Genomic DNA, 72,089 nt, shown 5'->3' with positions numbered 1-72,089 from the left:
TCACATCTAATTGCAGTAACTGTTGCTTTGTACTCTTTAAGGCAGACCTTTCACATCAAATTGACAGTAACTGTTGCTTTGTACTCTTTAAGGCAGACCTTTCACATCAAATTGACAGTAACTGTTGCTTTGTACTCTTTAAGGCAGACCTTTCACATCAAATTGACAGTAACTGTTGCTTTGTACTGTTTAAGCCAGACCTTTCACATCTAATTGACAGTAACTGTTGCTTTGTACTCTTTAAGGCAGACCTTTCACATCAAATTGACAGTAACTGTTGCTTTGTACTCTTTAAGGCAGACCTTTCACATCAAATTGACAGTAACTGTTGCTTTGTACTCTTTGAGGCAGACCTTTCACATCTAATTGACAATAACTGTTGCTTTGTACTCTTTAAGGCAGACCTTTCACATCTAATTGACAGTAACTGTTGCTTTGTACTCTTTAAGGCAGACCTTTCACATCAAATTGACAGTAACTGTTGCTTTGTACTCTTTAAGGCAGACCTTTCACATCTAATTGACAGTAACTGTTGCTTTGTACTCTTTAAGGCAGACCTTTCACATCTAATTGACAGTAACTGTTGCTTTGTACTCTTTAAGGCAGACCTTTCACATCAAATTGACAGTAACTGTTGCTTTGTACTCTTTAAGGCAGACCTTTCACATCAAATTGACAGTAACTGTTGCTTTGTACTCTTTTAGGCAGACCTTTCACATCAAATTGACAGTAACTGTTGCTTTGTACTCTTTGAGGCAGACCTTTCACATCAAATTGACAGTAACTGTTGCTTTGTACTCTTTAAGGCAGACCTTTCACATCAAATTGACAGTAACTATTGCTTTGTACTCTTTAAGGCAGACCTTTCACATCAAATTGACAGTAACTGTTGCTTTGTACTCTTTGAGGTCTTTAAAACTTATTGAAAATGAAAGTGGATGCCCTTTGCATGTGAAGCAAGTACTCTACCAACTTAGCTATCGAGACCCCCTGTTTATGATGTGTAACAAACAAAGGAAGTTCTAAGTAGATTTTGTCTTGATTCTATTTTCATTGTTTCTCTCCAGCATTCCTGAGCCCAATTTGAACGCTTTCCCATACTTGACGGACATGATTTCCAGTTCTTTCGCCATCGCCATCGTTGCCTTTGCCATTTCTGTTTCCATGGCCAAAATATTTGCTAAAAAACATGAATACTTCATTGACTCCAACCAGGTAGGTTTTCATCGAAGGTGTAGAGGTTCAATCTTTTTAAGTAGGTCTGAGGATTCAAGCAAGCAACAAAGCATCTCAACTTTTGGGAAAGGCCTTTCGCACAAAGAGTGCCTCATCCAATCAGAGATGGACAATAATAAATTTCATAGGTCTCCCAATTGTAAAGTAATTTTGTTCTTGTCAGAAAATTGTCCAAGCTGCAGGACTTGCACTGTTTATTGATTGTATGTTGTTTAATTATCTGGAGGTAAAAAGATTAAATTGTAAAAGTCTTATAGCATTATGTTTTGGTGAGTAAGGATTATTATTTTTATTTTCATTTAAAAAAATTATTTCTTTGAATGGCAGGGCTCGATTATGTATGGACTAGATATTTTACCAACACTTCATTAATTTTTTTATTTTAAATTAATTTTGTTAACATCCATTTATGTCTAAAATTGCTATCTTTTTCTAGCTTCAAGATTCATGATTCATAAGATATTGCTGCTAATAAAGTAGTTCATATTCTTACCATTGTATTTTTTATTCCCAGGAACTGTTAGCCTATGGTTTGTGCAATGTTGCATCTTCGTTCTTTTCTTCTTTTGTGTCGGCCGCCTCTCTTTCCAGGAGTTTGATTCAAGAAAATGTTGGTGGGAAGACACAGGTTGGAAATTGTGATTGATGCACTCATTTATTTATTTAATTTTTTTTTTAATGATAGGATATTGAATTAATAAGGATGAACAGATGATTTATACCTGATTTGTTTTCCTTTGAATATGTAAGCTTTCAATTTTATCTTATATTTGTGCACATATTTTTTTTCTATCATTCTTAAAGTTGAAATTTTATAGGAATGCTCTTTGTGCAGCTAAAGCCAGAAAACCAGCTTTTTGAAATCTTCCAGCTGACTTCGTTCAGTCGTGGGGAGTTAATTTTTTAAAAGCAATATCCACTAAACATGCTCAAAGCTCTTTACAAGGGGTCCCTGGCGAACAGCAACATTTAACATGTAGGACGGGACATGACGCCTGTTAAGTGATGTTACAATTTTTTTTCGGACAGAGACAACACTGTAACGGCCGGGTACTCATTTTACACCTGAAAACGGTGAGAATGTGAGTAAAGAGTTTTCTCCAAGGACTCAACTATGCGCTGAACGAGACTAGAACCAGGGCCTTCCTATCCGAAAGCGAGTTCATACCACTAGACCACAAAGGCAACAGTTAACTCACTCAACCCTAACACCGAGTATATCCGTAGTTTACCTGGGTTACTTTTACCCCCATGCCTTTTTATTACATTTTTATGAGACAAATTATAGGCGGAGTATCAAAGCTAATGTTTTTAGTTTTTACATGTTAATGGTAAGTGAATAAAATTATCTATGCATATGCTCATTTTTAATGCATTTTTTCCAATTTTGAAAAGTAGCAAAAATCTCTAGGATTGAGTGAGTTAAAGGGACGCTAGATGGATATGTATCCTTTTCTATGATTTAAGGAGGATACCAATTTGATGAAGAGAAACTTTGCACAAAATATTTTCATATATTATGGTCTTTACTAGAGAAACTTTCAGGTTTTTAAAAATTTTAGCCACGGTATCCCTGATTGTACAAAGGGTTTCTCGATTTAGATTTTTAAAAAAATTTATTGAGGATCAATTTACATACAATGGACAATTTTTTTTTTTTTACTCTTTGTCTTCCAGATCACGGGTCTCGTATCAAGTGCCTTGTTGTTGGTTGTGTTGCTTGTGATAGGTCCTTACTTTAAAACTCTACCCAATGTAAGTTGTCGCAATTGAATGTAACAATTTCATTCATTGTCGGCGATACTAACCAAAGCGATTAGCTTATATATTGTATATTAATTGCGGGAATTGAATTATTGTTGATTTACTGGTTTGTGACTGTTGTTGTTGTTGTTGTTGTTTTGTTGTTGTTGTTGTTGTTGTTGTTGTTGTTGTTGTTGTTGTTGTTGTTGTAGTAGTAGTAGTAATAATAGTAGTAGTAGTAGTAGTTATTGTTATTATTATTAAAGTTGCATTCTTGTTGCCTTGTATTTGTTGTTATTGATTTTATTTGCAATTTGAGATGTTTTCTGGTTTCCCAGAGTTGTAAGGGGTTTTTTTTTTGTTTTTTTTTTTTGTTTTTGGTGGTTTAATTAGTATGTGTTCCTTTAATTAATTGCTATTATGAACACCACTTCACATTCAAAGAATGGCTATTGGAGACGCATATAGATTTTATTTTTCTTTTAAACGAGTCCCTTTTCTAACAATTTAAAAAAAAACTTAAGTGCTTATAAGCCATGTAGTATATTTGACAAACTGATACCTTTGTCTGTTATTTACTCAATTTCCTTCATTCTGTCTTCATTTCATAGACTTTGACACAACACTGGTATGCTCCATGTGCTGTCAAACTCCGAAAAAATACTTGATACCTTTATCTTTTATTTACTCAATTTCCTTCATCCTGTCTTTATTTCCTAGACTTTGACAAGACACTAGTATGCTACATGTGCTGTAAAACTCCTAAAAATACACATAAAATAAAAAATTTTCTTTTATCTAACTGTATTTCCACAGTGTATTCTTGCCTCCATTATTCTTGTGGCCCTCAAAGGAATGTTTAAGCAATTCTTGGAGCTCAAGCGTCTTTGGACCATCTCCATCATTGACTTTGTGAGTGGGGAAACAACATAAGAAATTGTGTCATTTAAGTGAATGGAAAAATGTTGTGCCTTGAAAATTGAGTATTGTATTGACATTTTATATTTTATACAATTTACCTCTTTTTAGCAGCAGTTACAGTTTTAATATCCTGTAAACAAAACTATTCCCGTAAGCTTTCAACAAGTTGAAAAACAAACAAAACAACAGCAACCCCCCCCCCCCTCTTGCCAAAAACAAACAAATGAACAAACACCCCTCCCCCCTAAGTTTCATTGTAGTCTCAGATAATACCCTAAAAAGTGAACTTAGAATTAAAATTATAAGAATAACGGACTTTTGGGTCTTTTGCTATGTAAGAAATGTTTCATATTTATGGCTACAAATTCAATTTCAAGCACCAAGTTCATCCCGACAAAATACTGCTTTGAGACTGTGGGTCACAATTGTGGGTTTGATAAATCAATAGAATAAATTGACCAATGAGGAAGTCTGTCTTAAGTTGCTATCTTTAAAAAAAAACACTTTAAAATGGATTTGATCTAATGCTACATTAATCATTATGTTAAAAACACTTTAAAATGGATTTGATCGAATGCTACATTAATCATTATGTTAAAAACACTTTAAAATGGATTTGATCGAATGCTACATTAATCATTATGTTAAAAACACTTTAAAATGGATTTGATCTAATGCTACATTAATCATTATGTTAAAAACACTTTAAAATGGATTTGATCTAATGCTACATTAATCATTATGTTAAAAACACTTTAAAATGGATTTGATCTAATGCTACATTAATCATTATGTTAAAAACTCTTATAAAATGGATTTGGATCTAATGGCACTTTCTATCATTATGTTAAAAACACTTTAAAATGGATTTGATCTAATGCTACATTAATCACTATGACATCGAAACTCTTCCATTACCATCCACTGCAGGCTGTTTGGTTGTTGACGTTTTGTGCGACTGTCCTTCTTGATGTTGATTGGGGTTTGTTGGTCGGTGTCATCTTTGCTCTGCTTACTGTCATCATCAGGTCACAGAGGTCAGAATTTTGAATATTTTCATTTTTTATCTTTCTCCTTCTTGACTCATTTGACCCCCACCCACCTCCTTTCCTTCCGCTGTTTTCTTCTTATTCCACACTCCTTCTCTTAGGTCTTTTACATATATTTTCTTTTTTCTTCCTCGTTCTTCTTCATGTTTTTAAAAATGTTTTTAGCCTCCTCACCAACACTACGGCCATCACCATCATCATCATCATCATCATCATCACCACCACCACCACCATCATCATCATCATCATCATCATCATCAAAAACAACAATAACAACATCAAAGTGTTATCTTCATCATCATTATCTGTCATCTTCATCATCATTTGGTCATTCGACGTCCTTATCATCGAATGTGCAAGTTAATGAATCACTAGGATCGGTGTTGCGCACTCAAATTCAAATGAGTTCATTCAATTTTAAAACTAACCGACACAACCCATGTTACCACCCTACCATCCTACTAGTATGTCTTTTACCTCTGACATTTCTCATCCCACAGGCCTTATTCTTGCCTCCTTGGACAAGTTCCTGGTACGGACATCTACAAGGACATCAGTGTTTACAAGGCTGTAAGGACCTTATTCTCTTTTTCTTTTAGAATGAATAAAATGAGCTTGCTTAATGACATATTCACACATATTGGTACTGAGATCAAACCAGAGCAGTCGAGTTGTTTTTTTCTGATCCGCCTGTCCACCCAGCAGGAATTGGGTAGCTGGATCTGTTAGATCTAGCAGAAGTACTTTGCAATAGATTAGTGTCCTGTCCAAATGATAGCAAGTAATTGCTATTGTCCATTTCACGTTATAGAAACAGGGATAAACTTCGGCTCATGGGTTTAATGGCTCTGAAGGACTACTTTAATAATAATTTAATGATAATGACATGTTAGAATTCCCTCCATTCATCTTCGAGGGAGGATTTTTTAAACTTTATGGTCTGAATTCTGAGTATTTGTGTTCGAGGGTGGAGAGAGTTGTTGTTGTATGTGACAGCCATTGATGGTATTTAGGCTGAAGAAGTTTGATAATCTTCGCTGGGAGGTTTCTAAATCTGTTGTGTTCACACACGATTCGGAAAGAGCATTCCAGTCTTTGAATGTACAGGGTGCAAATGAATTTTTGAAGATGTTTGAGTTTGTAGATTGGTGTTTTATTTTCCGTAAATCATATCTCTGTTATATACTGTATTATTTTTACTTTTACATATATAGTGATTGTAAACATTTGAGTGTGTTCCTCTTGGTAGGGACCTGTGCTTGTGTCTGGATGAGGCTTTTAGGTGTTCTCAAACTAAGTACACTGATAGTATGCTCTTGGAATCTACGTCTGTTCCCGATTTTCTTAATGTTTTTTTTGAGCTTTAAAAAAAAAATTGAACTTTTATAGAGAGCAATATCCACTAAATGGGCTCAAAGCGCTTTACAAGGGATCCCTGGTCAACAGCAACATTTAACATGTAGGACGGGACATGCCGCCTGTTAGGCAATATTACAATTTTTCGTACAAAGACAACGCTGTTATTGGCCAGGTACTCATTTTACACCTGAGTACGATGAGAGAATGTGAGTAAAGAGTCTTTTCAAAGGACTCAACTATGCACCGAGCAAGGCTCGAACCCAGGACCTTCCGTCCGATCCAAAAGCGAGTGTCATACCACTAGACCACATAGCTGCATCTTTCAATTGTAAATCTATAACTCTTTTGATTACCCTATTTTCTTCCTTTTTACTGGCACTGAAATATACAACAAGCGCCATAAAACCCTTAAAAACAAACAAAACATTGTCATCAATGCTCTTTTAAATTTTTATTTTGTTTTTTAGGCAGTTGAGGCTCCCAACATCAAGATTTTCCGTTTCGACTCTGCCCTGTTTTTTGCCAACTCTGAGTTTTTCCGGTCATCCCTGTACAAGTTGGCCGTTGATCCCAACGATCTGAAGAAAAAACAGAGGAAAATGGACAAGAAGAAGAGGAAGGAGGACAAAGAATTGCTCAACATTACTGTGGTAGGTTTGAATATTTGTTTACTTTGGCAAATGGAAATGGCTGGATTAGCTTATGGAATTGTCATAATTCACTCGTCTTTAATTTACGTGGTCTATGTATGTATGTATGAATGTATGTATGTATGTATGTATGTATGTATGTATGTATGTATGTATGTATGTATGTATGTATGTATGTATTTATGTATGTATGTATGTATCTACCTATCTATCTATCTATCTATCTATCTATCTATCTATCTATCTATCTATCTATCTATCTATCTATCTGTCTGTCTGTCTACTTACACACCTACCTACCTATCCGACTCTGTATCAGTCTATCTGTCACTCTCTCTGCCTGTCTTACCATCTATTTTTTATTTATTTTGAAGGACTCTGCTGGAAGTGCAAACGTGATGGAGCCAGAAGCCTTGGTACCGAACATCGTGGATGACAGAGATGGAAACGTAGACAACATCAGTGCAGCAGAGAACGGCAGTGGCCGAGTTCGGGTGGTTGAAGTCGACGGCTCTGCCCCTACTTCTGTGGTTGCCGATGGTGGCGATAGCAATGGCAGCATTGACAGTGACCCCAATGTAATCAAGGAACTTCCCACATTGACCGATGTCCATTTCATTATCTTGGATTGCTCCACCATGAGTTACATCGACTCTGTTGGGGTCAAGGTCTTACAACAGGTAGACTAGTTGAATCTACTTAAGAAATTAATGAGCAGGTACCGGTGTAAGATAAAGAACTGAACAAGTGTGTCTGAAAGGTGCCAGACAAAGCAAGAAAGAAAAATACAAGAAAAAAAAACATCCCAAAAAATCAGTAGACTTCGACTGGGGAACGAACCTCAGACCTTCTGATTACTTGTAATGACCTAACTTATCCCTATAAACAAGCATGAGCTTTGAGATCTGCTGACTCTTTATTTATTAACGTACGAAAATTATTAACGAATTTAACAGTATAGCTTTCTCTATCAGTACCTCTCTATTATGGAATAACATAAGTTTTAAAACTATATCCAGCCCTTCACTTGAAATTTTTAAATAGAATCTTAAAACAGAACTTTTCCCCCATGCCTTTTAGTCCAGTCCGTTGTGTATTTTAATTTATGCATTGATTCACTATTGATTGTAACTTAAATGTTTTTTGGGAGTTTTTTTTTCATAGCGCCCTGAGCACCTTTGAGTGGAAGTGTGCTTTTTATAAATGCTTCATTATTATTATTTATGATGGGTTTTTTTTCTTGTATTTTTCTTTCTTGCTTTGTCTGGCACCTCTCATATACACTTGGTCAGTTCGTTATATAGTTGAATCCCCTGAGTGAATCGGATTCAGTCGTTATGTCTCCCTTGTTTTCTATGATTTGCATCCTTTTTTGTTGTTGTTGGTTTTCTCTGTTTTACTTAATTGCTCTTTTTTTTTTTGTTTTGTTTTATTCTTTTCTTTTGATATTTACATCAAGCTAATTCTATCTTGTCATATTTCTCTCTCTCTCTCTCTCTCTCTCTCTCTCTCTCTCTCTCTCTCTCTCTCTCTCTCTCTCTCTCTCTCTCTCTCTCTCTCCCTCTCTCTCGCTCAATATTTACCTCCTGTATTACAAAACAATTGTTTTTTCCCACTAAGAGTTTGTATTTAACAGAAATTGCCCCTTCCTGTATTTTCTTTCTCTTTTCTTAATACCATCAGGTTGTGACAGAATTGAGGGCTTTCAACATAACAGTGTATTTGGCACAATGCAAATGTAAGTACAACAATAAGCTTCTACATTATGCAATATCCACTCACTGCTCTTAGCACTTTACAGGTGGTACCAAGTCAACAGCAACATTGAACATATCGACTCGAATCCTGTTATGGAGATATTACATTCCCTGGTGAGGTACTCATTTTACACATGAGTATGATGAGAGAATGTGATTAAAGAGCCATTTCCTTGGTGGGGTTCCCGACCTCCCATAGTGGGCAGGGAGGTACTTACTGTGTCTTCTATTCCCCTATATCTGTTTTCAAATTGCTTTCTGTCTTTGTTTTGGAATGAGATTACTTGGTTTTGTCCTGACCCTGGCGTGAGTCCCAGGCTTGGAGGGAAACAGTCAATTGTATAGTTAGAGTTTTGGGAGGTATTATTTCATGTCTTAAATAAAGTATTCCTTCAGAATTATCAGGGCCATGGAGCTTGGAGTTTATCCCAGTTTCTATAGCATGAAACGGACAATAGCAATTGCATTGCTACCCTTTGGATAGGACATTCTTTAGTCTATCTACCACGAGATCTAACCAACTCAGCTACATCACTGCTTGGTGGACATGGAGGGCAGGAAGGAATCTCGACTTGTTGACCCGGGATTGGTCAGGTCTGGCCTACCTCCAATGTCTCCCCCCTCCCACTTTTCTTTTTTTTTTTTACCTTTTCATTAAAATTAAAAATATTCCAATTACTAAACATTTTATTATCAATTATTTTTGCAGCGGGTGTCCGTGAGATGTTTGAGAGGACAGGTTTCTACCAGCTCGGTGGAAAGGACATTTTGTTTGTCACCATTCACGACGCTGTTGTCAGTGCACAATTACATCAGTGGTCCATTACAGGGGTGAGTAGCAGATGACAGTGATCCGTCCAATCAGGAGCTCAGTCTTGTCCCACCAGCTCTTTTTAACCTTTATATAAACACACCAGGACTTTTAAAAAGATTTTTTGGTCTTTTTTTTGGTGTCTATTTGTTTATAAGTTATCCTGTCATTTGCTGTTGTTTGCAAATTGCACTAACTTAGCTTTTTTTCTGTTAGGTGCTTATCATTTATGTCATTTATGTAAATAAGTAATAGCAATTGGCCTAACGCTACCCCATTAAAGTCTCTTTGATCATAACATTTCATTTGTCACTGTTACAATTACTTACATGGTAGAGTCCCACCTTAATGATTATAATAATAAATCCCCTTTATTATTACCATCAGGGAAATTTGTAGTTCGGGTCTATTCCAAGGGAAGATTGGAATAACCCAGGTGTCAGTCACAGTGCAGTGCAGCAAACTGAGCTAGAGTGAGATGACTTGCTCAATGCCACACAATGCAGCGGGTATTCAAACTCGGTACCTTTCAGGTACAAAGCGAAGACTGTACTGCTGAGCCATGATGAGAAGAAATGCTTTTCCCATTTGATTACTTATCCTGAACTTTGGTTGAGATTTATTAAAAAGTCTTTTAAGGCCAACCTTTGGGGGGTTTTGTTGGTATTTTTTTAAATCCTGAGAGAAAATGATAGCATTGAATCAATTTGACCTTTGATTTTGAATGGTTACCATCGACTGCCATTCACAGCTTCTTTTTTTGCCTGAAAAGCCTGGTTAAGAATTCTGTATGTTCTGAAGGGTCTGTAATTTTATTGTGTCTAAAAATCTTTGGAAAATTATAGCATTTTTCTGTCATTGCGCATTGTCTTCGAGTAACTTTGAGGAATTTTTTCCCTCATTATTTTAAACTGTATTTCAATTACAGACCTGCCAACTTGAAAATCTAAAAATTCATATTTTTAGAAGATAAAACTGTAGTTACTATAGTCAACTTCACAAATTAACAATTTACCGTCACAATGATTAGATAACACTACAAAATCTTTATGATTATGGACTCTGGTATCAAATTTCATTTTCAATAAGTTTTAATGACTCAGAATTGTTCATGAAGTTCTGAAATTGGAGCCAACATTTCGTAATTCTACGAATTTTTCATAGTACTAGACAGGTCTGCAATTGGCATACTTTCATACAAGTTGGTCATGGTTTTAAGTTAAATAATATCAGTGTCAATGATATCAGCTTGCTTTACATTTTCAGGAACATCGTAGGTTATTTAATTATTTAAGGTAAAGGGTCTTAGATTTGAATTTATCAGTTAAATTTTGGAATTTTTCTTTTCTTTTTAGGTTTGGTGTTAATTTGTCATTATCTTTGAAATTTGGTAATCCTGTTTGTTTTTGGTTTTTACTTTTAATGCATATCCAAAAGTTTTCTTTTCGTGGTTTTTTTTTGTTTATTTGTTTGTTTGTTTATTATTGTCAGAAATAGTTTTCGGATAGTTTAAAGGTGTTTCTCTTGTTGGCTTTCTTTGTTATTTTTCATATATTCTGTAGAAAACTTTGTTGAAATCGCTAATTTTTATATTTTTCAAACCGCCGTCTAAAATTTATGTCCTTTGCAAATAGGATTGATTGTCTCTGTGTTAAACGAAGGGGTTATTGTAATGATAACTTTTAAAAGTATTAAGATGATAGGGGGTGAAGTGTGACCCAGAAGGCCCCGGGTTCGAGTCTCCAATTTGCTCACTTGGACAACTTGGGTGATTCCTGTTGACATCAGACATCTTGTTTGATGAATAATCTATATTCCTTCATGGAATACCTAGGCAACAATATCTTATGATGTCATGGCAGAAGGGTATAATTAGATTTATTAAGATAATATCGATCAAAATGTTATGTGAGGGGATGAGACGGCTGAGTGCAGAAGGCATTACACTTCCTCCTGGGCAATCTAGGTTTGGGCCCTATGTCGAAATCTATGTTGTTTTTATTTTTTTGTGTGTTTGTTTGTTTGAAAAACTTAAAAGTCACATTGTATCAATATTGTTTTTTTTTTTTTCTTTATTTTTATTTTTTTTATTTTTTTTATGTTTGTTTTTTTTTTCTTTTGTTCTTGTTTCATGATTAATTTTTTTTTTAAATGACCTTTACTTTCACAATTCAACAGGAAAACAACCCTCTGACCAATGGGAACGTAGACAACAATAATTTGAACACAGGAGAGGATTGTGGCGATGGAAATGAAGAGTTATCCGATAAGACTGGGAAAGAAGTGACAGAAGAGCCTGCTGGTAGTGTTAACGACGGAAACGGTGATAACGGTGCTATCGTCACTGATTCATTGAAAGAGGAATTTAACACAAATATGTAATGTTAGTGACGTCATGATTTGTTTATTTTTATATATACAAATCTCCACATTTTAAAGTAACTATTTTCATATTTAATGATTAATTACCAAAAAAAATGTTGGGATAAAAATAAAACTTAAAGCAAAACACAAGTCATGTTATGTATGTAATCAAAAGAAAATGTGTATTTAAAAGTCATCACATATTTCTATACATAAATGTCAATATGTTATAAAGTGATATTAAAATGAAGTTTTAGACATATATACAGTGGTATGAAGTCATCAGATGTATTTTATGATCATCTTCATCTTTTTTAATATATAATGTCGATAAAATGCTACCAAAAAAAAAAATTTATTTAAAAATTCCCTTTATTCATCCCATAGGGGAAATTTGTCTTTAGGGTCTTTTCCAAGGGAAGACTGGAATAACTCAGGCATCAGCCGCAGTGCAATGCCACAAACTGAGCTAGGTCGAGGTGACTTGCTCAAGGCCACACAGTGCAGCGATTATTCGAACTCTGTACCTTTTGGGTACGGAGCAAAGACCGTACTGCTGAGCCATGCTGCCCCTAAAAGACAACCGTACTTTCCGGACAATAACTGCAACTTTCTTCCCCTGATCTCTACCCTGTGGCTTAAAGTACAATGTGGCTAATCAAACCTGCCTACTATTGAAAAAAATTTATAAAATTACGAAATTTTGGCTTCAATTTCAGAACTTCATGAGCATCTCTAAGTCATTAAAACTTATTGAAAATTTTAATTGATGCCAGACTTCATAATTTTAAGGATTTTGAAATGTTATTTAAATACAAGAAGAAAAAAATCCCAAAAACTTAGTCTTCTTTGACAGGGAATCGAACCTCAGACCTCCTGATTACCAATCTAGACATACCTTGGTGGTGTAACGGTAGCACGTCTGATAATCAGTAGAGGAAAGTGGATTTTTTGGGATTTTTTTTTCTCTTGTATTATCCTTTCTTGCTTTGGCACTGTTTCTTACAGACTTTTTTCAGATCTTTGTGCAAGCTTCATGACATTGTGAAGAATAAATGATGACTAAATCACCCACACAAATGGGAGATGAAACGATGTTATTCTCAACCTTTTTTTAACTCTACAGAAGAATAAGACTTCCTTGGGTTCGCTTGTGATTTTGATAAATTGGATTGAATTGAAGAAGATGTGGCTTGTACACCTGAGCTGCTTATCATAGGATAAATATGATTTTTTAACCTTTTCCTTACCAATCATAGGAAAATCGTCACATTCGTTGCAACCGACAATTTTCTCATTCTGATTTCTCTTGTACATCACAAAATTCAAAGAAATGCTTTGATTACAGCTATAAATACTAAACACTGTGTTGGAGAGCTCATTTTGCCGAACAACATTATGTATATAGAATGCACTTGTTTGTTTTGTTTGAGTAGGAAAAGTCTATTTTTGTGTTGGATGGGTGTGAATTTTCGGGGGAAATTCTAAAAATGGCTGGTAAGGAGAGAGTTGAAAAAAATTTGGGTGATGCGTCATGGAGTATGGAGCATATTATTGTCCGGAAAATGTAAATATGACTAACATCGAGACAACTGTAACTACTTGACTTACACTGTTGTATTTTTAGAAATATTTACATGCAATGACATCATTTTTTCATCATGCAAAATCATCAAATTTAGATTCATGTTTGCATTTGTCCTCAGTCATCTTTGATGCAGTCAATCAGAAATATAATATATATATATATATATATATATATATATATATATATATATATATATATATATATATATATATATATATATATATATATATATATATATATATATGAATATAGGATCTAAGGAAATAAATTTCCTTTTCAATAAAATTTATTGAGTCAAAGAAACCTATGCAGCTCTGTATCTGGAGTCAATACGAATTTTTCGTAGTTCTAGTCAGGTCTGTTCTTATTCCACAGCTGACAAAATGAATAATGAAAGGAAAAATTTGTTGATGCAAATTTGGAAAAGAGTGCACAGCACAGCTGGTTGGAAGAAATGTTGAGCTTTGATTTCTGATTAATCATTCCATACCATTGCAATTTGCATGTAATATTAAGAAATGACAAGCACACAAAAGCAGCGATTTTGAATTTTGGTTGAGATTTTTTTTCTTTTCTGACCCTCTGTCCACTGTGCATGATTGTTTAGTTGGCAGAAAATACTTTACGTTGGACCATGTCCTATCCAAAGTGTAGCAATTAATTGATACTGTCTGGCCACTTCAGAAACTGGCTTTGATTGAAGTAACACTTTATCCCTGTTAAAGTCATGGTGACAATTTATTCTGAATATCATACAAATATTGAAATTCAGTTTTCAAAGTTGTTTATTTCATTTATGTTAAATGTTGTGCAGGAAAATAAATGTCAGATAAATGCACTCTTAACAGATAATAATTATTAAACATTCCACCAAAAATGGTAACATCGATCTCTACCCAAACCAAAGGTGTAATATTTCATGCCAAAGACTGTAGTGATATTGTCTCATTCTCTCCTGACAACATTGCACCATCAATAATTCAATGTGCACACATTTAAAAATTATTTGATTTGAGAAAGCAAAGAGAAATTGAATGTTCAATTTGATGAGTGAAATTAATAGGATTCAATAGTCTGATATCACGTCCGCCCAGCAATGAGCAGCTTGGTTCTAAACAAAGAAAATCGGTACTTTTTATTCTTCATGCTAGCTCGAACTTTTTCACATGTCATGTGATCAACATGTATAAAAGTCAAAATATGATCAGATTTATAATGTTTTTCTCCTCCAGATACACTTTTATGCTCATCTGAGAAGTATTTCATAAGGGCATCCATCATTGTTCCGATAGTTTAGAACCAGTTACTAAGTTAGTATGCGTCAATATGAGGGAAGTGACGTCATGACTGTTGAACCCAATTGGCTTAATCTTGATAATAACCAAGAATTGTTTTTGCTATCTGTAAGAATTAAAAATGTGGGAAAGGCAACTGTCCTTTTAGAGTTAATATGCATTGTATACTATCTACAGTAAAGATTATCAACTGGGTGGGGTTCCTGACCTCCCATAGTGGGCAGGGAGGCACCAACTGTGTCTTCTATCGCCTTATTTTTGTTTTTCAACAGGCTTTCTGTCTTTGTCTTGGAATGACATTACTTGGTTTTGTCCTGACCCTGGCTGGGAGGGAAAAAGTCGAATGTATAGTTAGAGTTTTGGGAGATGATATTTTTGGTCTTGTAAATCATCTCTCTCTCTCTTATTAATTGTATTATATTTTGATTCACATATATATAACATATGATTTGTAAACGTTTGAGTGTGTTCTCTTAGTGAGGACATGTGCTTGTGTCAAGATGAGACATTTAGGTGATCTGAAACTAAGTACACTGATTGAGTGCTCTTGGAAGAATCTACATCTGCTCCCTATTTGAACCAATTCCCCTTTGTCTTACTCTTTCTTGGGTGCTTTAATGTCATTCTTGAACTTTTTACTATCCCATTTTCTTCCTTTTTATTGGTGCTGATTTGACCTTAATGTGTTGCAAGCACCGTAAAACCCTTAAAAACAAATAACAAACAAGATTATCAATGCGCTGTTTTCAGATTAACAGACGACAATTTTATAATACCCAAAATGCCATGAGATTCTATTGTTATGTAATCTAGAAAACAATGCAATACATATATGATTTTTATTTTTTACAACTTACATATTCTTAGCCACATGATATCGTATATTATGCTATTATTTTATTGACATGATCTATTCGAATTGCCCCCTTAAATTGATTGTGGACTGTAAAAAGTAATAAACAAAAATGAATATAACAGCTTCAAAAAAGAACAAATTATCAAACACAGAAAGTTTTGGGTCCAAAACCCGTCTCCAGCCAACAACAAAAAAAAACAAACAATAAAGACATAAATACATGACTAAATTCCAGATAGACGACTGAGATAAATTATCCCTGTCGTCTATCTGGAATTTAGTCATGTATTTATGTCTTTATTGTTTTTTGTTGTTGGCTGAAGAAGGGTCTTGAGCCCGAAACTTTCTGTGTTTGATAAAAATTTGTTCTTTTTTGAAGCTGTTATATTCATTTTTGTTTATTATCCATTGATGATATTGTGTTGGGGGCAATTAGGTGCTTAAAATTGAATTTAAAGAAAATCAAAAACAAAAAAAATTAAAATTAAACTTTTTCAGATTTATAAGATTTTTAAAAAGGCAAATTAGAAGTTCTTCTACACTCAACTTCAAACAACTGAAATGACGTACAGTGGAATCCGTATAAAGCCAACACTTTAAAAGTCAACGTCTGCTTAGAGGCAACACATCTTATTGGTCCCATATTTTCTGTTCTATATCTAAGTTTGTTCCTTTGAGTCGTGGATAAAGTCAACCTTGCATAAAGTCAACCACCAATCTTTCTGGTCCAGGGGTGTTGGTTTTATTAGGATTCCACTGTAATTTTGATCGGATTAGCTATAAATTCACGCATCAGCATCTTCTTGACCCAGGCATGTTACCGTGTTGAGAGAGTGGGTCACATATTTGTATTTAACAATCTGGTCATTTAATATACAAATAATTTACAACATTATATTATAATAATTTGTAAATATAATTATTTTATATATTAGTGTTGAGGTGTGTTATCTCAATTGCGTATGAAGTGTTTTGGATCTGAATTAAAACTTTCAGTATTCCAGCAGATAATCATTGGAGCCACTCTTCTTTCCCTCTATATTTTTTTGTCCCTTTCTATGTGGCTTTCTTTCTTTCTGTCTTTCTTTCTTTGTCCTGGTAAAAAATTTGGCTTGGTTTTGTCTAGTCCCTGGCTGTTGTTTTTTTGCTCTGAGGAAGTCATATGTGTTTTGTGTGGGTGTTTATATTTTTGATTTAGAAAAAAATATCTTCGTTTTACTTATTTCTTTTTGTATGGGTATTTGTTAGCGGTTGGGTCTTCTTTTTTTTTCAGAGTCTTTAGGTCCATAGAGTTTATCCAGGTTTCTATAGCATGAAATGGACAGTAGCAATTGTAGCAATTGCTTGCTACCCTGTGGATAGGATGCTAGGCTATCGCAAAGCACTTTCCACCAGATCTAACAGACCCAGCTACCCAATCACTGTCTAAAAAAATGTGTAATATTGTCTAACAGGCGTCATGTCTCGTTCTACATGTTACGTGTTGCTGTTGGTAAGGGACCCTTTGTAAACCGCTTTGAGCATGTCTAGTGGATAATACGCTATATAAAAGCTCAATTTTTTTTAAAATTATTTTTTAATCTTGAAATGACTGAAACATGGAATAGTGATGTATGGCGATGAAATCTTGCTTTGTAATTATTTAGTGCAAAGTCCACATGTATTTGATGGTCATGTGTGTGTGTGTGTGTGTGTGAGTGTGTGAGTGTGTGTGTGTGCATTTGTTTGTGTGTGTTCTGGTAAAACAGCTCGTCATATGTAAGCATTTGTGTGCACGTGTATATTGTGTGTGTGTGTGTGTGTGTGTGTGTGTGTGTGTGTGGTCACCCAATTTCCATTTTAAAGATGTTGAAAAGTTGTAAATGTAGTTTATAAGTTTGCCTTGGCCTATCGCTTTTTAAATAGTTTAAAATGTATTGTTCTGCCAGCCTGAAGAGGAAAGCTGATACTGCTGTTTGCTAGCCAGACAGGTGATCGTTTCTCACCACACTCATCTTATAGATAGAATGAAGTTGTGGGTGGGGATCCTGACCTCCCACAGCGGGCAGGGAGGTACATACTGTGTCTTCTATCCCCTTATATCTGTTTTCCACCATGCTTTCTATCTTTGTCTTGGAATGAAATTACTTGTTTTTTTCCTGGCCCTAGTCGGAGTCCTGGCTGGGAGGGAAACAGTCAAATGCATAGTTATTGTTTTGGGAGATGATATTTTTTTCCTTGTAAATCATCTCTTTGTTATGTATTATTGTATATGTTATTTTAAATGTATAATGTAAGTATTTGAGTGTGTTCCTCTTTGTTGGATTTTGTGCTTGTGTCTGGATAAGACTTATAGGTGATCTCAAACTAAGTACATTGGTGGTATGCTCTTGGAATTTACATCTGATCCCTATTTGTTCCCAGTTCCCCTTTGTCTTACTTTCTCTTGAGTGCTTTAATTGTAATTCTATAACTTTTTACTATCCCATTTTCTTCCTTTTTACTGGCGCTGATATAACCTAAATGTGTTGCAAGCGCCATAAAACCCTTAAAAACTAACAAAAACTAAACTAGAATGAAGTTGACGTCACTCAGGCCTTTGTTATATTGATTTTTGCATCCACGTTTATGAGTAATTCTCACTAAACTGTATGAACCAGACTAGAAACGTTCAAGGTTACACATAGTTTTGTGTGTTGGTCCGTTATATTTCTGGATGGCAATGTTGTGAGCTTCGTCTTCTTAGCCAAGCACATATTATCCATAAACGGTTAATGTTGCACATTTTTCTTTGTTGGTTACAGCAATTTGATATTGGTTTGCCAACCGTAAGTAGTGAGTGTTTATGACTGAAATGCATGCTGTAGTGCAGGACAAATATATTGACATTGTCGTGATTTGGGGAAATTTGTGGAATTTGTGGATACAGATAGTATGCGCTTGGCTAAAACACTCAAAACATTGCCATCTGGAAGTATAACGAACCAACACACAAAATTATATGTAACCTTGTACTTTTATAGTCTGTTTAATACAGCTTCGTGAGAATTACTCATAAACATGGATGGCAAAAACAATAACAAGAAACCTGAGTGAGGTCAACTTCGTTCTATATATAAGTGTGGTGTGGATATATTATGAGAACACATTTTTACGTTATATTATCTTTATCTACTAATAATTGGCTTTGGCAAAAAAGTCAGGATTTTGTCTGATGTCAGTATCAATGAATAGAGGAGAATGGAAATTAAGATGGTTATACGTGGTGTATAAAAATGTTTTTTTTTTGGTCTTAAGATCTTTATTTCATTTATCAAAATAAACGATTTCTTTTCCCCCTTTACTTCTACTTACTATAACATTATATACCTTTTTCATTTATGGATTATTTTTTGTACAAATTACAAACCTGCCGTACTCTGGAAAAACCCAGATTTAAAAATTTGGCCAGAAAACTCGTCCTTCAAATATGGATCGATTTAAATGACCCTCTTCGCGAAGTCACAGGAGTCCCAGGTTTTTAGAGTTTTTGCCAAGATGAGGGTCATTTAAATCGATCGATATTTGAAGGACGAGTTTTCTGGCCAAATTTTTAAATATGGTTTTTTTTCCAGAGTACGGTAGAAATGTATATTTTATTGAAAATATACCTCATTCCCACCAGTCCCATTTTCTCAAATTATTATCAATCAATGCTTTCTGAATGTCCCAAAAATTCAAATATTGAACATTAACATACTCCATGTTTTATCAGATTACATAAATAAATAAATCATATTTTATAACCATGAAAATTACCAAAAAAAAGTAGGGAAATAAAAATAAGGCATTTGTTACTTTGTTTTATTTTCTGAGTGACGATGGCGGTTACTTTTAATTTGTAATAAATATCATTTTTCTTTTTCTTTTTTTTTTTTCAACTTCCACACCATTTTTGTCTAGTGTTATATTAATTTAATCATGAAGTTATTTAATTAGACTTTAAGAATATGAATTTTTAATTTTTTTCTTTTATTGGAGGGTGGGGAGGGAGGGGGGGGGGTGATTAATGAATTTCCGTTCTTTTGGATGAATAAAGTATATCTTATCTTATCTCTTATCTTAATTAGACCTTGAGAATATAATTTTTGGTTGGGGGAGGATTGTTTTAATTTTTTTAAAATTATTTTTTTTTGTTTTGTTTTTTTCCATTGCTGATTTCTTTTTCTGTCGCAATCTTCACTCTGTTTGTTGTTTCTTAATGAATAAAAATCAAACTCTTAATAAGTCACAGATGTTTTATAAAAACTTGGAATACTTTATTTTGAAATTATATATATATATATATATATATATATATATATATATATATATATATATATATATATATATATATATATATATATATATATATATATATATATATATGTTTTTTTTTTTTTTTTTTTATTATGTGTCCTCATAAAATATTTCTCATAACATTTTTAGTATGCTCTTACTTAATCTCCACAAGTGTATTTATGGTTTAACCAGTTCACTGCCGCACTGTGGAAAAATCGTATTTAAAAATTTGGCCAGAAAACTCGTCCTTCAAATATCAATCGATTTTAATGAGCCTCATCTTGTATGAGAGTTTTTACCAAGATGAGGGTCAATTAAATCAATCGATGTTTGAAGGACGAGTTATCTGGCCAAATTTTTAAACACATTACGGCAGTTAACTGGTTCATATAGCTTTGGCAAGATGACTATTATTCTATTTAGCCAATTTAAAAAATAGTAAAAGAGGATTTTTTTTTCTTCTTTTACTTGATGTAGAATCAAATTTCTATTTCTATCAGAATATTTTTTTTTGAGTGAGCTTCTCAGCCTATTCCAACTGGGTGGGGTTCCTGACCTCCCATAGAGGGCAAGGAGGTACTTACTGTGTCTTCTATCACACTATATCTGTTTTCCAACTTGCTCTCTGTCTTTGTCTTGGAATGAGATTACTTGGTTTTGTCCTGGCTCTGATCGGATACCCTTGCTGCAAGGGAAACAGTCAAATGTATAGTTAGATTTTGGGAGATGATAGTTTTTGTCTTGTAAATTATCTCTCTGTTGTACACTGTATTATGTTTGTTTTACATATGATTTGTAAACATATGTGTTCCTCTTAGTGGGACCTGTTCTTGTGTCTGGTTGAGACATTTAAGTGATCTCAAACTAAGTACACTGACTGATAGTGTGCTCTTGAATCTACATTTATTCCCTATTTGTACCATTCCCCTTTGTCTTCATTTTTCTTGGGTGCTTTAATTGTAATTCTAGAACTTTTTACTATCCCATTTTCTTTTCTTTTTTTTTTTTTTACTGGCGCTGATATGACCTAAATAGGTTGCAAGCGCCGTAAAAACCTTAAAAACAATCAAAATCAAATTTCTGTCAGAATATTTTTTTGGGGAGTGAGCTTTTCAGCCTATGCCAACAACTCTTTGGCGGTCTTCATCAGCCGTCCTTCTATTATGTCATCTGGTCCTGTATTGTGTCATAGTCATATCAAATTGTATTAACATTAACACGATGAGATTAGTACCGCAGACTTATTATACACAATATATTATACAATAAAAATGTATATATACATAACATTAATATTATATTTCTTGTATTAACCATTTGTTATATATCCCTATACAATTATATTTTTAATGAACATATATATATATGAAATGAAATATATATTAATATATATATATATATATATATATATATATATTAATATATATATATATATATATATATATATATATATATATATATATATATATATATATATTTCATTTCATTTCATACAATCGCCTCACTGTTTCACATCAATAAAAATAAAATATGAACCAAAGACGTAGTTTGTATTTGGGTGGGATGCCTGACTTCCCATAGTGGGCAGGAAGGTACTTATTATTGTGTCTTCTATACGTCGATATATGTTTTCCAACTTGCTTTTTATCTTTGTCTTGGCATGAGAATGCTTAGTTTTGTCCTCTGGGTGGGGTTCCTGACCTCCCATAGTGGGCAGGGGGTACATTCTGTGTCTTCTATCCCCTTATATCTGTTTTCCAACATGCTTTCTGTCTTTGTCTTGGAATGAGATTACTTGGTTTTGTCCTGGCCCTGCCGGAGTCCTAGCTGAGAGGGAAACAGTCAAATGCATTGTTATTGTTTTGGGTGATGATATTTTTTTCCTTGTAAATCATCTCTCTGTTACGTATGTATTATTATATTTGTTATTTGGAAGCATTTGAGTGTATTCCTCTTTGTTGGATTTTGTGCTTGTGTCCGGATGAGACTGTAGGTGATCTCAAACTAAGTACATTGGTGGTATGCTCTTGGAATCTACATCTGATCCCAATTTGTTTCCAGTTCCCCTTTGTCTTACTTTCTCTTGGGTGCTTTAATTGTAATTCTATAAGTTTTCACTTTCCAATTTTCTTCCTTTTTACTGGCGCTGATATAACCTGAATGTGTTGCAAGCGCCGTAAAACCCTTAAAAACAAATCAAAACATTAGTTTTGTCCTGACCATGACGTAACTATAGTACTCTAGTCGGCCATGATACTGACCTTGGCCGGAGTCCTTGGCTTGGAGGGAAACAGTCGACTGTATAGCTATGGTTTTGGGCAATGATATTTTTGTCTGTAAATCATCTCTCTGTTATGTATTGTATTATTTTTGTTTTACATAATATGTGATCTGTAAACATTTGAGTGTATTCCTCTTAGTGGGGACCTGTGCTTGTGTCAGGATGAGACATTTATGTGATCTCAAACTAAGTACACTGATAGTGTGCTCTTGGAATCTACTTCTGTTCCCTGTTTGAACTAATCCCCCTTTGTCTTACTTTTTCTTGGGTGCTTTAATTGTAATTCTAGAACTTTTTACTATCCCACATTCCTCCTTTGAACTGGCGCTGATATGACCTTAATATGTTGCAAACGCCATAAAACCTTTAAAAACAAAAAACAAACAGAGAGTGAACAAGTCAACTTTACCACTGAGAGTGGTGTTTTGTACTTCTACAGTGGGCAGGGAGGTACTTACCGTGTCTTCTATCCCCCTTTATCTGTTTTGCTCGTTGCTTTCTGTCTTTGTCTTGGAATGGGATGTCACTTTTGCTGTGTCCTGGGTGAGGTCCTCTGACCATATATTGTGGACAAAGATGTCACGTTTGATGTCTTCTGGGTGGGATCTTCTAAACCTTGCTTGGTTGTGTTAAATAATCTTGTTCATTTTGTGTCCCTGTTATAAGTTCGTTATTGTCAACTAATTTTGCTCTCAAGGTTTGGGTACTTCCGTTTGTGCGGCCATGTGGACTAGTAGTATGACACTCTCCTTTGGACAGGAAGGTCCAAGGTTCGAGACCCGCTCTGAACTGCGCATAGATGTGTCCTTGGACTTTTTACTCTCTTTCTCTCATGGTATCCAGTTGTAAGATGAGTACTTGGTTGTAACCAGCGTTTGCGCTGTCAGAAAAAAAATGGGAATATATCGCCTAACAGGCGTCATGTCTCTACCTGCATATTGAATGTTGTTGTTGGTTAGGGACCCCTTGTAAAGTGCTTTTGAGCACGTTTAGTGGATATTACGTTATATAAATGCTCAAGTTTGTAAGGTACTTATGAAATACGCCAGTCTATAGATTTAGCCTGAGTGTCGTACCGTTGTCATTGTTACAGGTGAGGCTCATGTCGGAATATGGGGGTCCCTATACAAAGAGAACACAAACAAATTTCACGAGTTTCAATGGAGCTATTTTCACAAGATGATCGAGCTTTTTTATATAGCGCAATATTCACTAAACGTGCTCAAAGCGCTTCACATAGTGTCCCTGACCAACAGCAATATGAAGAACGAGACATAACGCCAGTTAGACGATATTACAATTTTTCCCCGACAGAGACAACGCTGTTAACGGCCAGGTTTTCATTTTACAAATGAGTACGGTGAGAGAATGTGAGTAAATAGCCTTTTCCACGGAATCAACTATGCGCCGAGCTAGGCTCGAACCCAGGACCCGTCCGATCCGAAAGCAAGTGTCATACCACAAAACCACATAGCCGCACAATGTAACTTGGAAAGATACATTAGAAATGAAAGAAATAATAAAAAGAACGGAAGCGATCGAAAACCGTTCTCTGCCGTTTGTTGATGGAATGAACTCCCTAAGGAGTTGATAGAAAATGTAAACAAAACATAATTTGACATGATCTTGGAAGCGTGGAAAAAAATGTCAAAATGAAATGATCACAGCGTGTATTATGAATATGTGAGTTTGTGTGTGTGTGTGTGTGTGTGTGTGTGTGTGTGTGTATGTGTGTGTGTGTCGTGAAATTTATAAATGTGAACTGTAGTCTGGATCCTCTATATTATATTTAAGGGGCTACTGCAACGACCACGAAGAAGAAGAAATGGCGCACATAGTACGGAAAATAAGATTGAGATGATCTAGCAATGTAGCGCGAATGAAGGACGGTAGACTCCCAAAAGATGTTATGAGGTGGAAGCCATGACAGAGAGATAAGCCAAAGTTAACTTGGGGCAGACCGACATGTACTAATTTGCAGGTCTGATAACCCAATTTCTTTTGGTTTCATTGTTGTAATGGAAATCTCAAAAAAAAAAAAAAATTAAATAACGCAAAATATTTCCATTACGTACAACAATGTTATACTTGGCCCATAAGTGGGTTCAGATGTCAGACCTGCATATATGTACTTATATGTGTAAAATATTATTGGGTTCGTTTGAGAATACATTGAAACCATAAGAATTTGGGCTATCAGACCGACAAATAAGTTCACGTTGATCTTGGTCCAACCAATACGATGCCTGTGACATGTTTTGGTCATATCTGGTCCAATTAAAAGAAAGATGATCAAGATTCTGTTATCAATTATACCTATGATTTTTTTTTTAAGTAATAATAATAATAATAATAATAATAATAATAATAATAATAATAATAATAATAATAATAATAATAATAATAATAATAATAATAATAATAACGTAGCACAGGACTGATGAATAATCCAACGTCTCACGAGCAGTCAAAGTTTCACACACCTTCTTCTTCTTCTTCAGTCCTCATCCAACAGTGGCTTTGGACCACCGATAAAACGTTTCCACTCTCTTCTGTCGTTGGCCAGACTTTCTATCTCCCGCCAGCGCATCCCAGACCTCTCCATCTATACCAGAAGGTCTCTCCTCCAGGTTGACCTTGGTCTTACTTTTTTCCTCTTTCCGGATGAATTCCATTGCAGGGCTGTCTGTCCTTGTGATATTGTCATTTGGTTTCCTCAAAGTGTGTCTTATCCATCTCCATTTTCTTTTGTATAATTGCCTTTCGATAGTTTAAATTTGAGATTTTATAAAGCGCAATATCCACTAAACGTACGCAAAGCGCTTTACAAAGGGTCCCAGACCAACAGCAACACGTAGCATGTAGAACGAGACATGACGCCTGTTAGGCGAGAATACATATATTTTTTCCCCGACAGACAACACTTTTAATGACCAGGTGCTCGTTTTACACCTGCGTACGATGATAGAATGTGGGTAAGCCATTCCAAGGACTCAACTATTCGCCGAGGGAGGCTCGAACCCAGGACCTTCCGATCACAAAGCGAGTGTCATACCACAAGATCACTTAGCTTTATGTCGTGCTCTTCACACACCGCTTGATTTGATTCATGAACCTGACTCGTATGCTGGCCAGGTAACTTCGCGATGCTTGTGTGGCGAGGCGAACCCGCGGTCTCCAGAAGTAGGTGAGAGAGAGCTCTAGAAATGACCTGATTTTCATACGAATATTTTTGTATTCGTGGATAGCTCATACGGTAGAGTCACGCCCTCACCAGCAGTTAAGCTTAATAGCATAAGGTCGCAGGTTCAAACCCCACCACCGCCGCGAAAAAAAATTATTCTCTATTGTCTTCTAGCACTTTTCTACTCACTTCATCTCTAGTAGTTGTAGCAGCAGCAGCAGCAGTAGTAGTAGTAGTAGTGTTAGTATTAGTAGTAGTAAGTAGTAGTAGTAGTAGTATCAGTCGTAGTAGTAGTATGGCTATGTGGTCTTGTGGTATGACACTCTATCGGACTGGAGGGTCCTCGGCACATAGTAAAATAGTTGCGTCTTTGGAAAAGGCTCTTTAGTCCTACTCCTATTCTCTCACCATACTCAAGTGTAAAATGAGTACCTGGCCGTTAACATCATTGTCTCTGTTAGATAAATTGTAATATGGCCTAACAAGCAACATGTGTCGTTCTACATGTTACGTGTTGCTGTTGGTCAGGGCCAGGGACTCTTTGGAACGCGTTTAGCATGTTTAGTGGATATTGTTCTATTAAAAGCTCAAAAGCTCAATGGTAGAATTAAAAATGAAAAAGAAAGAAAAAAAACCTTTAATGAGACCCATGTTTTTGAGAAGATCAATTATGAAGTTTATTTATCACTTGATAATTTTGCATGCTCAAGTGCTGTTTGAATAGTTGAATAGATTTATAAAACATTTACATTAATCACGGATCACACACACATACACATACACACGTACAAAGTCACATACACACACACATACACATACACACGTACAAAGTCACATACACACACACATACACATAACAATACGCTCTCGACCCTCGCACATCAATTTGATGTTGGGCAATTGTTGGTTTTACAATTGAGTTTACAAATACAAATTATTATTATTATTATTATTATTATTATTATTATTATTATTATTATTATTATTATTATTATTATTATTATTATTATTATTATCATTATTATTATTATTATTATTTATTATTATTTATTATTATTATTATTATTATTATTATTATTATATTATTTATTGTAATAATCTTGTTATTGTGGTATCTTGTTATTTGGGTTGCAGGGGGTACAATAATGAAGCCTCTTTGTAGTTTTCTTCAAGTTACGTGTAGTTTTTGATGAGGAAGGTGTAATATAGTCGATGGAGTAAATGAGAGAGATTTGATAGGGAGGATGTATGGAGTTGTTCTGAGAGGTTTGGTGGCGAGATATCTCTTGATAATGAGGTGTAGTTTTTGTTGTTGAGAATGAGATGTAGTTGCCAGCGCCGCTATTTTGGCAGGCAGCGTGGCAGGCTTCTTGAGGCTTGGGATGAATGAAGAGGGAGTGTTAGAACAAAACAAGATCTTATTTTGCGCAAGAGATATGCTGAGTTTTTTTTCTCTCGCGCAATGCTCAGGGTCGTGATTGGTTCTAAGGAAGGGGCGACACTGTCAAATAAAGAAATAGAAATAACACACTATTAAATCTTACTATCTAATAGTTTTATTTCAATTAGGATTGCCCTCAACGTGAGTCGGGAGGCGAATGACCAATGCATGTTATATAATGGAATAGAAAATGAAGATTGGTACTCAGCCCTCAACGTAAGTCGAGTGGCGATACGGCCAACATAAGTACGTAATAAAATGATAATTAAACGTAATAAAAGAATATTCACAATGTAAAATAGTGACATCGAAATAAGAATAAGAAGATTGGCACTCAGCCCTCAACGTGAGTCGAGTGGCGATGTGGCCAAAATAAGTACGTAATAAAATGATAATTGTTCCCATCCTCTCAGTGACTTCTGGGCAAACTTGCTTAGAATTATTGCGGAGAAAGGATGGAGGTGGATTGGACACACGCTTAGAAAGAATGACTCAACTATAACAAAGAAAGTATTGGACTGGAACCCTCAGGGCAGAAGATCAAGGGGAAGGCCACGAGGAACATGGAGAAGAATTAAAGAAGCTGATATACAGAGAAGTGGTAAGACCTGGAATGAGATAAAAAAGTTGGCCCAGGATAGAGAAGGGTGGAAACTGTTTGTCTGTGGCCTATACCCTGACCCAGGGTGAAAAAGGCAATGATGATGATGAAAATGATAATTGAACGTAATAAAAGAATATTTACAATGTAAAATAGTGACATCGAAATAAGAATAAGAAGATTGGCACTCAGCCCTCAACGTTAGTCGAGTGGCGATGTGGCCAAAATTAGTAATATAATGATAATCGAGTGTATCAATAAAACATGAATATTTACAAAGTAAGATAATGGCATCGAATATGCCAACATCATTAATAACAGCATAAGATATAAATCACTACCAACAATCTCACAAGTTTGGTATAATTCTATGATGCAGGGCGTCATCAGGACATTATACAACTATAACGATTAATGACCAAGAAAGCTTGACAGACAGACCGATAACTGAGCATACAGCTTGTCAGACAATAGGTACTTATTCCTATATGTGTATCAAGTGACAGGCATATTGATAGTTGAATAGATTATTAGGTAGATTGATATGTAGCCAACTGTAATCTCATACTAAGTAATTGAAAAGGTAAATATATAAAGATGGGTACATATGTGCATAGGCAGACAGATATAATAAGTATACAGATAGATAGGTCCGTAGGTCGGTCGATAGATAGATAGATAGATAGATAGATAGATAGATAGATAGATAGATACAGATACAGAGAGATATAGATGTTTAGATGGAAGGGATGTGACAGTGACAGGATAACGATATCAACAACAGTAGGCCGATATTATTTACAAATCACCAATAATAAAGATCGTCGTAAGTTTGTAATCATGGTAAACAGATTATTACTAGCACTCATGTAATCAATTAATTAGACTAAGTATTTTCCTCATGACAGATATAAGTTATACAGGCACGTATTCGATTTACTGTCATTACACAAAGGCATTAACAATCCATGGAAATGATATAAAAAAAATAAGAAATCACGATGTCAATAATTAAAACAATAAATGCAACAGCAATAATAATAATAATAATAATAATAATAATAATAATAATAATAATAATAATAATAATAATAATAATAATAATAATAATAATAATAATAATAATAATAATAACAATAATAATAATAATAATAATAATAAGAGTAATGCTTATGACAATGTGAATAATAAAAATTCAACATACCTGTCAAATAAAGAAATAGAAATAACACACTATTAAATCTTACTATCTAATAGTTTTATTTAGGATTGCCCTCAACGTGAGTCGGGAGGCGAATGACGTTGAAGCGAGGTGCGCCACTAGTTTTATCCTATCTCCCCACGCAACCAAAATGTGCGTGGTATGTGCGACGGCGCGCAGCATACCGCAAGACGAATAGAAGGAGACCATAACAGAAAATGCTATTAAAAAAATACAAGAAGTATGAAACCATCATACTACATTATTATCATTATTATTATTATTATTATTATTATTATTATTATTATTATTATTATTATTATTATTATTATTATTATTATTATTATTATTATCATCATCATCATCATTATTATCATTACTATTATATACTACTATTACTAATAAAAATAATAATAATAATAATAATAATAATAATAATAATAATAATAATAATAATAATAATAATAATAATAATAATAATAATAATAATAATAATAAGAATAATAATAATAAGAATAATACCTAATAATGATGATAATGATGATGATGATGATGATGATGATGATGATGATGATGATGATGATGATATGTTCTAGATTGTCTACGACATAATGGTTTTATGAAATTACAATGTTTTCATCTAAATGCTAATGGTTCAATTCGACGTGTACCTATATATGCAGGTCTGACATCCGAACCCACTTATGGGCCTAATTTAACATTGTTGTAATGGCAATGGACAATATATTGCGAATTTACTGAGACTGAGATTTCCACTACAACAATGAACCCATAAGGAATTGGGTTATCAGACCCGCAAATAAGTGCACGTCGCTTCCATCGATTTCATCGGTTTTCCAATGAGTATCATTTTAGTTTTCTCTTTTCATATCAGTTCGTCTATTTTCTATACCTTTCTTCAATGTCAAATCAAAGAAAAAAGCATTTGTAAAATAAATCTGAGCTGCATCAAACATTCTTGATATACAATGCCCAGAAATATAATGAAACAACGGTGAGAATGTTGGCAACTCCATATCAAGCAAGTTCCCACTAACAAATAAAATACAGGAACAGAGTGCGCCAAAAAAATAATACACAGATTGACGAGAGGAAAATTTTGAGTAAGCAATGCAACCACCATAGATGGCATGCAGTATGTGAAGGCCAACAATAATCTCGTAACAATCTGTGGAAAAAATGGTTAAAAAATAACTGAAAACAGAAATTGAAATTGTTACCCCACATACCCAAAGTTTGCAGTTTCCTACTACGTGAGACGCCCATAAAGGTACAAGGGCAAAGAAGAGTAAAGTATACCATCTATCAATAATAGCCCAAACAGCCTTTTGAGTTATCATCCGTATGACTGACACAGTACCATACACACATGCCATGTTATTGAATGTATAGAAAAAATAACAATCAGGTTGCGTCAATATCCCATGTTTGTAAGAGTTCTTTATAATTACACACCAGTAAATGCCAACACATGTGTACCCAATGTTCACGAGAGTATTCAAAGGCATAATATCCTCTGTTGGAAATCGAATAACTTCAGCGTAGCGCTCATTTCCAATGTGCAATCCTTCGTAATCTAAGAGGCCAGTACCGGAAACCAAAAACATACAGAATGCTATGGCGACAGTCATAAAAAGACTTCCAATGTAAAGCAGACTTCTTATTGCCATATACATGATTAAAATTAAAATTCTTCATCCAATATGTTGGAAATCCTGTAAGTACCTAAATGAGAATACTATGGTCATCAAATCAGTTGATGATGTCCGAAGGGAGAAAATGAATCTGTAAAAAAAACCCCCGAAAAATAGAAGATTAAAACATTACACACACACATGAACGCGCGTGAGCACTAAAATTCACATGTCTGACATTCTGCTATTCATTCAAAAGTTATGAATCAGAGACAGTGACAGAGAAATAGGATTCAAAATACCAGTTTATAACAAATGAGCCCTTAGTCAAAAAGACAAAAAAAAAAAAAACAAAAACAAACCCAGTAATAGTAAGATATAGGCATAACGAGCAACGATACCCCCTCCCTTCCCCTCCCATAAAAATGACTGAAAATATACAAATAAATAGACAAGAAACGACAAACACTAACCGCTGATTGTAAAAGAAAAAAAGCACCAGGAAAAGAGGAGTGGCCAGTATACAATATTTTTTTTACAAATTACTATAGAAGAGGCAAACGACTTGTCAAGATGCAATGAGTCAGGAATTGATGGTTCGTCTGTGACCTTTTGTTGCTATGCCTGTCAAGCTATTGACATGGGTGCCTTTTTCACTATTATTATCTTATAGAATGAGCCTTCAATTCTTAAATCAACATACTATGCAGACACTTTTGACAATTACGTCAGCATTATTAAAACTAGACAAACAAATCTTTAAGTTGTTATATTTTTTACTCGAAAATTTAAAATATAGTATATTTTGGCCCTGAAATCAACCGCTGACCGTGAGTGAAGACCTATAGCCACCTTAAGTGCTTGACTATCGTCCGGAGCAAACAGCCCACAGACCCTGAGTATCACTCACAAATTTAACACATAGGATTGAAAATAATGCATCGTGTCGTCAGGTTTTGCGTTGCAGTTCCTCCTATCATTGTGTCAAAATATGAGACATACTAACTGGGTCTGACCCTACTTGTGTGTTTAGCATGTACAAAGGATCTCACACTACACCTTTTCATCGAGAAAATAAATAGTCAAAGGGATGAAACGGGGTAAATGGCAGGAAATATTCTCATTGGTTAATGCTTATTGACGGACGAACCATCAATTGAAACAAAATTACAAACTGGTCAGACGAACCATCAATTGAAACAAAATTACGAACTGGTCAATATCTCCTATCAATAGAATGATTGGAGATGACGTCACTTTGCGCCTTGTAATTATTTTTTTTTTTTGGAGAGAAAGATATAGTCAGTAAATGTGACTCATATGTAACAACACAAAAAAAAAACAAAAAAAAACAACGTTTCGGCCTTCGTCAGGACACAAAAAACAGAACTCAAAACGTGTGTGTTGTGTTTTGTTTCCTGATTGGCCAAGGGCCGAAACGTTGTTTGTTTTGTGTTGTTCCCTTACATATGAGTCACATTTACTCACTTTTCTTTCTCTCCATTTTATTGGCTCATTTAGGCACCTCTAGTTTTGGTTTCATTATTTTTTTTAACCATACGTTAGGTTATTATTATTTGATATCATTCTAGTCCCTCTAACAGACTAAAAAGCTTAAGTTTATATTGCAAAGTTTTGAGCTGGCTAATTTATCTAGTACTCACTCACTAAGTAAATTAGCCAGCTCATTTTAGCCCAGAAGTCCCTCGAACAGACTCTAAAATAAGTTGGAGTGAAATATCTGTTCAATGTTACAGTTATCGTTTAACGTTATAACAAGTGTAACTAAATGACAAATTGCCATATTTATGGACAATAAAGATCTATTATTATTATTATTATTATTATTATTATTATTATTATTATTATTATTATTATTATTATTATTATTATTATTATTATTATTAAACGTTTAAAATCACACATAGTTTTGAGTATTGGATATGGAAGTGTCTCTTGGTCTCCCTAGCCAAAATTGGCCAATTTGGCTAGGGAGAATCTTGGTTAATTGGTTGATTTTGGCAAGAGAGACCAAAATCTTGGTCTCCCTAGCCAAAATGGCTCGTTTTGACTAGGGAGACCAAGATTTTGGCCTCTCGACGTAAAACTTTATTTTCGTTTATGGAACTGTTTCTTTATGTTGAAGAGGCGAGTTTTTTCTTCTATTTATTTATTGCTTGCCTGTTTGTTTTTGTTGTTGTTACTGTTCTTGTTTTGTTTGTTTTTTTGTTGTTTTTTTTTGTTTGTTTTTGTTTTTTTGTTTGTTTTTTTTTTTTTGATAATAATGTTAGCTACAAGGCCTAAAAACAAAGTAACCAATCAATAAAAAAGAAATAAATAAAATTACTCGGATTACTTAGGCTACACCACTTGGATGGTGATTTTAAAACTATCCTATTTTCTTCCTTTTTACCGACACTGATGTGACCTACATGTGTTGCATGCGCCGTAAAACCCTTTACAACAATGGCTTTGTATTCGTCGTTGTACTGCATTGTGCTCAACAGTAAGTACCCCCCGGATTTTTGGAACTACATAAGAGAAAATGAAAATTCAAATAATTTTTGAGTTGGGCGGCTGATAACTTACAATCGCCCCCCCCCCCTTCTCTCTCTCTCTAAAAAAAAACAAAGAAAAAGAAAAGAACCCCCCCCCCCCCCAAAAAAAAAAAAAAAAAAAAAAAAAAAGAAAAGAAAGAACAACAACAAATACAAACCGGCAAGCAATTAATAAATAGAAGAAAAAACTCGCCTCCTCAACATAAAGAACAGTTCCATAAACGAAAATACAAAATATTGGTCTCCCTAGCCATATTGGTCGATTTTGGCTAGGAGACCAAGATTTTTATTGGTCTCCCTGCCCGAGAGAGACCAAAATCTTCGTCTCCCTAGCCTCAACCACTGGATATAGCGGAAAATCAGGCGAGTGTATAGCACCAATTGAACAAAATGTAAAATCACTATCATGCTGGACCGAAGATAATAATAATAGTAGACGGCTAGTCATTGATACAAAAAACATTGTCTACTGATAGTACTATATAAGAAGTCACTGTACAAAAAAACATAACAATAACAGAAGTCCCACCCCCTTTTCCGACGTGAATGAAAACAAAAACAGAGAGAGTTTGACCCTTGACCTTTCAAAGAACTTAGCCTTAAAATCCGTAAATAAAATTTAAAAACAATACAAAATAATGCAAAACATATATAATGAAACATCTTTAAGGGTATACTAAATGAAAATATTTTGAAATATTTCTAATGTTTATAACCTTTTTAGAAACAAAATCTCGTTTATAGTCACATGATATGTTAATGATGTTGTTACATACGGGCATCATTAAAATTATAGTTGTGTTTTCAATATGGCGGCTCCCATATTGAAATGGAAGAGAGTAACCAATACATCAGGGCCATGTCCAAGACCTCGTCATGGTCACCGTGCTGTTTCCATAAAGGATTTGATGATTGTTTTCGGTGGTGGAAATGAAGGGATTGTTGACGAACTCCATGTTTATAATACGTGTAAGTTTTTTGTCTTCGGCTAGAGTATCTCCATTCTCAAAATGGCCGCCATAGTTTCGCTTTGCGCGGCCCTTGCAAAAATATAAACTGCTTATTACTCTCATGTATTTTAACGCTCTCATCTCCTGTTTTAAGTGCATTCATCGATATTTTCAAGACATTTTATCTTGCGCTTTATGTAGAATTCACTATACTTCAATCTGTTATCATTTCAAAGAGTTGCTTTTATACTGTTTATGATTTTTTTTTGTGCGAAAAGTATGAAAGAAAAAAAGTTAAAATGGCGGCGCCCTACTGAATATATAAAGCTAAATAAACCGCCCCAATTTTCATTATGAACTAACATTTGCAATCTCACAATCATTCATGCTTCATTTTTTCCTTCCCCTTTCAAAGCTATCAACCACTTCTTTCCATTTATTCTGTTTTGGCTGCGGATTCAAATTGAAAATTCCAATCGGTAACGCTAAAATCAAAATGGCGTCTTTCTTAGCCCCATTTCTCGCGGAATTTCGAAAACATAGAGATTTAGTGAGACAACGCCAGCCACTTTGATTTTGCCGAGATCGAATCTGCCGGGGAAATAAGTTCTTTCTGGCCTGGTGATGGCAATTGATTTTCAGTAATCGTTTCTCGCTTTGATAGTTTTTAAAAATAAATTGTGTGATACCAGCTCATTGATTTTTATGCAAAAAGATCTTGAGCTGAAAATATCAGAAAACCACCGCCCACTTCTACAAATTTTACTGTAACTATGGCAACGGGAAACGCAGGCTCTAACTCTAACAATCACAATGATTCTGATTTTTCTTTCTTTACCAATTTCTCTCTTTTATTTCATTTTTTTCATTTTCAATTCTATTTTTTTTTTGTGCCGTCCAACATAGCAGTTTTCAACGCATCTGACATATCTAGTCAGTTCCTCAACCCATAAATTGCCATAAATAAATTAAAATTTCATTTAAATTTGATTTTTAAAAACAATTCTTTTTTTCTTTTAATTATTTTTTATATGGGATGGTGCGTGGGGGCCATATCATATTTACCACACAAGGTTGTTGGGCCTATAATTTGAAAAAAAAACAACTTAAATAATAACTTTTCTCATTGAGATTATTGAACCACTGCAAAGTATTTTGAGCTTTGTGTGAAGCTATTTGACTGTCCTTTAACTTTAAGATGTTAAAAATGAAAAAAAAACTAACTCTTTTCGTGACTGTTTTAACTCAAGTGACGCGGCCTTGCATTCCGGAAGTTACACTGGACAGTGCCTAGTTGTTGCTACAGCTGATCAGTTGAAACAATGGCAGCTCGCCTAGCAGTTTTTCAATATTTACAGCCATCCCAGAAAATATACTTTTTTGAGCTAATAGCAATGATTATGGTACAATCTTTACATTTTCTTAAAGGGAAATAAGATATTTATTGAGAGAGCAAACTTAGTAAGAATTTATGAAACCTGCAACAGTTATCTTTCTATTACGAATAATTGAGTGGTGGAATGAGAGGGAGCAAGGCTTTACACTTTATTGCTACACACATTAGCCTAGTTTTCGTCTAACACACGCATATACACACCAAGAGCCCACGTACAGATGCACACATGTAATAAAGGAATTTTCTACAAACACACACACACGTAGGTAACATTATTTCTTTGTGTCCTTTGTTTGAGATGTAACAGATGACCAGAGCATGCAAAACAGCGTGGTAGGGGGGGGGGGGGGCTCTTTGTTGGCTTCGTTTATGACTTGAAAGGCCACTAACTTGTTTTCAACAAGTTGAAGGACATAGCTAAATTATTGACCAATCAGAATCAATTAAATTTTTACTGCATTTCTAAATATAGAAAGGTTAACAACTCCATTCATAAACGGGGTTGATCTTGTCCTCAAAGCCAACTCATCCTCAATACTGGACCGTCGCCCCACTGACTCAGTTATGCTCGTCCTCAATATTGGACCTGCGCGCTACTAGACTTAAAAATATAGTCATTAATGAGGGTTCACTGCAGAGTTGTATTATTATTATTATTATTATTATTATTATTATTATTATTATTATTATTATTATTATTATTATTATTATTATTATTATTATTATTATTAGTAATTATTATTAATTAATATTATTAATATTATTGTTATTCTAATTGCAAATTCATTTAATTCAGCAACCAATCAATGGTTTGTACCTGCTGTGAGGGGTGACATACCTCCAGGGTGTGCTGCATATGGATTCATCTGTGATGGAACCCGTATCCTGGTGTTTGGGGGGATGGTGGAGTATGGCAAGTACTCCAATGAGTTGTATGAGCTTCAAGCCTCCCGTTGGGAGTGGAAGAGGCTCAAGCCCAAGTCCCCGAGGGCTGGACCCCCTCCCTGTCCCAGACTTGGTAAGTTTGCCTCTTACACAGATTTAATTGATATGTTTCATATTTTAAGGGGCCAAGTTTGTATTTTTTCCTGAAGATTCAGGATTTTAAAAATGATAATAAGCTGCTAGAAGCTTAGACTAAAAAGTAATATACAAAAAAAAATATAATAGCTTCAAATAAAGAACAAAATACCAAATGAGCTGAATGTTTCACTGCTGTTATCTGTTTTTTTTGTGATATATTTTTTTATGTTTTCATTGTTTAAAGTTGTTGGTTGATGAGGGCGAAGGGTTTTGATCCCGAAATGTGCTGTGTTTGGTATTTTGTTCTTTTTTAAAGCTGTTAAAGGGATTTTCAAACCAAATTCTCGACAAAGATTGGTCAAACTATTTTCACTTTTGTAATCAATGGGACGTGCAACCTGTTTGAACTGAACTTTATCCTTTCCAAAACCATTTTAAAGGGATATTTCATAAAAGAAAGTAAAAAAATCTTTTTGGGTTTCACACCTTTTTTTTTTTTTCAAAGAATATTCAGATGTTACCTGTGTCGGGTCTGGATATGTCTTTTGAGAGTATCCATTCCTGAGTCGTGAATTATTTGTCTTTGGTCTTAGATAATGTCTGGATTTGGGATTTAAAATTTTTTTTTTTAATGACAAAAATGATATAGTGATATACCTACGAATTACCTTATTTCTTAACTTTAAAAATTACATTTTCTTTAGGTCACAGCTTTACGATGCTTGGCAACAAAGGGTATTTATTTGGTGGTTTGGCAAATGATAGTGAAGACCCAAAGAATAATATTCCCCGGTATGTATCACTATGAACAATTAATGAATTATTTAACCCTATTTTCACCTCTGGGGTGCAAACGCACCCCAATGCTATGTTTTTTGGCTCTAAAATCTACAATTTTTGACCTATAAACCTGAAATTTTGTGACTTTTCCTAAATTGACCTCTTAAATCACCTCCCCAAATTTTATACCTCTCACGTGCATCGTTTACTCACACCAGAAGACCTCCCATGGAATTTGAGATTTTACGCTTTTGGGGTGCAATTGCACCCCTAATAAACAAAGAGAAAATAACCAGAAACCTCCTATTTCATCCTTTGGGGTGCATATGCACCCCATGTATTTGTCTATAGTAGAATAGCAACTGGCCATATAAATTACCATTTTCTGGTGTAGATTATTATAAATAAGATACTTTTTGATATGTACTCAAGGTTGCCCACACCAAATTAGCAGAATAACCAAAATATAGGCCTCTGACCATGGCAAAATATGGATTTCTTCTTATCGTCACAAGTTATGCATTACTAATTGTAATTTATGTGATTTTCAATAAAGAAGGCCCACATTTTTTTTTATAAACTGCCTGTATATATTTGTGTTAGATTGTATGTAATGTTCTCATACTGCGTGAGTTTGAATCCATATATATATATATATATATATATATATATATATATATATATATATATATATATATATATATATATATATATATATATATATATATATATATTTATATATACACACATGTATAGTGTGTGGCTTTTAGTCTAGTGGTAGTGGTAGACGCTACGACTCGTGATCGGAAGGTCAGGGGTTCGAATCCCGCTCTGGCGGTGCAAAGTTGACTCCTTGGGAAATGGTCTTTACACACATTTTCCACACCCCACTGATGTGTAAAACCAAGTACACTGGCCAGTCCTTGTCCTCACCAAAATTGTATCGCGCCTAACAGGCTGCTTGTCTCGTCTTATGTTGTGTGTTGCTGTTGGTCTGTGACCCCTTGTAAAGCGCTTTGAGCACCTCGGTGGATATCGTGCTATCTAAAAGCTCTGTATTTTATTTAGTCATATGAGTTTGTCAATTATATTTTTTTAATGCTGCTAATGCACACCATATGTAATTTCCAAGATGATAAGTGAGTAGGTACAGCATGTTTGTATTGTTAGATATATAGATATATATATATATATATATATATATACACTGTATATATACATATATCTAACAATACAAACATGCTGTACCTACTCACTTATCATCTTGGAAATTACCATTTGTCAGTGTTCCACTGTGTTTTCACAATTTTGAAATAGAATGAAGGACAATATTTTTGACTAGCAATAGGCAATCAATCGTTTTATTTGGAAATCGAAAAACAAACAAATTAGTGGGTTTAATTATTGAATTTCATTGAAAACTTTCAAACTAAAAACAAAAAGGTTCAAACATGTACCTACAGTACACTCAAATCTATACAGTAGAACAAATCAAAATAAAACATCAATCATTGTATTTCCAATTTCTTGTCATCAATCGCTGTCAGCACAATACCATATGACATGTACTCATACTTATTGTTAAAATTTTCCTCACCATCTCAATCTTGCTATCGACCTATACTTACACTGTACACATCTATTCTGCACAATGGTCACACACTTTGTAGCTTTTACTGTGGTCTTTGCAAGCAAATGCTTTACATTTTGAACAAGTTTCCCTTATTTTTCTGTCCTTCTTCCTCTGACACATTTCACATCTTCCTTGGCTTGATGCTTTCCTCTTTCTCTGTCCTTCAATCTCAGGTCTTGTTGCTGATTCTCTTTCATCATTGAGATTCCATTCCATCTTTATTATTTCATATGATAATTTCACCCGTCTTGTTGTTTTCGACATTGTCATTCTTCTTGTCAAATGTTCAAAAAGAAGTTCCTTTGCTAACAGTTCGTTGAAATGGCCCCTGTCTTTGTATGATTTGGTGTCTTCTGGATGAACAGTCTTGTATAAAATATGGGCTGCCACAGCCGCTGTATCCAGCAAGTTGTAAAACTGGACCATGGGCCATCTTCTTGACTTCCTTTTACAAGAAAAACTGTGGCACATGTAGTCAAATGTGTCGACTCCTCCTTTGGTTTTATTATAATATCTCACCATCACTGGCTTCTTTTTCGTTCCTTGGTCGATGTCAGGAGAATGATGCATCGTACTCAGTACAACAACATGTTTCTTGTGGTTAGATTTGTGTGCCACAATGCTTGCACCATCTTTGAATAGGAAGGCACTGTCAAATTTCTCAAGTTCTTTTCCTGTCTGAAACGATGATGGTAGAAATGACTTATTTCTCCTGACTGTCCCCACTATTGACAAACCTCTTCTAGACAAGTGCTCTGCTAATTCTAAATCAGTAAAAAAATTGTCACATGTAACGTTCCTGCCAGTTTTATGGTAAGGATCTACCAGTTCCTTTACAGTCTCCCTCCCAAGGTTTGTTTTCCTATCTCCATGTTTACCCATGTACGGTATCATTTGGAGAGGGTAAGCTGTTTTGCTGTCACATATGTGAAAGAGTTTCATCCCATACTTATCTGGCTTGCTCGGTAAGTATTGCAAGAATGGGCACCGTCCTCTCCACGGAACAAGCTGTTCATCTATAGTTACGCATTCTGAGGGAATGTATGAAAGTTGCAAATTCTTGTTGATTTTGTTCATGAGATCCCTAATTGGTGAAAATATATCCCTAACTCGCCTGATAGCACGTGTCCTTTTATCATCAAAGCGCAAGTTGATGCAGAGTTTTACAAATCGTTTCATGCTCATTGTGCATATTGCAACATTGTCTGCCGAAGCTCCTCTCCATATCTTTGCCACTGCTAAAAGACCAAGCTTTCTCGCACCCAAATGAATAAAAAGGCCTAGCAATGCTGTCATTTCTATAACATCTACATTCTTCCACTGCACACCTTCATTTCTTGTTCCTTCTAAGTTTGTCATCTTCACAATATCACTAATTATTTGTGCAGTGAAAATCATCTTAAAGGCTGACACAATTGAATCTATCTTTGCCGGATGTCTTACGTTGGGAGGCCTAAAAACATTTCTTGTAGGTGTTCTCCCAACCTGGGACACCGGTACTTTACTCCACATAATATCCCCTTTTTGCTCAAAACTACATTGCTAGATGCTGGCAATGATACAGAATTACCCAAATGAGTTTCATCACTGTCTTCCTCTTCTTCGTCAACTTCTATTTCTGGGTCTGATTGGTTCAGGATCTCGGGATATTCCTCCCCGTCGCTGCTTTCATCGGATGAGTGTGCATTGTCATCAGCTTCAAGTTCATCATCATCTGGAGTCCAATTGATATCTGGATCTGATGAAAATTGGTGAAATGTATATTATTAGTATTGCTTTTATATTGATCCTTCTCCTCATCATATCTTTTACCCCTTAACGACAAGATTAGGTTTCACCAGAACCAAACTCTAATCTAAGAACATGTGTCAGTTTTGAACTGACTGTTGCAGTTTTCACCTAGAGATTAGTTGTGGTGCTGCTCGAGACGCATCACAGTTACTTATTTCTAGGTGAAAACTGCACACGATAGAATCGTGATTTAAATGTAATTAAGCCTGACAATCGAAACCTTCAATCATTATTCACACCATTCAGGACATCTATGACATCATCATAATAATAAATCAAGGGAATTTTGAAATAAAATGCAGGATTGATACACTGAAAATTGTACTTCCTCTCGTTATAAAGTAAAATCTGCAATAGTGTCAATGAAAGTAAGCACACAAAAAAAAAAAACAACTCACCATCTCTGCTTTCTCCCATATCATCCAGTAATTCATCCATATCACCACCAACATCAGATGAAGAACTTGGTTGTTGGGCAACAGGCTGAAGCTCAGTGTATACCAATTCCTCTTGTTCATTGTCGAAGCGCTCAAACAGATTAGTCCTAGAACTTGCCATTTATCTTTATAATCATAAACATGCCCTGCAAGAATAGATAACACATTTCAAAAGTTTTAATAAATCTATTAGATCTGGATACAAGCATTTGCAATTTAAAAGATGATGATGATATATGTATTATAAATTATAAAGCATGTATACTAAAGTTTTCCAACAGTTTTTATATGTTTTGACAGAATTACAATTAATGGTAACAATATGTATTATAAATTATAAAGCATGTGTATACTAATGATTTTCAACAGTTTTTATAGTATAGGGTTTGACAGCATTACAAATAACAATGGTGAGTGACAAAACAATGTAGATCTAGATTATAGCTTTACATTTTTGGGAACTTCATATTTACAGGAATCAGTTAAAGCTTACATTTTGATAAGATCTAGATTTTGTAAAGTATATTTAGTGGTAAAACAAAGCTTAGAATCATACTTTAAAAATGGTAATTACTTACCTAATCAGGATGTTGTTAGATTGAAAGTCAGGTCAGCCTTGTGTTTTGAATAGTGTTGAGAGAAAAGGAGGAATCCAGGAACAGGAAGTGGTGAATAATTCTAATAAGTTGCCAGATAATTTTTGAATATGTTGCCGAATAAGTTGGTGGAGTTTTGTCTCTATTCAGTAATAAGTCAAAATAGTATAAAATGTATAGAAACTAGTGATGTAAAGATGGGGTGCATTTGCACCCCAAAGAGTAAAATAGGAGGTTTCTCTCATTTGCTACTAAAATATTAGGGGGTGCAGTTGCACCCCACAGGATGAAAATCGGAATATTCCTGTTTTTTTCTATGTGCCTGTTAGGGGGTGCATCTGCACCCCAAAAGCATAAAATAGGATGCGTTTTCAAGGGGTGAAAATAGGGTTAATCACGTTTCATGTATTGAAGTTGAAGGAAATATCTTAAATTTACCTTGCTTTTTTTTCTTGCTTTTTAAAATTAAATTTTCAACAAAATTTGCCACAAATTATTTGAGCATTGTTTATATTACGTTTGTTAATTCCTATTATCACTTTTTTTCGTTTTCTCTGTAGGTTTTGAATAGGATAGTTAATTAAAACAAATTTTTTTTCTTCTCTTAAATCCTACCTATATAGCTATTTAAATGATTTGTACACACTGGAAATGAAGCCTGGATCAAATCTACTGGCATGGGATTTACCTTCCATTGTTGGCATTCCACCACCTCCACGAGAATCTCACTCTGCAGCTGCTTACATTGAAAAAGATGGCCGCCGTCCTAGACTTCTTATCTATGGAGGCATGAGCGGTTGTCGTCTGGGTGATCTGTGGATGCTGGATGTCGAGACAATGGCTTGGGTGCAGCCACATGTATCTGGCATGCCGCCATTACCCAGAAGCCTTCACTCAGCCACAGTGATTGGGTCCCGCATGTTTGTTTTTGGTGGCTGGGTGCCCCTTGTTATGGATGATGTCAAAGTGGCCACCCATGAGAAAGAATGGAAGTGTACCAACACTCTGGCATCTCTGAATATCGGTGAGTGGAACATGAATGCATCTATTCAAAATTGTAGGTGAAAGCAAATCTGTCCCCTTCATGGTTGCCAGTTTTCAGTATCTTTACTAATTCAGTATGTTAAAAAGCCTCAGTATATTTTCCAACCATGCTAAACAGAAAAAAAAAGTAAGTACTTAATGTCTTTTAACTTGAGTTCAACGCACAGGTAGCGGTTGGTGGATGTGCTTGCGGAAAAGTTAAGTAAATTTTTGTCTCCTGAATTGGCAAGCTTGCCTCTTAATCTTATGTGTGTATGGATTTGTGAGGTTGTAAAAATGATAAAGGCTTTCTGGCTCATCAGATGTGGAAACTGAAAACATAGAATCTTTGAAAAGCGATTAGAAATTTAGGCTATGGAGAAGTGCTAGATGAATAAAATAATAATAAAAATATTACAGTGTCAGAGAGCCAAAATAGGATTCAATTGACATGGCACCCTCCTTGTTGAGAGAGAGAGCGAGAGAGAGAGAGAGAGAGAGAGAGAGAGAGAGTCACTGAGCCATCCAGTCACACAAAAAATATGGCTTTCAAACTTTACACTTTATGTCTATCGTGCAGACCCTCTACTCTCAACTACTTGGGGGATCACAATGAGGTTGTCTGACTGACCCTGTAGTCTTTCAATGAGTGAGAAAATAAGCTATGTATTCTTCTCTGTATGAATCAAGACTAAAATAGTACACACTTGGAATAGTTCTGATGTTTTATTTAACCCAATACTAATTATTAACTACACATCCCTTCTCTAGTAACATCCTCTCTCTCTCTCTCTCTCTCTCTCTCTCTCTCTCTCTCTCTCTCTCTCTCTCTCTCTCTCTCTCTCTCTCTCTTTCTCTCTCTCTCTCCCCCTCCCTCTCCCTCTCTCTCTCCTCCTCTCTCCTCTCCCTCTCCCTCTCCCTCTCCTCTCTCTCTCTCTCTCTCTCTCTCTCTCTCTCCCTCTCCCTCTCCCCTCTCTCTCTCTCCTCTCTCTCTCTCTCTCCCCTCTCTCTCTCTCTCTCTCTCTCCTCTCTCTCTCTCTCTCTCTCTCTCTCTCTCTCTCTCTCTCTCTCTCTCTCTCTCTCTCTCTTTTTTTTTTTTTCCATACACAACCTCATACCAAACTTGACACATTATTTGAATTAGATCCCCGTCTTTTTCTATCTGTTTTAATGGTCCAGTATCCAATTAAAAGTTACTGTGTGTGTTTACATCATGCCTCTCATTTTTCATCTACACCTTGTTGTAGATACAATGACTTGGGAGCCTCTTGCTATGGAAGTATTTGAGGATGCTTTGCCTCGTGCCAGAGCTGGCCATTGTGCTGTGTCCATCAACACGCGACTTTACATCTGGAGCGGCAGGGATGGTTATAGGAAAGCATGGAACAACCAGGTGGGTGACAGTTTTTACTTATCTTGGGTTTTGTCTTTTGAAAGCTGTGTAGCAGTAGTATATTACGTGTTTAGGGGCATTCATGATAAAAAGAGAGAAAGAATTTGAGACCTTCGTTTTTGCAAAGCAGCTTTACTTGACCGATGAGGTCATGGTTTGGTTGCTCTTTTTAAAAAAAACTAATTGATTATTTAATTAATTTTTATAGTTATTTATTGAAGATAAATATCCGTCTTTATTTTATTTTTTATTTTTTGGGGGAGGGGGAGGGGGGTAGATTAATGATTTACCAGTCTCATCTTTTGTCTAGTTTATTAAGTTTATCTGAAATTTGTAATAAAGTATTCCATTTTTTCAGGTATGTTTCAAAGACCTGTGGTTCCTTGAAACAGGTGAGTTTGAATTTATGGTAATTTATGTCATTTATCTGATTTACTGACTCACAATAATGTATTCCAGATTTTTTTTTTAAATAGGTAATTCACGTAGTGCCATCCTTATTGAGATAAAAGTGAGCTCTTGATTTCTGAAGTTTATTCATATTTTTGTTCTGATTTTTCTCTATTTGTTAATTTGATAATTCTTTCATTGTTGATTTATTTATCTCAATGATTCATTTAATCTCACAGAAAAACCACCTGCTCCTTCAAGAGTCCAGCTTGTTCGTGCCAGTACCAATACATTAGAAGTATCATGGGGTGCAGTGCCCACCGCTGATGCCTACTTACTCCAGTTACAGAAATATGACATGCCCCCTGCCACCACATCCGCTGCAACTCCAGCCATTTCCGCACCTGCTCCAACACCTTCCACACCCACCACCCCTGTAGCGCCTGTGCCTGTTGCCGCTGCCACCACACCTACTCCTGCGATTGCTGCTGCAGCTGCCACAACACAGACCAGACCCCAATTGCCCGTCACGCCCCACGGTGGAATCATCAGACCGGTTGCTCCAGGTGAGATTTTTTTCAAGTGGTAATATAGCTGTGTGTCAATTATAATCTTTGGTTTGGCTTCTCTACAGTTTCTCTAGACCCCTTAAAAATAACCCTTTGTAAATTTTGCAAAGTTATGAATGAGATTTGGTGGTGCGAATAAATTTAGTTTGCCAAGTAATTGTGTGCCACAAATGTATAGCCAGTTTGCACAGTAATTGTGTGCCAGTCTGTGTGTCAGACATGCCTTCAATTCATATGTAGAATTTCCATTCTCCCTTGAAATCAAACAGATTCTTTTAAATCATTCCAATTTTGTTACATGTTGATACATCCTTTCTTTAATATTTTAAAACTTTCAAAATCTTTCACTGAATACCACAAGCTCCTATTTTCATGCCTTGTCTTTTTTAGGCAGTGTCGTTGATTTTGAAGTGATTTTGTTATTTCTCATCTTTCGACCTCGATATAAATGACAATAAAACGTATTTTGTTTGCTGTTAATGACCTTTTAAAAACTCTCCAATGTTTTAAAATAAAATAAATACAAACACTTTTTGGCAGTCCTACACACTCATACAAGTGATATTTTATTGGAACTGCACCTAAGTTTTATCTTTTCATCTGGGTGGGGTTCCTGACCTCCCATAGTGGGCAGGAGGCAACATATTGTGTCTTCTATCCCCTTATATCTGTTTCCCAACATGCTTTCTGTCTTTGAAAGAGATTACTTGTTTTTGTCCGGGCCCTGGCTGGAGTCCTAGCTGGGAGGGAAACAGTCGAATGCATAGTTATTGTTTTGGGAGATAATATTTTTTTCTTTGTAAATCATCTCTCTTATGTATTATTATATTTGTTATTTTGAGTGTATTACTCTTTGTTGGATTTTGTGCTTGTGTCCGGATGAGACTTATAGGTGATCTCAAACTAAGTACATTGGTGGTGTGCTCTTGGAATCTACATCTGATCCCTATTTGTTCCCAGTTCCCCTATGTCGTACTTTTTCTTGGGTGATTTAATTGTAATTCTAGAACTTTTTACTGTCCCATTTTCTTCCTTTTTACTGGCGCTGATATAACCTAAATGTGTTGCAAGCGCCGTAAAACCCTCAAAAACAAACAAACAAACATATGACACAGGTATATATTGTTGTAATATACTACTGCTACACAGCTTTCAAAAGACAAAACCCAAGATAAGTAAAAACTGTCACCCACCTGGTTGTTCCATGCTTTCCTATAACCATCCCTGCCGCTCCAGATGTAAAGAAGATACAAGAAAAATTTGAACTATCAGTAAGAAACAAGTTTGAAGTGCTTGGAGAACTAACAGATATAGAAGAGAAATATGAGCAGTTTAAAGACAGTGTTGCTGCATCATTAGAAGAAAATGTTCCAACCACACTTAAGTTGCAGAAGAAGAAATGGATTACTCCAGAGATATTAGAACTAATGAATGAGAGAAGAAAGGCCAAAAATCAGGAAGAAAAATACAAGACTCTGAACAGGCAGATAAAAAGAAAATGCAACGAAGCTAAAGAAGACTGGATAAATGAACAATGTCACTATATAATGTCCTGCAAAGAAAAAAATGGCAAATTCTTCCATCAGAAAATCAAAGAAGTGACAAACAAAACTAAATCAGGTGCTAAAAGTGGATGCATCAAAGACAAGCGTGGAAACACCATCATGGACAAAGACTGCATTCTAAACAGATGGTCAGAATATATTGAAGAACTTTTCTTTGATAATCGAGGAGAAATGCCTATGATAAAAGAACTGGAAGGGCCTTCTAGAATGAAAGATGAAGTTAGGAACGTCATGAAAAGCATGAAAAATGGAAAAGCTGCAGGACCTGATGCCATAACAATTGAAGCCTTGACTGGCCTGGGTGAATGGGGATTGAATTCATCACAAACCTTCTAAATCAAGTGTATGACACAGGAAAAATGCCAACTGATATGAAACGATCCATTTTTATAGCACTACCAAAAAAGCCAGGGGCAGTTGATTGTGAACAGCACAGAACTATTAGCCTAATGAGCCACCTCACAAAAATTCTTTTGAAGATAATTTTACTAAGAATAAGAAATAAAATACGACCTGAAATTGGGGAGATGCAATTTGGTTTTGTTGAGGACAAGGGTACCAGAAATGGAATATTCACATTATCAATGCTGATGGAAAGATGTATTGAAGTAAATAAAGATCTGTATATGTGTTTCATCGACTATTCAAAAGCCTTTGATAAAGTACAACACGAAAAACTATTCAAAATTCTATCATCCTTGGACATTGATGGTAAAGATTTAAGAATATTACGGAATTTGTACTGGGAACAAGAAGCAGCAATGCGTGTTGACAACGAACTAAGCAGTTTTACACCTATTAGAAGAGGAGTTAGGCAGGGGTGTGTTTTGTCTCCAGATTTATTCAACCTCTATAGTGAAATGATATTAAGAGATATCGAACATAAGAAGGGGGTGTGTATTGGAGGAAAGAATGTAACAAATCTGAGGTATGCAGATGATACGGTTCTACTGGCAGAATCTGAACATGAACTACAAGAATTACTGGATGTTGTAGTCAGGAGTAGTGAAAATATGGGACTGGAACTGAATATATCTAAAACAGAATGTATGACGGTATCTAAAAATAATAACCCACCAGCCTGTGTAATAACAAGCAGAGGACAAACAATACAACAAGTTGAATGTTTCAAATATTTAGGCTTCAATGTAACATCCAATGGAAAATCAGATTGTGAAATAAAGAAAAGAATAGGTATGGCGAAGAATGCATTCAACCAGCTGCATACAATTATGAAAAACAGGAATATTAGCATGAAAACAAAAATCAAAGTCCTGGATTGCTATGTACTGTCTGTGCTGCTATATGGTTGTGAGAGCTGGACCATAAACAAGACCATGGTTAAAAGACTGGAGGCAGTGGAAATGTGGTTTTACAGAAGAATGATGAGGGTGTCATGGATGGAAAGGAAAAGAAATGAAGAAATTTTAGAAATGGCAAACAGAAAAAGATCACTGATAACAAAAATCATCAAACGCCAAATGGAATTTTTAGGACACATTATCCGCCACCCTGGTTTGGAAATACTCGCCTTGACTGGAAAGATGAATGGAAAAAGAATAAGAGGAAGACAAAGAATAACGTATTTGAAAGGGATAAGAACTTGGACAGATGAAGCTGAGAAAGGTGGCGCTGCTTTAATAGAATTGGCAAGAGATAGATCAGCTTGGCGGAAGATGACCTCCGACGTCTGCTTCAGATATGGAACTACATGAGATGAGATTGTTTTCTATAATGCTATAATCAGAATTGTTTTACTGTGGTCTTAAAAGGTTTCTTTGGCACTTGAACTGGCACTGATTTCTGTTTGTGTTCAGTTACTCTTTGACTTGAATTGTTACATGCACACAGGTTCTGTCAGATTTAAATTTTTTTTTTTTCCCTCTTTAGTTCTTTATAATATTAGAGTGCAAATAAGTTCCTCTTTCTTTAATAAAAGATGATTCATCATAGAGAAGACCTGTAACCTACTAATATAATTTGAATAGACAAACATAATGATGTAGCACCACTGACCCATACCTCCCTCTCCCAGGCACTCCCATACGCACTCTGTCTAATGTGGTCTCACCATTGACCGCTAGTCATACACCACAAACCTTCAAAGGTAGCAGTATGAATTCAATCACTCTCGCATGCATTTCTCTCAACAAGTTATAAAATCCCGATTAAAATTTTATTTTATTTTGTTTTTGTTTCAAGGTGAGCTGCCACTGTACTAGCAACATTTTTTTCCATAGACATTTTGGGTTTGATATCATTGATTAGTTTGTTTTGGGTTTTGGGTGGTTTTTCTTCATTTTATTTTTACTTAACCCGTCTCTGGATAGTTGAGCTTCTTTTGTTCTTTTTTTTTTTTTTTTTTCTTATTTTTTTTTTCTTTTCTTTTTAAAAAAAAAATTATGGAAAATTTAATATAAAAAAAAGATTCAGTGGTATCATTAAACGAATGGTGTTGGAATCATTATTATTTTTTTTTTTTGCTCCGCTTGCCTAACTAATGTTTTTGCTTTTTGAATAAATTTATTTTGCAGTTTTGTTTTGCTTTCAGCAGTCGTTTTGAAAATTGTTGCATTTGTTACATTTGCCGTTTCGTCATTTCATGGACATTAGTGATAATCTGCTATAGTTTTGAAATCCATGCAGTAAATATAAAAAATTCAAATTCTATAATGATGATCTGTCTTTTTGTTTTGTTTTCAACCATTAATGGAATTCCCCTCCCATTTCCCATGTAAACTGACTTGACTTTTTTATCACTTGACTTGTATCAACAAGGTTTGGTTTTATATCAGCATGGCATTTTTTCTTACTGTTGACGTTTTATACTTTGAGGGTTGTAACAGCTGTGAAATTCTTGCTTTCTGTGAAGCCCAAAATTCGTCCCCTGTTACAACTGTCTCAATATACTGATATAACTATAACTTGATGATTAATGTGAGGATATATATGTGGCTGGCTGAGAAAACCTGGAAAGCTGCTCAAATTTAATAAATTTAGCTATATATGCAGTGATTTAGACCGCACCCTTCTGATCATTTATCACTTAAAATTTTATTTTTATGTCTAATAGGACCCAAGTTATGAATTTTTTTTGGAATAAAATTGTTGCTGTGTGAAACACTTTTTCTTCGATTTTGGTTCACATCTGAAGTCGAAGCTTCGTCGCATCTTCCCGGGTTTTCTCAGCCAGCCTCACAAATAATTGAAAAGATATTAAAAGGTTATTTCCCTCTTTTATCATCCTGTTTATGGAAGTGGTCACTGTGGCTCACTACAATTGAAATAATCAGATAAATACATTTCTTCGAGTTAAATTTTGTTTTGTAAATGCATTTCATACCTTAGCAGATTCAAATATTACATGACACTTAAAGAGGTGGGTCAAAATTGCTATTGAAAACATTAACCTTAGGACAACATTACTGGTATATATAGCAAATGAAATTATTTTTATTTTTAAAAATTCTTCTGTTTTGGATTTGAAATATTCTCCACCTATCCAAAACAGTAAATGATTTACACTTTTCAAGAGAAGGAAGCGTTGCCCTCTACTAGCCACTTTAAAATTGTATTTATTTTTTTCATGAATTTTTATTTTTTTTTGTTACCCAGGCCAGAATTAGCACAGCGGTAATTAATGAAGATTTCTTAAAATGATTCAGAAAATTAACATCTATTCTGTTTTTCAATTAATCCAAATGGCATGTTTTTATTGATTGATTGATTGAATGATGTTTGTCGCCCATGACTGATTTTAATTCTTATTAAATTAAATTCCATTCCTTATTATTTGCCAGTGACTGCCACTCCACGCATTAGAGCCCCTGTAACAATTACTCCAGTGACAAACACCATCAGGGTAGCCTCCCCTCTAATTGCTAACGCTAGTCCCGCAGGCCAACGTGTCACTACTGTCACAGTGAGTTTTAGAAACCCCCTTTTTTTTGTCTTTTTTTTTTTTTTTCTTTTTTTTTTGGCTAGTCTGAAATTGCTATTTTTCTCGCACGTGGATTGATATTTCCATTGTTAGTTCACTCGACTCCATCCATTCTAAAACATTTTCATGTGTATATTTATATCTTAAAGAACATCTTTATTATAAATTAACGTAACACATTTACATGATCTTTCATATCTCTCTTTTCTGTTCCATAGATTAGAAAAAAAAAGAAAACAATCATATGTAAAATTGTAGGAAATGATGCTATCTACGTGTTCATACTATTATTTTGTCGTTTATTGTTTCTATAATCTACAGTAAATTTTAATATTTTTATTGATTAAAAAAGCTGTATATCTTGTTCGTTTGTACTGTTAACATATTAATTTGTCCTTCCAGACAGCAGCTGGCAATATGTCTGGCATTGCAGCTTTAGCTGCAGCTGCTGCAGCCACTCAAAAGATCCCTGGGACCCCTGCCAGTGCCACCACCACACCTGCATCTGGTATCAAGGTTGTCACACCAGCCATTGTTACTCCAGGGGGTGTCAAGGTTACACCCGTCGGTGCAAAATTACCAGGTATGTCAAAAAATATAAAAGATATTTTATTTCCTATATGGTTTTGTTTGATACATTTTATCTGCATATTTGACCATTTTGGCGAGCATAGACTTGATAATTATAGTCAGATTATGTATGAGATTCTTTATTGGACACTAGAATATTTTTTGAGATTACTTTTCAACTATTATAATTTGTGAAGTACTTCTGTGCAGTTTTGTTGTGGAAAAAATGTTAAAGTGTGTGACACCCCTTACTGAAGCTTTATTTTTATATCAATGGTTTGATCTGGCGAGACAGATAATTTGAGATTTGCTTTTGGTTTATTATCAAAGATATATTTCATTTCATGTTCATAGTGTTATTTTTTCTTTTGTTTCAGGAACCACGTTGTCACCAGGCACTCAGACAGTCCGCGTGGGCCAGTCTGGTGCTACCATTTTGAAAGCAGCAGCCGGTGCTGCCACCAGTATAGCAGGCAAGCAGATCATCACTGTCCACAAGGCAGGAACTGCTAATGCTGGACAGTCACAGATTGTCACCCTGGTCAAGACTACTCAAGGAATGACAATGGCTAATGTGAGTCAAGAGAATGAATTGTTTTTGCTTTTTGCTATTTGCTTTTTTAATCAGTTAAGTAAATTTAAAACTAGTTTGATTCTTAAATCTTTCTTTAATTTTATTTTCTTTCTGTATTTGTTGCTTTCCCTTCACTTCTTTCCTTTTTCTTTAAATTTTTTTCTTTTATCAACATACATGCATTTTTTTTTTCTGTATTCCTTTAGCACTGGCCAGATAATTTTGTTTAGGTTTGGATTTCGACAAAATAATTTTTCTCAGGTTTTGAAATCTTGCATTTTCTTAAATTTGAAAGCTACGTCTATTTTTGAATGTTTAGAATTATTTTGTTTTAAATTTTGTTTCAGCCAAAGAATCCTTTGCCCCAAGGTGCAACAATCGTAAAGCTGGTGACATCCCAAGCAGGTGGCATCAGTAAACCAGCCACAGTTCTAAGCACCCAGTCAACATCAGGGCAAACGCCAACCATTCTAGGAATCAGTAGTGTCCAACCAACTGTGAGTGAAACATGGCTTTGATTGATATACTTTCTTTAGAGTATTTTTTTTGTACAATTTTTTTTCAGTCGTCAGATTCCTAACAGTGTTGTCACAATCTTTTTACTCGTTTCATCATCATTTTTCGCTTTTACGTTAACATGCTGTTTGTCTGTGAGAAAATTTTAGACAATTTTCTGGGCTGCCACTTAAAGGGCTGTACTTAAAAGCATTTGCTTGAACTGTTTTCACATTTGTCTGTCATACACACCGCATCATACCTGCCAAATTTTGTAGTAATTTTACGAATTTTAGACAAATTTCATAGCCAAATACGAAATTTTATGGAAAATTACGAATTTTTAATTCTTAGTAATACTTAAATAGTAATAATAATAATAATGATAAGAAGAACTACTACTACTATAATAATGATAATAATAATAATGTGATTGTCCGTACACAATTTCAGAAATTACGAATTTCCTTCTCGAATTACTAAAAAATGACATAAAAATTACTAAATTTGAAGTTTTCAATTTGCCAGGTCTGCCACATATTACATGCCAAGATGGCATTAGACAGCGTGTCAGACCAGTCTGTGTTTATATACAATTCTGTTTCTGTAGGACTTCTACCACAATTGGCCCTTTTACACAGAACCTCAATTTTTTGAATATTTTTCATTATTTATCCCAGTGAAACTGATGATAGCTTAAATTTACGACAGTTTTTCAAAATAAATAAATAATGATGATTTTAAAGGTATTGACACAAAATATTTTGATGAAAATTGGGGAAATTCCTAGATATATGGGTGGAAATATTGCATTTAGACATATACATTTTAACAATTTTTTGTTGTTTGTTTTGGATGACCTAGTCCTCTATATGTTTTATCTACTAACAGCAAACAACGACAGGACCCAAGACATTGACGACTATGATTCGCACTATCCCAACTTCCATGTTATCGGTGGCCAAAGGAGGTCAAGTGGTCAACACCGGTGGCTCTGTAACCACCACCCAAGTGGGCACCAAGACCATCGTCATTGCTGCCCCGAAAGGCACCACTGGAGGTGCCAACCAGCCCACAAAGATCATCACCAGCGTGCCCAAGTTGGCAGGTGGTCACCAGACAGGCAATACCCAGTTCATCGTAGTCAGTCCACAGAGTGTGGCCAGTGCTGTGGCTGCTGGTAGGTTGTTTTGAATCATAATTTTTGTCAGATAATTTTGATAATGCCCAGATGAAGGTTGATTTCGACTAATGCTATATTTTGCATAAATTATGAAGCATGACCATGATTTCTGAGTGTCAGTCATCCTCTCTACCTCAAGTTTTCCATATTAACTCTTATTCAAGTTTTTAAAAGGTCATGTTGAAGCCTAAAATTACTTTATAGATTCCCACTAAGATCATTTGCCAAAATTAAAAAAAAAAATTTGAGCAACAAAAAATACAAATTTATGAATGATTATAAACATCAGGTTTCGATCTTTGTATCATTCAAATTTATATTCTCATTTACGTGATTGAAGGACGGCAAGGATAATTTCTTCTTTTATTTAGCTGATATTTAGTTTTCTTTTCTTTTTTTTCTTTTTTTTTTTTCAGGCAATAAGACAGCTATTAACACAGCAGGAGCCACAAATGTCATTTCTCAGTCTGGAAAGCCTGTTATTACTGTCTTATCTGCAGGTAAAGAAATTAAAAGTCCAGTCATCATATTCTCAATGTGAAAATAAAAATAAGAATTCTTAAGCATGAATGATAAACTTCTTTATAAAGAGATAGGTTATTGTATTGACTATTGTTATCAATGATAGATTTAGTTCAATGATAGATCCTCACTGTCTTTAGTTACAGAGTTGCTCACCAAATCTCGGTCTCTTATACAGACCTGCCTAGTACTACGAAAAATGTGTAGAATTACGAAATTTTGGCTCCAATTTCAGAACTCCATGAGCATCTCTAAGTCATTAATATGTGTTGAAAATTAAAGTTGATGCTTGACTATGTAATTTTTAACGATTTTGAAGTGTTTTCTAATCATTGTAAGGGCAAATTATTGATCTGTAAAGTTAACGATAGCAATTACAATTTTTATCTCCTAAAATACTACGAATTTTTTAATTTTCCAAGTAGCCAGGTCTGCTATAAAACTTGTAACTAATTTAATTGTCTCTTATTTACCTTTTAATTTTTAATGATGTTTTTGCAGGCTCTACCTCAGCAACTAACACAGCTTCACCAAATGTCATGAGCTCACCTACCATGCGAGTCGTGGGCACTAACGCTTCCACCATATCCTTGATTGCTCAGGCAAGTGGAGATGCTGTGGCTGGTAGCACTCTTGGTGGCCGTCAAATAGTCACAGTGCCATCAGGTCAGGCAGGATTGTCTGGAGCTAGAGGTCCCGTCCAGATCACCATAACCCCTGCTAATAAAGGAAACATCTCAACTATTTCATTACCATCATCAATTCGCCAAGTGGCCAAGCCAATCGTTGTGGGTACTCCAACCGCTTCAGCCAATGGATCAGCTCAGGTTGTTAGCTTAGCTTCTGGAGTAACGCCTCAAATCATCACAGTGACTCAGGCTCTAGCTGCCAGCAGTAATACTGCAACCACAGCAGTCGCTGCTGGAGGGGACCAGGCAGCCACAGCATTAATAAGTGCAGAAGCAGAAGCTGCCGCAGAGGCTCTTGATGCAGCCAGTACCACTACAACTCAAGCCGCTGAGGTGCCACAATTTGATGGTGCATCATGGGACATTAGTGATGATGAAGATGAACAAATTGGTAGTAGAATCACTTTTAGTTACGACAACTCTGTTTTAAGCTCAGAAAAAAATTTAGGTACAGTTGTTAGTGATATTCAAAATGACAAATTTTTATTACCTCAATTTGATGGTGCAGCAGATGATGAAGAGGGAGGTGGTGAAGAGGAGGAGGGTCAGCAAGACAGCGAGGCAAACCAGGAATCAGCACCTGTAATGAACCAAGATTTGGAAGGTGGTAGTGTTACTGGGGAGGCTCTGGAGGGAGAAGTTCCAGTTGAAAGTGAAATGGCGGACACAGGTCTTGAGCCAGAACAGCCCGAGCCCATGGACCAAAGTGTGGGAGAGGATATGCCCTCTGGTGGAATGGAAGCTGCTGAGGCAGTGGAACCCGTTGGTGCAGGGGAGAATGTAACTGGTGAGATGAATGAAGTGGATGCTGCTGCTGCCGCCATGGAGGGAGTAGAAGGAGTTCAGCATCAACCAATGTCGGAAGCTGAACTGCAACAGCAAGCAGAACATGCTCTAGAAGCATTGGCAGATTCTGGAGAACCCCTGGCCTCCCTGGCCAACCAGGCCCTTTTAGAAGGAGACATCCCCACAACACAAGCGGCTGCCCCAACAGATGCTGCATCTGCAGATGATGAAGTAACCAATGAACTCTTGCAACAACAGGTTGGTTTGATTGATTTATGTCTATGATTCTTGGTTAAATGAGCACAAATTATGTATTCACGATCTAGATGAAAGTTTTGGCAAAGAACAACTAATATTGTGATATATATATATATATATATATATATATATATATATATATATTATATATATATATATATATATATATATATTAGTGTTTTGAAAAGTGTTTTATGTTTTATTTATTAAAATTCTTTTCATTCTTGTCTTCCATATAAGATATATAATAAATGCTTTGCTGTCTGTAATATTGGCAAGCCTCCAAGAAACTTTGATGGAAACTGTTTATTATTTATTGGGATTTATTTTATTATTTTTTAAATCTATGAAAACAGTTTAATCACTAAAGAATTGTCATAAAACGTTTTGTGGGTTTTCCCCCCAAATTTTTTTTTTTTACGTTTTGAATAGTTGGATTGGATGTGTGATTTAAAAAATTTTTTAGATATCATTGACCTAACACAAGTTAGTTTACTGTTTTTAAAAATAGGCAAATGCATTAGCAGGCATATTGGAATCGGTCCAAAATCAGGCAACTGGCGCTTCAGAAGATGGTCAACATCTCCAAGACCAGCAGCCAGAGGAAGGCCACCCTCAGCAGCATCAGCCAATGGATCAAGGACACAATGGACTACTGGATCCAAAGGACGAGCCACATGATCCTGGTGCCGAAGCAGTAGCCCAAGCTTTGTCTGCCGTCGTAGCTGCTGGTGCCAATAATGCTGGGGATGTCACAGGTAATGCCTTAGACGGCGGCCATACCTTTTTAACATATTGATTTTTCCTTCATAAGACTTGCAATACCCGGGTAACTGGGTTGAGATAAAAGTTTTACATGTTTTATAGGTGGGAATAAAAGACATGCTTAGTATTGCGAAAAATTCATAGAGTTTTGGCTCCGGCTGCAAAGCTGCAAATATTTCTTTTGGTATGGGGGTTGAGTTATTTTTGTGAAGGACCTTTTTTGTTGTTTTTTGTTGGGATTTTTTTTGTTTTGTCCGTTTTTGTTCCTTTGTAAATGTGATTGCTGAACAAATAATGTTTCTACAGATCCACTTACAACTCTGGCATCAGCTGCCATGTCGTCAGCCCATGTCGCAGCCCCCAAGGTCCCCAATGTCTTACAAGCCAGTGCCAACAACACAGCCATCAAACAAGAAAAGATACCTGTGAAGAGGGAAGGGCAACAGTGGTTTGATGTGGGCTTCATCAAGACCACCACCACGACCGTCTCTCACTACCATCTTCCTTCGGAGAATAGTCAGGCAAATGGAGATGTAAGACTTTTATAGAATTGGTTTTGTGATTTGTTTTTTTGGTTTATGATTTTATTTTAAGTTGTCATGAGTTCTTGCCATTTTCATCAAGAGGGCTGTCACAGAAATGCAATGCAGACTTTACTGGAGTCCATGTCACATTGCTTTCCTTGTTTTCTTAAATGAAAAGAGGTCTGCGGCTCTGTGGTCTTGTTTTATGACACTCGCTTTCGGATTGAAAGGTCCTGAGTTCACGCCTTGCTTAGCGCATAGTTGAGTACTTGGAAAAGGCTCTTTACTCACATTCTGTCACTGTACTCAGGTGTAAAATGAATACCTGGCCATTAACAGCATTGTCTCCATCGAAAAGAGAAAAAAGTATCATCGCCTAACAGGTGTCGTGTCTCGTCTTATATGTTTAAGTGATGCTGTTGGCTAGGGGCCCCATGTAAAGTGCTTTGAGCACGTTTAGTGGATATTGCATTGCGCTATTTAAATGCTCTAGTTTTTAAAAAAAGTTATAATCAACTAGATAATGGGGGAGAGTGATGATATATGGCCTACTAAGTTACCTATAACAGGTTAAAACTAAAATATTTGATCTGAAAGGGATATCTCTATCGTAAAGGCTAATTTACAGGACTTGCCAGGGTCAAGCCAAGGCAAGCCTTGAAATATTCCTTTTAGATAAGACCATTATGAAAGTGTTGTGACAGGTCAATCACATCCATTTTTAATATAGCGACGTTTTTTTCAGGACATTGATGTCGTCAACGTGCCAGACCACAGTGTGCTGAAGAGGCAGGAACTCCAGCCAGGAACTGCCTATAAGTTCCGAGTGGCAGGGATCAATGCCTGTGGGAGAGGACCTTTCAGTGAGGTGTCTGCTTTCAAGACATGTCTGCCTGGCTTCCCTGGAGCTCCATCTGCCATCAAGATCAGCAAGGTTAGAAGAATTCCACGATGTTGACAGGATGGCGTTTAATGACGCGAAGCTCAAATGTGTTTTTAAAAAATTATTTCAATAAGGGACAAACGCGCAGACAGGGACAATTTAAATCAAAATCTTATCAACAAAGAATTTCGTATCTTTTTCCCCCCATGATTTCAGTGTATTTTCTGACCTCCCTTGTGAACTAAGATATTTTTCTTTAATCATTAAATTTTAATGATCCTTTTATCCAATTCTATAATATCATCTGATTACTTTCTTCAAGGAGTTAAATGACCCATATTTGTTACAAGTGCTTCTGTAGCCAACTGCTATTTGTGTTGTAGGTGCAGCGATACTCTAATAAGGTCTGTAATTGTAATAGAATTGCCTCATTTTCCCATTAGTTCACCTTAAACCATAACAAGCCCTGTGAAACTCCTTATTTGTGTGTCCGTATAATGCTTTTATTATATTATATTATATTATATTATATTATATTATTTGATGTTGAAATGTTGCTGTCATTTCAGAGTGGAGACGGTGCACATCTATCTTGGGAGCCACCTCAAAATACTGCCGGCAAGATAATTGAGTACTCTGTGTACTTAGCCGTTCGCAACAATCAAAATTCCCAGCCTGAAGTTAAACCAGGTACAACAAACCAGCTTGCATTCGTCCGTGTGTTCTGTGGACCCCTGCCATCTTGTGTGGTGAACAACACATCCCTGACTTCTGCCCATATCGATTACACTACTAAACCTGCCATCATCTTCCGTATTGCTGCCCGAAACGAGAAAGGTTACGGTCCAGCAACACAAGTCAGGTGGTTACAAGGTATGGACAGTCTGTTTAGAACAACTTTGAAATCAAATATTTCTTTTATTTCTACATTTACAATGTTGCAAGATTTAAGAAGTTTTAAAATATTTCAATTAATGCTCAAAAATAATCTAGCATTTGCACGTAGAAAAATTAATTTTTGCCTTATTCATTTTTACCTATGAGTATTAAAATTGATTAAATTTTATGAGATTGATTTCTTTGTAAATTTCATGGGGAGAAAATTATTTCATTTAGGCCAAGGGTCAATAGTTCTTTATTCTATAACTGGGATATATCTAAATTTGTATAGTATGATGGTGTAGTGTATTTTATATTTCCTGTTGGATAGAAAAGGTAAAGGATGTCAACCATTCATTTTTTCCACAGATGCCTCTCACAGTCCGGCAACTGGAGGAAAATCCGTCAAAAGGCAAGGCTCTGAAAATATGTAAGTTCTTCAGTTAAGCATTCAAATACTAGTTTGGTTTGTTTTTGTTGTTATTTTTTATTTTTTATAAACATACTTTTTTGTTCATCACAAGTATATCCCTGGATTACGAAAAAGTCGATTACAAAATACTTGATTACCAGTTAGTTGTCTATCAAAAAGCCAATGTAAATCGCATTTTATTTGTATTCCAGTTAGAATTTTAGTTAGCTTTGTTGTCATCAAAAGTAGGAAAGCACTGCACACCTTTTCTGTAACAATAATATATTTACAACAAAAATATTCTCAAATTCAAAAATATCATTTCCGAGCCACACAGACTCTGCAATTTAGGATCCTGACCTCCCATTGCGGGCAGGGAGGTACATACTGTGTCTTCTATCTCCTTATATCTGTTTTCCAACATGCTTTCTGTCTTTGTCTTGGAATGAGGTTACTTGGTTTTGTCCTGGCCCTTTCCGGAGTCCTGGCTGGGAGGGGAACAGTCAAATGCATAGTTATTGTTTTGGGGGATGATATTTTTTTCCTTGTAAATCATCTCTCTGTTATGCATTGTATTATGTTTAGTTTGCATATTATATTATATGATTGGTAAACATTTGAGTGTATCCCTCTTAGTTGGGACCTGTGCTTGTGTCTGGATGAGACTTTTAGGTGATCTCAAATTAAGTACATTGGTGGTATGCTCTTGGAATCTACATCTGATCCCTATTTGTTCCCAGTTCCCCTTTGTCTTACTTTCTCTTGGGTGCTTTAATTGTAATTCTAGAACTTTTTACTATCCCATTTTCTTCCTTTTTACTGGCGCTGATATAACCTTAACATGTTGCAAGCGCCGTAAAACCCTTAAAAACAAAAACAAACTCTGCAATTTATGCCCACACCAGCTTTTGTAGGCCGATAACTATTACAGAAATTGTTCGAATTTTTTTTCAGTGAACTGTAAAATATCGTTAAAGCATTTTTTTGTTTTGCAGTCATGTGATCATAGCTCCATTCCATTAATAGAGAATAAATACTGCAGAACATCTGTCAGAGCCAGGCGAAGGTTACCTACCGTTCTAGTCAGGTCGCTGGGTCAACACTCATTGCCGCAGACTTCTCTGTTAGTTTAATTTTCTTGTTTATTTTAAATATAAGTGTCTGCTCCATTCTCTGTTATGAATTAGTGGAATGTGATTTGCTGTAGATAAAAAATTGGCTCATCACTTAACAAAAGTCAATTGGACTACTATAATTCATTTAAGAACTAAAAAGGAAAAAAAAATTGTCCTTCAGAACCATTAAGCCTATGGAGCCGGAGTTTATCCAGGTTTCTATAAAACAGACTAAAGCAATTGTTTGTTACCTGGGGGGGTTGTTTTTTAAAATATTTGTTTTAACAGATAGGAATTCTTTTCTCTCTCTCTTTTTTTCCCCCCAACAGAAAGCCAACGGTTAAGAAACTGAAGGTGGAGGATTCACATGACAGCTAAAGACTGAAAACAGAAGCACCAGTTAGTGTATATAACGTTTTATATATATATATATATATATATATATATATATATATATATATATATATATATATATATATATATATATATATATCGGTATTGCCAGTCAGGCAGGCAGTTTCCACAACAAACTGTTTTGATGTCTTTGGTCGTATCAGAGGGTGGCATAGCGGAAGTTTTGGTGGAAACTTCTTTCCCTTTACTTTGTTATTAAATTGTATCAGAATGTATATATAAATAGTATGATATATTGATATGATATGTCATCACTGTCATTGAACAATGTTGTTGCTTTCATGTCGAGACTACAGTGTTTTGATATGTTCATTTTTAATTACCGATTATCAACTAAGTGAGGAATGTTTGTAATTTAAATTATCAACTACGATTAGGTGAGAAAATGATCATTTATTAAGCATATCAAAAGGAGTGGATTTCCCCGAGGGTGTCAGCCTTTATTCCACTTTCTGCAAAGGTGTATTCGTCTCACATGAAGTAGTATTGTTTATTGACGTGGGATATCTGGTTTTTAAAACTTTTATTGATGATCTGCCTTGTTAGTGTTAGTCTTCATAATTTTCCTCCGGATAAATAATAATGTGGACATCTCAGCTAGGAAAACCTGTTTAGAGAGATTTAATTGACTTGGCAAAAAAGGCGATTTATTGGCATTTTTTTTTTTGCTTCGACCAAGTTGATTTTAATTATTTATTTACATTACATTGAGAAGATATTGAAAAAAAAAAAAAACCTAAATTGTCACATTTGTATGAATAGCAGGCAGTAATTTGCATGAAATAATTATCATATATCATGATATGTGTTGTTAGTGCTATAAAAATGTAGATGAAAAATATAAATTTTAAACAAAGCAGAGTATGTAACAGAATTCGAACCCTTTGGACAAGAGTGAACTCCATTCCAGTGTGTGCCATCTAGCTGAATAAACAAAGGAATGTGAAGAAGAAGATAGAGGAATAATTTTCATAACAAGGAATGTATCTGATGATGGTTTTTCTCGGATCCGCAGAAATCCGCCATTTTGAATAGGAAGGAATTTCCTCTTTTTTAAAAAAAAAAAAAGACATTTCCCTCAATCAAAGAGAGACGATGTGTGGTGGAACGAATAGGTGCAGTTTCCCACTCTCCAGGTGTCAGAGTATTAATGATTGTTTATCATCTCAATTGCTCCAAAAGTGGCAGTTGGTGCAGTAAAAATGGGGCACGAAGGCAGTCATTCAATATTTCCCTCCTTTTTCACTTTTTGTTACCATCAGCAATGGTGTATAATAAGCTCAATCTCTTATCCAGCCAACAACTAAAACAAAAACAGATACCTCACTCAATGGACAGTATTTTATTGTTGTTGTTAAATGAATTTGTTATTGGCTGAAATTTGAGACTGAAACTTTTTGAAAGATAAAAGAAAAAAACATTTTTTGTCAGTGCAGAAAAAAACAAAAACATTTTGTCGGTGCAAGTTGAAATACTTAAAAGGAGATGAATGTGGCAGCATTGTTTTGGTCCACCTACCTATTCTTAACATTTATTTTGTGGTATATCCGTATATTTATTACCATTACATCATTGCTAGAAATTCCACTTAAAGCTCATTGATCACTTGGTATTTGCCTTTCAACACAAGGCATTTTTTTAGGTATCACCAAATTCTAGATTTTTTCTTAGAAGATGGTAGATTTATTTATTTTAAAATATATGAGGCTGGCTGAGAAAACCCGGGAAGATGCAGCAAGCTTCGATTCGAGATATGAGCCAAAATCAAAGGTTAAGTGTCTCCCATACCAACAAATTGTATTTTTTTAAAATTTCATTACTTGGGTTCTAATAGACATAGAAAGAAAAAGTGGTAAATGATCAGAAAGATGTGGTCTACACCACTGCATGCATAACTCGATTAATAAAATTTGCGCATCTTTCCGGAGTTTTCTCAGCCAGCAACACATCCATCCATCTATTTCATTGATATCGCTCATTCAAATCATGGCTGGTTCTCACACATACATAAGCACACTTACTTGTACATAGAGCTCTGTTAATTACTTATCATAATGTCACCCAGTATGTCCTTTTTATTAATGTTATTGTTTTATGTTTACCGAGGGGACAGCCTGTTTTTTTTTTTTTTTTCAGGGTTTTATTTTGGGGGGGGGGGGGGGGGGGGGGGGATCAGTTTGGTTAATTATTATAACAACTTTTGGCCATTCATTTGTTCTTTTGTTGTGTGTCATGTGCTTCCATTTGTAAAACTTTAATTTCCATTTGTACATTTTCAGTGACATTCTCATTTTAATCGTCTAAGTCCCCCCCCCCCCCCCCCCCCCCCCCCTCGTTTCTGCTGGATATTTCAACTTCTTTTTTAAAAAAAATATTTTCCAGTTTGTGAAACATCTTTAATGCTACAAATTTCTAAATATGACATGTGTATTTGGTTAAATTTTTATAAAATGTGGAGTAGTAGGTATCTATTGATAATGTTACTGACTAGTATTTTTAATTTTTTGTTATAAATAGATATGTCCATAGGGCGTTTGTCTCAACAAAAACACATTATTTTCTTTCTTTTTTTTTCTCAATGGTATGGTTTGAGTTTATTGGGTTATCATATTTTAATGTTGAAATATATAGTACCTCGTTGAGTGGAGTTTATGCTGCAACAATTGTTCTTAAAAAAATAAAATCATTTAAGATGAAATAAATTGTGTGCGTATATAATTTTTAGATAAATCTTGACTTGAAAGATGACAAAAGGGTGCAATAGAGAGGATTAGGAATATTTTTTGTTCAATGCTGTTCTATTCATGCTTATTATTTGTTGTTGTCCCTCAATTGTGATGAATATCCTCATTTCTGTTGAAAAACTTGCAATTTCCTATTCTTTCCGTTTCTGAACCAATTATTATTATTATTATTATTATTATTATTATTAGTATTATTTTTTTTATTTGGTAATATATAATAATGTTTACCTTCCGTAACGAGGACCGGCCTACAACTGCGAAAAAATTCATAGAATTACCAATTTCAGAACTCGATGAACATTTCTAAGTCATTAAAACACAATTGAAAATTAAAGTTGATGCCAGACTATGTAATATTTTAAGGATTTTTTAGTGTTATCTAATCATTGTGAGGGCAAGTTTCTGATCTGTAAAGTTAACTATTCTGACTACAATTTTTATCTCCTGAAAAGCAACGAATTTTTAGATTTTCAAGTAGGCAGGTCGGCGTAATGTAACATTTTATCTACGCATCATTTCTGTATATAGCAAACTGTAGTCTTACACGGGAGTGAAGAAACTCATACACTCACTCAAATTGATATTCAACAATTATTTGTTTTCATTCCTTTTGCATTAGGTACCTTTAATTAAACATTTTTTTTTTCCATATGCAAGACTGCGACATGTATACTGTTGGCTGTATAACCGAGGTCTTGTACACTATACTTAATATTAATATTGTCATTTTTAAAGCGGACACATAGAATCTATCATTCCCTCGTGGATGAAGTGGAGACGGAACTTCGTTGTGATGACAGTAGTTAATAGTCGAGTTTAATCAAGAGTACTCAATGTGCTGACATCCAAAATCTTTTCATAAGAATTATTTTATTATGTGTTGATTTTATATTTATATATTTATTTTGATTAGTGATATGTTATTATGGAGATGATTCAATTCTAGGATTGATGGAGCTGGTGATGGGGGGCGGGGGGGGTTCTTTTGTAGATTTTAATTCATTGGGGATATGATGGTTTTATCCATCTATTTGTCCAATGGCAGTTAGATGTTGAAACATATATTCAGTTTTATGTAGAAGAGAAAGGCCTTTATCATTTATGACGAAAGTCGCAGTGTGCCGTTTTCTTTCTTCTTTCCTTTTCAATTTACTTATCTTTGTATAAATCTACTAGATCATATGTAAATCAAACTGTACTGTAGGATAAAGATTTGTCTTGTAATTGATATTTAAGTATAAGGGTTTTCGTTGCTTGAGACAAATTCCATCAAAGCAAAAGTCGTATGGACATTCCCATTGGTACATACATACATGTTTGTGGTTGATAGTCTTTAACTTTATTTCATCCATTTCATCATCCATCCATCCATGAAACTACTGTTCATCCTTTAAGATATTTTATCGGACCTGCCTGCTTCTAAGAAAACATTGTTTTTGGCTGTACTTGAACTACTTTGCTATCTTTAATTCATTTTCACTTGCACCAGAAAGGAAGTTTTTGTGTATTTTATATATATATATATATATATATATATTATATAAACAGTGCCCACTATTTTTCCTCACTGTAAACTACGAATTTTTAAGATTCGAAGCAGGCAGTTCTGTTTTGGCAAGGGAAACGTTTGAAATCTATTTATTTGAGGTAAGAGTAGTTTAAAAGTTGGTTCTTGAACCATTTGTAAATATCAAATTAATTTGCAGGTTTAGAATGTTTTATGGCCCTATCAACACACTTGTACCAGCCTTATTGTATGTAAATTCAATTGCTTTGTCAAAATAATGAAAATAAAATTTGTAGGTCATCATTTTTGCATCTATAATGTCAACTCTTGTGTACATAAATGTTTTATAATATTTTTTGCGTAATTGTTAATAAATAATTGCCCATTGATATTTCCACTTTTTTAGCTTTGCAATTAGCACAGATGGAGGAAAATTATTAATTATACTTTTAAGGACAGATCTGTTCAGATCCCTGCGCCGGTTGTGATTTCACATAAATATTAGTACTGGGTTGGTGACTTTTTTTTTTTTGTCTTCCTTCTGCACACGAACAGTTGCACTCATTGCGACAAGAGTCAGTCAGTTTAAACTTTATGGAGGAAAAAAAGAAGACAACCAGTTCGTATTTTTCTTCGCAATATTTCTAATTTAGTATTTTGCAATGTGTTGAGTTAGAATAGTGGAATATTTAATGGATGATAAGATTACAAATTATTATTATTATTACTGTTATAATAATATTATGTACTTGTATAGTACATGATGATAACCGTTATAGGATACACAAAATCTCCCCCCAAGTTTTATTGTGTAAATAGATTGGTTACTTGACCTACGGTACCAATATCCATGCAATCATCTCACCTTTACTCATTGATGTTCATATTGGAATTCCTTTTTTTTTTTCATGTGTTCAATTAAACAAATGTCATATTATATTCAACAGGACTTGAATATTTGATTGATTGATTGTTTGTTGGTTTTGTTTTTTTTGGTTGTAAATTCAGCTGTTATTTAGTGCAATATCCACTAAACGTGCTCAAAGTGCTTTTCAAGGGGTCCCTGACCAACAGCAACATTTAACATTTAAGGACGGAACATGACGCCTGCTAGGCGATATAACAATTTTTTTTCGGACAGAGACAATGCTATTAACTCGGGTGGGGTTCCTTACCTCCCATAGTGGGCAGGGAGGTACTTATTGTCTCTTCTATCCCCCTATATCTGTTTTCCATTGGCTTTCTGTCTTTGTCTTGGAATGATATTACTTGGTTTTGTCTTGGCCCTGGTCGGATGTCCTGGCTGAGGACTTTACTTTGCGCCCAGTGATTTCGACCACCGTTGACTTACTGTGATATTCACATTATTATTTCTTCGAGCTTCGAGCAGCACTATTTACACTACCACCTTTACAACTACAACCACCACCACATCATCATCCCTACCACCACTTCTACTACAACCACCACTACATCATCATCCCTACCACCACTACTACAACAACCACCACATGGTTTCGACCACCGATCACTTACTGTGATATTCACCTTATATGTGTATATCTATCTACACTGACACTGCATGTGTGTGTATGCAATATAATACATATGCATTCACACACTCCATCGCCGCTTCGCATAAAGGACCCCTCTCTGACTCTCTGCTTATTATTTTTACTTGCCAGTTCCAAATTCAATAAATGAAAATGGACATCATGTCCTAATGGAATGTCCAAAGTACAACCAGTTGAGAAGGAACTTCTGGCCTGACCCAATCCCATACTCAAAGAAGCTGTACGGCAGTGAGGACGACCTCAGGACCACTGTGGGCTTCATTCACCAGACCGGACTGACCATGTGACGTGACGGGAACGAAGAAGAAGAAATAACCCCCGTGTCAGCCGCAGAACAGCGCTGCAAATTGAGCTAGGGAGAGGTGGCTGACGGCCGCATAACGGCGGATAGCGGAACTGGGTATCTTTCGGGTACGGAGCAAAGACCATATAACCGCTGAGGCACACAGCCCCCATCCCCTCCCTATCAAACGTTATGGCAAAGTACGGTTTCCTCGAACGTTTTTGCATGGCCCGAGGATTTCGAGGAAACCGTGCTGGAGTGAATATCAAATAAATTTCAGCATGTTTGAATTCTCGATCATTTTTTTTTGGCTTCTCCGGAGAGCGTGCTAAAATCCAGCGAGTACTGTAGTCCTTTGAGGACATGGGGCCGGAGTTTATCCCGGTTTCAGTAACGATAAATGGACAATAGCAATTGCGTGTTACAATTTGGTAGGACCATAGTCTACTGCAAAGTACTTTGTCAGAGAGAGAGAGAGTGAGTGTGTGTGTGTGAGAGAGAGAGAGTCATCCTGTTTTGTTGATAAAGGGGAAACCCGAAACACCCATTTTATGTTTTCGTATCTTAAATTGAAGCTTACATTCATTGTTATTTATTTCTTCGAGCTTCGAGCAGCACCATTTACACTACCACCTTTACAACTACAACCACCACCACATCATCATCCCTACCACCACTTCTACTACAACCACCACTACATCATCATCCCTACTACCACTACTACAACAACTACCACCACATCATCATCCCTACAACCACCACTACATCATCATCCCTACTACCACTACTACAACAACTACCACCACATCATCATCCGTACTACCACTACCACATCTTCATCAACCCTACCATCACTACTACTACATCCACCACCACATAATCATCCCTACCACCACTACTACTACAACCACCACCATATCATCATCCCAATCACCACTACTACTACAACCACCACCACATCATCATTCCAACCACCAATACAACTACAACCACCACCACATCATCGTCCGTACAACCAGCACCACATCAATCCTACCACAACTACTACAACCACCACCACATCATCATCCCCAGAACCTCTACCACTACAACCACCACATAATCATCCCTACCACCACTACTACTACAACCACCACCACATCTTAATCCCTACCACCACTATTACTACAACCACATTATGTTGTAATTACATTTTCACCTTTTGAAATTCCTACAAGTGGTGTCAGAAATTGCTGCGAGACACATTATTTTGGATTGCATGTCCATAAATTTTAATGAAATTCAAATTTATAGCTTATTGCATGGATGGGTCTAGATCTACGTTGAATAATTTCCTCCTTTATTGTAACCAGTCATTCTCACCCCTGAGAGAGAGAGAGAGAGAGAGAGAGATAACACATTATTAAGTTTTGTGTACATTTCTTTGAATTTGTGTGGGATGGTGTTATATATTATGTGTGTGTGTGTGTGTGTGTGTGTGTGTGTGTGTGTCATTGTGTATGTGTGAAGGGTGGAGGGGGTGTGGTTGAGATTCAGTTACATGTTTAAAAAAACCATGACAAGCATATATTATGTATGAAATCGAATGGAGTGAATGTAAACGACAACACCTGCTAATGTACCTAATTTCCATGAAGCAATAGACAAAGTTGTCGTTAACTTGTCATATAGAATAAACAAAGTTGACGTCATTCAGATCTTTCCTTTTGCTTTCAGACAGCCAGAGGGGTGATTAATTCTCACTTAACTCTCTCAACACTCTTAAAGTCAACTTTTCCTTAACGTCAACACAACATCTTTTGTTTGTCCCAAATTTTATTTTGTATCTAAGCGTGACCATTGATAATTGATAGATTATTAACCCCCAATTTTCTCACTTGGACAACATGGGTGAATCCTGTTGACATCAGACATCTTGTTTGATGAATTATCTATATTCCTTCGTAGAATGCCTAGGCGACGATAGCTTACGATGTCGTGGAGGAAGGGCATAATTTTATTTTTAAAATTCCATTAATAATGGATAAAGTCAACCTTGCTTACATTCACCCAATCTCTCTGGTCCGGCAGGGATGACTTGATCATGGTTCCACTGTATCAACATTTTAGGCCTAACTCTCTCCTTCGCGACCATTCTCTTTTTCATCAAATCATCCGTCATACCCAACCAACATAAAAATTAATTTTTAAAATTCTAACTCTAATCTCTTTTTTTTTTTTTCAAGTACATGCCACATATAATTTTGTTCAGTAAAACACGCTCTACAACACAGCCGTAGCTAAAATAAAATGAAGAAAAAAATGAAAAATGAAAAATCTTCAGATTTTATGATGTACAATAGATATCTGAAAGAGAAAAATGTCGGTTGTGTTATAACCGACGTGCACTTTTATATATATATATATATATTATATATATATATATATATATATATATAGAATCGTGTTTGATACAAATATGGTACGGATAGTGCTTGACATGTAGCAATGGAGCGAATTATTATTTTAATATTTACCACAATGTTGGAGTCAGTCTACATCGATGTAGACTGACTCCAACATTGTGGTAAATATTAAAATAATATATATATATATATATATATATATATATATATATATATATATATATATTATATATGTGTGTGTGTGTGTGTGTGTGTACACGTCGATCGTAACAAATGTGATCATTTTACTGTAGTAAGTAAGGAGAGGGTTAAGGTTAAATATAAATTTGTGTTTTGTTGTTATGTTTGATTTTGCGGGCAGAGCAGAACAGGTGTGTATTTTACCTAAATGCATTGTGTAAGGGGTAGTGACATAATATTCGAAAACAAAAGTACACATCGGTACGTATTAATATTGTGTAATGCTGTAATAGCCAGAGTTGGAGTGTTTGAACATTTTTATTCTTTTTCGTTCCCCCTCATAATATTGTCTTCGTGTTTGAATGTCTAGTTGGTTAAGGGACACCGTTGTCTTCCTTGACTTTGTCACAGGCCCATACAGTTTCGTCTGCAGATTTGTGGTTCTCGGCCAAAAATCCTCTCTTGCTGTTTCAAGCTTTGGGCAAGTCTATTAAGGTGGGCGCTTGAAAATATCTGGTGTCATAAATTGCCGCCTGGGTGGGGATCCTGACCTCCCCTAGTGGGCAGGGAGGTACATGCTGTGTCTTCTATCCCCCCATACCCGTTTTCCAATTGTTTCCTGTCATTGTCCTGGAATGAGATTACTTAGTTTTCTTCTGATCCTTGCCAGAGTTCCTTGGCTGGGAGTGAAACAGTCGAATGTATAGTTATAGTTTTGGGAGATGATATTTTTTTCCTTGTAAATAATCTCTCTGTTTTGCATTGCATTATGTTTAGTTTACATATTATATTATATGATTGGTAAACATTTGAGTGTATTCCTCTTAGTTGGGACCTGTGCTTGTGTCTGGATAAGACTTTTAGTTTATCTCAAACTAAGTACTTTGATGGTGTGCTCTTGGAATCTACATCTGTTCCCTATTTGAACCAATTCCCCTTTATCTTACCTTTGTGCTTTAATTGTAATTCTAGAACTTTTTACTATCCCATTTTCTTCCTTTTTACTGGCGCTGATATGACCTTAATGTGTTGCAAGCGCCGTAAAACCCTTAAAAACAAACATAAATTGCCGTTTTAAAGAAATAATCGGTACCTATGAGATTCTGCTCCGAAAACAAGATTCTCAGGAAGGCTGATTTTTATGTGTTTGTTTATAATAATAACAATAATAGTAATAATGATGATGATGATAATAATAATAATAATAATAATAATAATAATAATAATAATAATAATAATAATGATGATGATGATGATGATGATGATGATGATGATGATGATGATGATGATGATGATAATAATAATAATAATAATGACGGCAAATGTGGATGTCTCCAGTAGCGGTTCCAGCCCTTTGTAAGTCGTCGGGCAAACAGCATGAGATGTTATCGGCGCTGGCGACATTTTGAGGACACTGTTAACGCTGACGACATTTTGAGGTCATTGTTAGCGCTGATTGATGAACTGGTTAGTGTAAATACATTTCGAGCAATCCAGGGGCGTACTTCTGATGCTTTGCGCTTGACCAAAAAGCTCACAACATTCGCCAGCCGGAAATATACGAAAACTATGAGTAACCTTGAACATTTATAGTCCGATTGATCCAATTTAGGGAGAATTACTCATAAAAATTACTGGCTTAAAATAATAAGAAGGACCCGAGTGACGTCAAGTTCTTTCTATTTATACGAACCTATCTATCTATCTATCTATCTATCTATCTATCTATCTATATATATATATATATATATATATATATATATATATATATATATATAAATAGTTCGAAGATGACGTCACTCAGGTCTTTGTTATTGTTTTTTGCCATCCACGTTTATGAGTAATTCTCACTAAACTGTATTAACCTGAATATAAACAATTATGGTTCCACAAAGTTTTGTGTGTTGGTCCGTTATACGTCCGGATGGCAATGTTGTGAACTCCTTAGCCAAGCGCATACTATCTATAATGCAATTGGCTAAGAAGTTCACAACATTGCCATTCGGAAGTATAAAAGACCAATACACAAAACTATGTGTAACCTTAAACGTTTATAGTCTGGTTATTACAGTTTAGTGAGAATTACTCACAAACGCGGATGGCAAAAAACAATAACAAAGGTCTGAATGACGTCATCTACATTCTATCCAGAGAGAGAGAGAGTGAGAGAGAGAGAGAGAAAGAGAGAGAGAGTGCTATAATAAGTGTAAGCTTTTAGTTGGCTTCAGTGTTTCACTAATTCTTCGTCTGTGATGTACATGGTAAAGTGATCATAATGTTTATTACATGTTACATTACGCTCGTCTCAGGTATGTTGTCTGTTTGGTTATAATATATTATAGTAAGTATATATCGGTATATTTTATTTGAGGCCCGCGCGTACTCCTGTATGTGTATGTGAGAGCGAGTGTGTGTGAGGAGATAGATAGATAGGTAGGTAGGTAGGTAGATAGATAGATAGACAGATGGATAGATAGATAAATAGATAGATAGATAGATAGATAGATTGATAGATAGATAAATAGATAGAGATAGAGATATATAGATAGATGAATAGATAGATAGAGAGAGAGAGAGAGAGAGAGAGAGAGAGAGAGAGAGAGAGAGAGAGAGAGAGAGAGATAGAGAGAGAGAGAAAGAGAGAGAGAGAGAGAATGGTTGTGTGGATGTGTGCTCTTCTCGCGTGTTTTCGAACACACGGAAATGTGTACAAGTATGTCAACGACTGGGCACGGGATTCATTGATCCAGAAATATCCGTGCAAGGAGGTTCGCATGTATTTTTATTTTAGTTTTTAGGCTTTATTTGTCCTATTTTAAAAGTATCTGTTGGTATTTTCGGTGGACACATTTAATGCTACGTTCAGGAGATTGAAACAGTATTGGTCTGATTCGTTAAGCTAACGTATTTGATATAGTAGTTATGGGTAGTAGTAGTAGCAGTAGTAGTAGTAGTAGTAGTAGTAGTAGTAGTAGTAGTAGTAGTAGTAGTA

General features: G+C 35.3%; 5 protein-coding genes across 14 annotated transcripts in view; 3 read left to right on the top strand and 2 right to left on the bottom strand.

Moving 5' to 3' along the window:
* LOC144975111 (prestin-like) overlaps nt 1-12,150 on the top strand; it is a 71,822-nt gene extending 59,672 nt beyond the window's left edge. For all 8 annotated transcript variants that reach the window (XM_078918850.1, XM_078918847.1, XM_078918855.1 and 5 more), the window contains 11 exons: nt 1,068-1,215; nt 1,751-1,864; nt 2,914-2,991; nt 3,796-3,891; nt 4,831-4,937; nt 5,450-5,519; nt 6,776-6,958; nt 7,333-7,638; nt 8,642-8,696; nt 9,425-9,546; nt 11,705-12,150. In XM_078918850.1, coding sequence (XP_078774976.1) covers nt 1,068-1,215; nt 1,751-1,864; nt 2,914-2,991; nt 3,796-3,891; nt 4,831-4,937; nt 5,450-5,519; nt 6,776-6,958; nt 7,333-7,638; nt 8,642-8,696; nt 9,425-9,546; nt 11,705-11,908 — 1,483 coding nt within the window. In that variant the 3' untranslated portion in view covers nt 11,909-12,150. The remainder of the gene's footprint in view (nt 1-1,067; nt 1,216-1,750; nt 1,865-2,913; nt 2,992-3,795; nt 3,892-4,830; nt 4,938-5,449; nt 5,520-6,775; nt 6,959-7,332; nt 7,639-8,641; nt 8,697-9,424; nt 9,547-11,704) is intronic.
* Nucleotides 12,151-29,165: 17,015 nt separating this feature from the next.
* LOC144975700 (transmembrane protein 187-like) lies at nt 29,166-31,699 on the bottom strand. The gene has a single exon (XM_078919892.1). It carries the CDS (start codon nt 30,331-30,333, stop codon nt 29,509-29,511), a length of 825 nt encoding a protein of 274 aa, XP_078776018.1. The 5' UTR covers nt 30,334-31,699; the 3' UTR covers nt 29,166-29,508.
* A 1,890-nt stretch (nt 31,700-33,589) lies between these two features.
* On the top strand, nt 33,590-60,427 carry LOC144975110 (host cell factor 1-like). 2 transcript variants are annotated; one of them, XM_078918845.1, is made up of 21 exons: nt 33,590-33,818; nt 35,992-36,213; nt 36,923-37,010; nt 42,079-42,479; nt 43,726-43,871; nt 44,230-44,263; nt 44,501-44,827; nt 48,431-48,502; nt 50,196-50,317; nt 50,738-50,918; nt 51,283-51,479; nt 51,827-51,976; nt 52,866-53,154; nt 53,574-53,657; nt 54,181-55,412; nt 55,924-56,170; nt 56,484-56,710; nt 57,447-57,635; nt 58,154-58,457; nt 58,833-58,893; nt 60,320-60,427. In XM_078918845.1, exons 1-21 carry the CDS (start codon nt 33,659-33,661, stop codon nt 60,366-60,368), a joined length of 4,782 nt encoding a protein of 1,593 aa, XP_078774971.1. In that variant the 5' UTR covers nt 33,590-33,658; the 3' UTR covers nt 60,369-60,427. The 2 variants fall into 2 exon arrangements, with proteins under 2 accessions (XP_078774971.1, XP_078774972.1); XM_078918846.1 differs by lacking the exon at nt 48,431-48,502 and having other exon boundaries at nt 33,643-33,818.
* Nucleotides 40,068-41,835, bottom strand: LOC144975109 (uncharacterized). Of its 2 annotated transcripts, XM_078918843.1 has the most exons (3): nt 41,438-41,835; nt 40,821-41,005; nt 40,068-40,369 (listed from the first exon to the last, which is right to left on the bottom strand). In XM_078918843.1, exons 2-3 carry the CDS (start codon nt 40,978-40,980, stop codon nt 40,071-40,073), a joined length of 459 nt encoding a protein of 152 aa, XP_078774969.1. In that variant the 5' UTR covers nt 40,981-41,005; nt 41,438-41,835; the 3' UTR covers nt 40,068-40,070. The 2 variants fall into 2 exon arrangements, with proteins under 2 accessions (XP_078774969.1, XP_078774970.1); XM_078918844.1 differs by lacking the exon at nt 41,438-41,835 and having other exon boundaries at nt 40,821-41,421.
* An 11,385-nt stretch (nt 60,428-71,812) lies between the features above and the next one.
* The window catches only part of LOC144975108 (cysteine-rich venom protein TEL1-like), a 31,493-nt gene continuing 31,216 nt past the window's right edge, over nt 71,813-72,089 (top strand). Inside the window, exon 1 of the mRNA XM_078918841.1 lies at nt 71,813-71,865. The gene's annotated coding sequence lies outside the window, so the exon portion shown is untranslated. The remainder of the gene's footprint in view (nt 71,866-72,089) is intronic.

Source organism: Berghia stephanieae, chromosome 6 (assembly GCF_034508935.2).
Source record: "Berghia stephanieae isolate SIO BIC M18660-M18661 chromosome 6, UCSD_Bste_1.3, whole genome shotgun sequence".
In the NCBI taxonomy this organism is placed as follows: Eukaryota; Metazoa; Mollusca; class Gastropoda; order Nudibranchia; family Aeolidiidae; genus Berghia; species Berghia stephanieae.
The sequence above is the reverse complement of the archived record's forward strand: the minus strand, read 5'-3'. Positions and strand labels throughout refer to the sequence as shown.

Coding starts and splice junctions, on each gene's coding strand:
- LOC144975110 (XM_078918845.1), top strand. CDS start 33,659: ATGGCGGCTCCCATATTGAAATGGAAGAGAGTAACCAATACATCAGGG. Junction 36,214..36,922: donor CCCTCCCTGTCCCAGACTTG/GTAAGTTTGCCT, acceptor CATTTTCTTTAG/GTCACAGCTTTACGATGCTT. Junction 50,318..50,737: donor AACGTGTCACTACTGTCACA/GTGAGTTTTAGA, acceptor TTGTCCTTCCAG/ACAGCAGCTGGCAATATGTC.
- LOC144975109 (XM_078918843.1), bottom strand. CDS start 40,980: ATGGCAAGTTCTAGGACTAATCTGTTTGAGCGCTTCGACAATGAACAA. Junction 40,370..40,820: donor TATGGGAGAAAGCAGAGATG/GTGAGTTGTTTT, acceptor AATTTTCATCAG/ATCCAGATATCAATTGGACT.
- LOC144975700 (XM_078919892.1), bottom strand. CDS start 30,333: ATGTATATGGCAATAAGAAGTCTGCTTTACATTGGAAGTCTTTTTATG.